General features: G+C 55.6%; 3 protein-coding genes across 5 annotated transcripts in view; 1 reads left to right on the top strand and 2 right to left on the bottom strand.

Moving 5' to 3' along the window:
- Nucleotides 1-1,176, top strand: part of UNC119 (unc-119 lipid binding chaperone) — a 5,838-nt gene extending 4,662 nt beyond the window's left edge. For both annotated transcript variants that reach the window (XM_021704198.1, XM_044921633.1), the window contains exons 4-5: nucleotides 19-191; nucleotides 464-1,176. In XM_021704198.1, coding sequence (XP_021559873.1) covers nucleotides 19-191; nucleotides 464-576 — 286 coding nt within the window. In that variant the 3' untranslated portion in view covers nucleotides 577-1,176. The remainder of the gene's footprint in view (nucleotides 1-18; nucleotides 192-463) is intronic.
- A 4,711-nt stretch (nucleotides 1,177-5,887) lies between these two features.
- On the bottom strand, nucleotides 5,888-33,234 carry FOXN1 (forkhead box N1). Of its 2 annotated transcripts, XM_021704314.1 has the most exons (10): nucleotides 33,148-33,234; nucleotides 21,343-21,454; nucleotides 19,776-19,927; nucleotides 18,933-19,391; nucleotides 16,447-16,560; nucleotides 14,573-14,703; nucleotides 13,196-13,292; nucleotides 9,657-9,864; nucleotides 8,935-9,426; nucleotides 5,888-7,475 (listed from the first exon to the last, which is right to left on the bottom strand). In XM_021704314.1, exons 3-10 carry the CDS (start codon nucleotides 19,896-19,898, stop codon nucleotides 7,156-7,158), a joined length of 1,944 nt encoding a protein of 647 aa, XP_021559989.1. In that variant the 5' UTR covers nucleotides 19,899-19,927; nucleotides 21,343-21,454; nucleotides 33,148-33,234; the 3' UTR covers nucleotides 5,888-7,155. The 2 variants fall into 2 exon arrangements, with proteins under 2 accessions (XP_021559989.1, XP_021559990.1); XM_021704315.1 differs by lacking the exon at nucleotides 21,343-21,454 and having other exon boundaries at nucleotides 19,776-19,907; nucleotides 33,148-33,228.
- Nucleotides 33,235-41,819: 8,585 nt separating this feature from the next.
- Nucleotides 41,820-64,642, bottom strand: SLC13A2 (solute carrier family 13 member 2). Its single transcript, XM_021704301.1, has 12 exons — nucleotides 64,541-64,642; nucleotides 49,831-49,959; nucleotides 48,775-48,911; nucleotides 48,442-48,656; nucleotides 47,506-47,686; nucleotides 47,286-47,408; nucleotides 45,265-45,483; nucleotides 44,976-45,064; nucleotides 44,571-44,692; nucleotides 43,266-43,427; nucleotides 42,495-42,632; nucleotides 41,820-41,975 (listed from the first exon to the last, which is right to left on the bottom strand). Exons 1-12 carry the CDS (start codon nucleotides 64,640-64,642, stop codon nucleotides 41,820-41,822), a joined length of 1,773 nt encoding a protein of 590 aa, XP_021559976.1.
- Nucleotides 64,643-68,449: the final 3,807 nt, after the last annotated feature.

Consider the following 68,449-nt stretch of genomic DNA (forward strand, 5'->3'; position numbering starts at 1 on the left):
TCCCCTCCTGTCCGTCAGGGTGGAGTTCACAGTGGGAGACAAGCCTGTCAACAACTTCCGCATGATTGAGAGGCACTACTTTCGCAACCAGCTCCTCAAAAGTTTTGACTTCCACTTTGGCTTCTGCATCCCCAGCAGCAAGAACACCTGCGAGCACATCTACGACTTCCCCCCTCTCTCTGAGGAGCTGAGTGCGTGGGTGGGGCCGTGGGGAGCGGGGTTAGAGAGACCAAACTTGGGGGAGTGTGGGTCTGACCCCCTTTTCTCCCACCTTGGGTCTCTTGTGTTTGGCCACCATTCCTATGCCACCTGTAGGGAAACTGAGGCTCAGAAAGGCTGGGGGAACTCTTTGAGGTGGGTCTGAGGTTGTTCAGCTGGTCCCCATCCCACAGTCCTGAAGCCTCTGCAGTGGCCTGGCTCAGGCTCCTGACCTTTGCCCCAACTGGCTGGGCCTCTCTTGCAGTCAACGAGATGATCCGTCACCCATATGAAACACAGTCTGACAGCTTCTACTTCGTGGATGACCGGCTGGTGATGCACAACAAAGCAGACTATTCCTACAGTGGAACGCCCTGACCCGCAAAACAAGCCCCCCACCCCAGGAGGGTCCTGGGCCCTCCGCTGTGACCTCCCCAACACTCACCTCTCAACCTGAGGTCTTCTGCCTGGGGAGTGTTCCGAGAGCCCTGGCCCCTGAGTCGGTGATGGGAGGGAGGGTACCTGATGTCCCCAGTGCAAGTCTCTGAAGCCCATGGGGCCTGGCACATGGGGTGGGGGGGTAGGAGGGCTGTCTTCCTCCATGTCCAGGAAGGCCTCCTGGGAGGGGAGTAGCCAGGATTTCTGGACAGCCTAGCTGGGCCTCTTGGGCCCACGTTTAAGAATAGTGTTCCCCTATCCAGGCTTTGGCGAGGTCAGGGCAGGGACCCATTCCCTGTTCCCTACCCACCACCAACAGGCCATTTAGAGTCGTAAATTCACAGATGAATATCCGTTGGGGTGGGGGGTGGTCTGGCTGCCAAGATTCCCAAGGGGGTCCAGGCCTCAGCCACAGCCCCAGCCCTTACCGTCGGGGGCCGAGCTGCTGCCTGAGGTGTGGGAGGGCCCGGCCCAGATTGCAGCCTGTGGTAGGGACTGGACCAACTGTATATAGTTTTCAATAAACTCTCCTTTTCTGTTCTTTGGCTGTGGGCCAGCATGTGTGTATGGGGAGGTGCAGTTGGGGTGGGGCAATAATGTGGCTCCCAAGCCTTCCTGTCCCCTAATCCTCTATAACCTGGCATCACACTCAGCATCTAGAGTCAGCATTTAATTCATGTTGCAGCTGGAAGGGGTTTTTCCTTTGATAAAGACAGAGACCCAGGCCCTGAGAGGGAAAGCTTTGGCCCGAAGTCATAACCAACTCTAGCACAACAGAGGCTGGGACAAAGGCCCTCAACTCTAGGGTAGACGGAAGGTGTGGGGGAGGTGGTCTTGTTCTCCAGCCCACCTTCCCCCACCCAGAGGCCACTAGGACAACTAGGTTGTGCTTTTAGCCCTCATCCAGGAGACAAGGTGGACATGGTTTTGACTCAGGTCTGGAGCCATCTTGGGCTCAGCCGCTTTGGGGAGCCCCCCGGCCTGGCTGCCCTGTGTGGAATGTTGCTTCTAGCCCCCAGCACTACCCCAGACCCAGAAGAGCTCTTAATTTCCTTAGTGGAGGAGATGGAGGAACTGAGGTAGGCGGAGAGTTCTCAGGCACTAACTTGGATATGCCCAGTGCCCGCCCCCTCTGGGCTGAGACTTAACCTCTCTCCAAGCAGCCTAGAAGTCCTGGGATTCATCGGGGTTCTGCGGAGCCCTGACTGGGGCCGGGCCCTGGGCTGCACTCTGGGAATTCTAAAATGAGTGAGACACGAACACACACTTGTTCCTAGGAATAAGATGGACTGGGCCTACGGTGGGGGGCGAGAGTCATCCTGCTTGGAGGGATCTGGGGAGGGCCCTTGGAGGAGACAGCATCAGAGCAGGGGTACGAACACGCGGGATGATCGGTGGAAAGAGGCAGGGTGAGCGTTCAGGCACAGGGAACAGCATTAAGCAGAGGTCTGGAGGCAAGCTGGGCCAGGTGCCTCCGGGAAAGTGGATATTTATGATGCGAAAGGAAGACAAATCTCTGGAGCCTCGTAGTCCAGGTGATGAGGCTTCTCCTGGGGAAGGTGGGGAGGGTTAATCGTGAATGACCTGGTCAGATTATCTCCAGCTGCTGAATGAAGGCTGGATTTGAAGGAGTGAGACTGACAGCTGACGCACACTGAGTGACAGGCCCGGGGCTAGGTGTTAACTTAGAATGTTCGCAATCACTTCGGAGGCAGGCACGTTATTATGCCCATTTCACAGGAAGTGCAGGACCAGAGGGTGAACACTGCATGGCTATTAAGTGGCAGTGTCAGGGGTCTAACCCTGCAGTCTGGCTCCAGGTCACAGACCACCATGCTGCGGGCAGAGGGGCCCTCCGGAGGGTGGTGCAGGAATTCGGGCTGACAGCCAAAGGGAACCTGAACTCGGTCAATATCCACGGAGATGGCGAGAAACAGACGAAGTGGAGATTATTAAGAGGGGAGATTTCCAGAACTGGAGGCTGATAGGATGAGATGGCTGGAGACAGGGAGGAGTCGAGGCTGAAGCCTGGTCCACAGCCTGAATGTCGGGGTGGGGAGAGGTGCTGTCACGGGGCTTGGGAACCCAAGTTGGATCAGGGCGGGGGCTGGGGGAGGTGATGGGTTCATGTTGGGACCTGCTGGGGTGTGGGTACAGATGTCCTGAAGAAGGTGACCAGGAAGAGACAGGAAATTCAGGCCCTGAGACCAGGAGGCGGATGAAGGCTGGCAACGGTGATTCTTGGAGGTCGGTGGCCACAAGACAATTGCTGAAGCTGCGATGGTGGCCGAGTTATGGGGTGCCCAGCTACTGGTGTTTAGTGAGCAGGGGGCAGCAATGCCGAATGCCCTCAAATTAACGGGGTGCTCCTTGCAAATAGTCCACTCCTCCCAACTCAGGGTCACTGAATGGGAGTATGTAACCCTAGGCAAGGCTAGAGAGTGAGAGCAGGGCAAAGGGAGAGGAACCCATGATGGAGACAGGAAGAGCAGCCGGAGAGGTGGAAGCAGAAGCCTATCTTGTAGTAGGATGTGTTAGAAGCTAAGGGAAGAAGGAATTTCACCAAGAAGCAAGTGGTCAGGAGTCGTCAGTTGTCACAAAAGTGAGGAAGGGGCACTGGGTGGGGTTGGGGGTTGGTTTGCAGATGAAGCTGTGTAGGTTTACAGAGTATTTGGAGTTGGAGGTGTTGCTTATGGGATTACAAGTCTACAGAGAAGCTGTTGCAAGCAAGAGGGACTTTGAGGCCTCCAGCTGTCAGGAAGAGGACGCTCCCCCACCACCCCGATAATAGTCTTCACAGTGCCTGCTAAGTCGAACCGGGTTGAGGTTCTGGATGGGGCTGAGGTCTGCATCCCTGGAGCAGGTACCGGACTGGCACTCACCCCGAGAGTCCTATGTCCCTTGGGCCTGGAGGAGGAGTTCAGCTGGGGAAAGCCTTGGCCCCCTGTCTCCTTGTAAGTCTTCATGTCTCTGGCACTGGTCCTGCTGCCAAAGATGCACCTTGCTGGCTTTGGTTCCTGGCACTTTCCCTAGGAAGATGGAGGATCCCTGGGCAGTAGAAGGAGGGAGAAGACAGGGTAAGGGGGGGTCTGATGAGGAGGAGCTGTTGATCTTGAAGGTCCATGTGGGCCTTGCCGGATCTGGGTCTCAGATTTCATTTCTCTGAAGTGGGCCAGATTTCTTTGCTTTGACTCTTCAGGAACCTCATGAGGACCCTACCACTGGGTTGAAAAAGAAAGCCCAAAAGACCCACCATTCATGCCTACCCAGGCTGGTCTGTATGATACACATTGGGGCTGCCAAACCCATTGTAAAATATTGAGATGCTTCCCTTCTGATGATAAAGAGTTGCTATCTGAAGCCCCCAGCACCTTCCTCCCTACCCTGGGCCCTCCCGTTAAGAGCCACCCTCCATCCCTCACCACCCTGCAACTAAAGAAAGGGTGCTTTACCTTTTTGTGTATCATGGACCCCATTGTTATCGTCTGCTGAAGCCTAGAGACAATAAGGGTTTTTATGAATATAAAATATATGGTAATCCTAAATATTTTAGGTATTGAAAACTATATAATATGAATCTATAGATCTGTTCTGGGACACCTGTAATATAATATGAAAACATCTGTGATTTCTAATCTGCGATTTCTCTACCTTATGACAAAGTCGCAGATTCTACTAAAGCCATTGTGATTTGTGGCTGACATTGCTAGTGGAGGGAAATGCTAACTTTGAGGTCGAGATGAGTGAAAATGAAGGTGTGATTTCTTCATCCAACTTTTTAAAAAGATTTTATTTATTTATTTATCTTAGAGAGAGAGAGAGAGAGCATGAGCGAGTGGAGGGGAAGGGCAGAGGGAGAGGGAGAGAATCTCAAGTGGACCCGTGCTGAGCGCAGAGCCCGATGTGGGGCTTGATCTCACAGCTGCTTAACCAACTGAGCCACCCAGGCGCCCCTGTTCATCCAATTTAATGAGCCCTATGAACTAACCAGTTTTAGGACCCTTATGTTTAGAGCCATCCCCCCCAAAACAGGTTAACTTCCCCAGAACCGGGCACTTCCCCACCCTGCATCCGTTCAGCTCACCCTCCATCGGTGAACGTTTGCTGCGAGGCGGCCAGCAGGGGGCAGCATATGAATGGGAGTGCCGGACTCAGCTGCGAGAGCCAAGGCAGCCGTTTTAAGTTTAAGGGCTAGTCTGGTTACAAACAAAAACAAACATGAAACCCCACATTCTGTTTGCCACCTGCCTTACTTGTGTGGGTGCCAGCTCACTTGTAGGTGCGCTAAATGGGCCCATGGGACAGAGGGCTTACTCTGGAGGAGATCTCTGCTTACCACCTAAGCTGGAGGTGCAGAGTAGGGGGCTTAACAGAGAGCCCTCCCCGCCTTTTCCTTTATAGTCAGGGCTGGGCTGGAGCGGGCGGGTCTTCCTCTTGCGTGCGCCGGCTGGCCATGTCTCCCTCCACTTCCCACCCTGCCCTATCCCTCTAGTCCTGGACGCAGGCTCTTAGGGAGAGCGCTGCAGTAGGGTGGGGCTCTATTATGGTATCTTCTACAGAGCCGTCCTCTGGAGTAGGCAGGTGGTGTTGACCCGCTTCTAGGCCTGGCCCCTGGAAGAACTTTCAAAGCAGAGTGCCCACCTGGGGCTGCTCTGAGTCTTGAAGTTCATGTGTATGCTTTTGTCTCCCACACCTACCCTCTGCCTGTTCAGGCAGAGTGTAGGGCTCCCTCTTAGTCTGTCCTTTGGCGACAGCAGTCCGTCTGGAGGGGGTACCTGGGAGGGGAGGCTGAAGTGCAGCCGAGTGGGGCCCTGACCCTCAGAGACCACCTTCTAGGGCCAGCAGTGCCCACAGCACCGGGCTACGCTCTAGTCACGTCACCTGTGGAGCCCATAGCCCCAGCCAGGGAAAGATGGGGGACAGGAAGGCACAGCCTGGACAGGAAAGTGACCCCTTCTTGTGTGAAGAGCTGAGGGGGCTCGAGGAGGAAAGTGGTGAATCTCAGTAAGAAGGGGCGTGGGGGGAGGGAATCTTCTTCCTTCATAGGGGCTGGACAGCTGCTTCCTTGGATCCCTTTGGAAATTCTCCAGGGAAGAGGCCCTGCCTACCTGCCCTCTCATCCTCCCCAAGCTGGTCAGGAAGTCCTCCTAGATGGAAACTTCACAGTACAGAATGAGGGTCGGGGTGACATCACAGACCAGGGTATCTACAGTTAGTGTGGCCTGGCCTTTCTGCTCAGGGAGGAGAAATCCGGAAATGAAGCCTCAGGAGCCAAGACCACAGGCACTTGCTTTATTGTTCCAGGTCAGGGGACAACGGCGGGCCAGCTAGGGATCTGCTTGTGCGTAACCAAGCCCAGGCTAACCTCTGGGGGCTCTTGTCACCCCCAGGGGCAGGGTAGGCTGCAGCTCCCACTTGGCGGGGGTTGGGCTCTCCCGTAGGGCATGGCAGGCAACTGGCACACCCCCAGCTCCGGGAGACACCGTGGGTCTGCCAAGCAGTCAAAGAGAGGGGGGCGTCGCCGCCACCCCCTGCCCGCACCGGCCTCTGTCAGGCTCCCCTCCCCTGAATGCCCACGCTGCCTGGGACAGGTGGAAGTCATTAGTAAGTTGGGAGCTAAACTACATGAAGTTCTTATAGGGAAGGAGGGAGACTGTAGTGCCCTGGAGGGGTCCTTCCTGTGCCCAGGGCTGGGAAAAGAGGACACTTTTAAGTTTCTGAGGGCAAGGGCTCTTCCAAACACTTTGTGTCTGAATTGGGCTCAGTTTGGTCCTGGGGTGGCCGTTACCCCTCTTGGGTGTCATTCTGGGGGACGGTGTCAGACAGAGCATATACTGAGGATGGGTAGAGCCTGGCCGAGTGGGTGCTGCTAATAGCAGCCCCCTGGGGGACCCACAGACAACTTGGGGAGAGGCTCCACACTGCCTCTTCCTTGACCGATTGCTGGAATGAAGATGGGAGAATAAATACAGGGGGCTTCCGGGAGAGAACATGCTAGAAGGGGCCAGGCCTGCAGAGAATGTGGACATCGGAATAGGGTTTCAGGGTGGTCTTGGACCTGGCATGAGGACCTGAGCCCTCAGCTCTCAGCTGCCTCAGAAATGGACTCAGGCTCTCAGTGACGTTGTTCTGATTCTTCTGGATAGAAGGTATGTGGGTGGGTGTAGGTCTGATTGATTCTGTGTGTGTGTGTGTGTGCATATGCACGCACATAGTATGCAGAAGGGCGTGAGTGTGGATGAGTGTGAGCTAGGGAGGGTGTGTTTTTTCCTTGCCCAGACACTTGGTCTTCAGGGACCCTGAGTGAGGAGCTGGCTCACCAGGTGGCAGAAATGTGTGAGGGGCGGCATCGTGGGTGGTGTCTTCTTCACCCCCAAGCTGCCAGCTAACAAACAGTTGGCTTAGTGGCATAGGGGACAGGGATGGTTTTCCTTCCTTGACCTTTAAGGTGGGCCCGATGTGGGCGGCCAGCTGGGACTTCCAGGCCAGAAAGAGGCCGAAGCTGCTGCTGGGCATGGCTCATGCTAGGGCCATGGGCTTGGAGCTGGGGCTGAGGTACACAGAGGGGCCAGCAGGGGCCGTGGGGGGTGTGGGCTCCAGCTCCATGAAAGCCGAGTAGAGGGTGGTGAGGTGCAGGTCACCCAATGCCCCGGAGCCCCCACTGCCTGGTGATGCCAAGTCGCCGGCCCCACTGCCCGTCTCTGCCGGACAGGACCCTGGCGCGAAGCAATGGGGTGGCGGTGGAGGTGGTGGCATTGGAGGTGGTGTCGGGGACGAGGTCACCAGGACCAAGGGGTCAAGGGCCAAGCTGTCATCCTTCAGCTGTTCCCACAGGTTTCCTAGTTGGGGGAGAGAACAGGAGTCACTGGGAGGTACCAAGGAGCTCTGTGTACCCCACCCATGGCTCTCACATGCTAAAGAGAGCAGGATTGGGGTAACCTTGACTGGGGAACAGACTGTTGGCAGCAGGGAGTTGCTGGAACTCTCCGATTCCTCTGCCATAGCTTAGATGATCTCTGGGGCTCTTATTTTGGAGGGAGGTGGGGTAGTCATAGGACTGATGCCTATGCTGTGCACTCCGGACTTAGCCTGCAGAGGGAGCCCCTGGAGCTCTTCCCCTGGCTCCTGCCCAGGCTCCCAAGGAAGGCGGATCTGCAGCCAAGACCAAGGATCTTCTAACAATGCGCTGCTGGAGCCCATGCGGTCCTTCACTGCAGGCCCAAGGGAGAGGAGCAGAGCCTGGAGCACTGACTCCAGGGAGGAGTCAGTGCTGCCACCTCGTCCTCCTCTTTGTGCTGTGGGACCTGCATCATGGCAGACAGGGCCTGGCGCTCCTGCCCTGGGTATCAGGGCTGCGGGAATGGAGGAAGGGGGCTGGACCAGACCCTGGATTGAAATCGGCTGCTTGGGTTCCAGTCCTTACTCTCCGTCTTTCTAGCCAAGTAACCTTGAATAAGTTACTTAACCTCCATGTGCTTTTGTGAAGGGGGTTTAATAATCTCTCCTCCGGTCCTAGAGGCCCAGATGAGAGAGCACACGTGAAGCTGAAGGTTTGTGGTGAGCGTCGCTCCCCACTTCTGGCTGCAGCTGAGGATCTAGCTGCACGTTTCTAACAAGCTTACCAAGACCTGGGCTGTGTCCTCACAGGACCCGGAGCTCGGTGAGGGTCAGCTGTCTCCACCTGCCTGTGGATGTCCCTCCCCCCACTCCCCCAGTGTACCCAGAGGGTCTCAGGCCTGGGTCAGCCCCCTCCTCCAAGCCTCCTGAGCCAGGACCAGAGTCTGGGCACGCACTGGGGTTTAGATCTGAATGGGTGGGCTCTGCCGGGTGCAGAGATGGGACAGGCAAGATGGAATGGAATAGATAGAACCTCTCCCCAGACTCCTACCCCCAAATCTCGGCAGGACCTGCCTAGTTCTGAGGCCTTACATTCTTTCCCAGGGGGAAGATCTCTCTCCTTCTTCTGCTTTAAAAGATGAATGAGAAAATGCAACCACCTCTGGGAATGTTCAGACTGGCAGTTGCTCACAGCCACAATGGAGCGGAACACTGGGCTCTTTCCCAGCTACTTGGAACTGGGAGTGGTTTGATGATGGGGTCCATTGGAACATGTTCAAGGGCACAGGAGGAGGGAGATGGGGGCAAGGACATTCCTCTTAGCCCCTTGGCACCCCTGGCCGGCTCAGGACTTTTCTGCTTCAACTGACCAGAAACCTGGCAGCTTGGAGGGGATGGGCCACACTGCCAGGCGTACCTCTCCGGGACCGTCCCACCTTCCCTTTCCCACCCCCAGCTCACCCTGGAAGTCGAAGTCAGTGAGAGAGGGGTTGATGGCGTCCAGGTCGGTGCCGAGGTCTCCGTCTGGCAGCAAGGTATCATGCATGGTCCTGGCCGGGGAAGGCTCAGCCAGTAACTTGGCGCTGTGGCTGGGTGGGGTGTTGGCAGGCAGAGGCGAGTCCTGGGGGGTGCCTGGCTGGGCCCGCAGCTCAAGGTGCCCGTCCGGCTGCGGGAACAATGGCTGTGGGGGTCCGGGAGGGGCCAGGCCCGGGGAGAGGTGCGAATATGTCTGCCCATAGCAGGAGGGCACATGCCCCCCAAGTAGGTCCTGCAGGGGGTTCTTGCCGGGAATGGGGCCCGGAGCTGGGTGGATTGAGTGCAGTGGCTGGGAGAGCCCAACCGGAGGGGCCAGGGGCCGGATGGAGCCTGAGCTGGCCAGCCCAGGGGGTGGGCAGCCCAGCAGTGGGGAGCCCAGCTTCTCCCTCTTCTCTCCAATGAGGCTGTCCAGCTCTTCTGCAAAGGCCCAAGAGAGAAGAGAGAGGGACACCATGAGACCTCCCTTTCCCCACAAGCCCTTCCCAGCCTCGGAACCACTCAGGCCTTCCCTCACTAATAAGTTCTCTTTGATCAGCTTCTCTCCCTCTCCCCCCTCTTCCCTCCCCCCTCCTCTCCTCTTCCCTGCCCACCCCCCCCAGTTCCTAGGCACACTGAGCCCTCCCTTGCATTGCCCTGCAGCCCCTCACCTGGCTTGGCCATGCTCTTGCGCACAGCAATAGGGTCTTTCCTCTTCCACTTCTGCAGCTCCTCCTGCATCTTGTCGATTTTGGCCGGATTGAGGGCCCACAGGCAGCCCTTGCGGGAGGAGCTTCCTGATTTGTTCTCCACCTTCTCAAAGCACTTGTTGAGAGAAAGGTTGTGGCGAACGGAATTCTTCCAGCCGTCAGGAGCCGTCTGCCGGAGCAGAGCAGGACCAGAATTCAAGCCGGGCTCAGGAGCCTGGGGAGGCTCTTCTGCCCCCCTGGGCACCCAACTGCCACCCATTCCGGGGCTTGTCGTCCTCCTCAGCACCCAGCCCATGCTTGGTACCCTTCCTTCAGTGGTGGGCAGGGGTGGGCGGGAACCTTGGCCCCTCATCCCAGCCCCACCTCGGGCCGACCCTGCCCAGGATTGTCTGGGTGGTTCATAGAGGGAGGGCCCGTTCCCTGTCTGGAGCTGGACCAGTCCCCCTGGGTCTTGGGGCCTATGCTCGGACCCCTCTGGGGAAAGCGAACTCGCTGCTCCCAGGTCTCCCAGATGCCAGCTTTGGAATGAGGGGGCAGCTATGGGATGCTCCTTTCCTGGGGCTGCCTCACCCCCGCTTGGGCAAACTCGGGAGAAAAGAAAGATGGGTGAGGTTGTATTTGGGTGTGTGCCCCTGTTGCCCATATGTCGTGTGTATAGCTGGGTTTTGGTGAGAGTGCGAGGTGTGTGTGTGGGGGGTGGGGACTGGCTATTCGTATGTGTGTGCTTGTGTCCCTAAGTGCGCCTCCCCGGCGTGAGCCCGCGTCTGGGGTGTGGGTCTGTGAATTCCTTTGAGTGTGAGGAAGTGTGTGTGAGAGTCTCTCTGGGTGTGTGCGGGTCTCCATGACTGTATGTGTGTGGGAGTGGGAGTGTTCACATGAGTGTGCCCGGGGGGCGTGCCCCGGTGGGAAGGCCAGCCCTCAGGTGGGCAGTGGGGGGGCTCGTGCCAACAGAATAAACACCCATTAGGAGGCCCGGTCATGCCACCGTGCAGTAATTGTGCCCAGGGAGGGTTGTAAAAACCATTAGGCTGACTCAGTGGGGTGAGAGGCGGTGGCGGGGGTGCCAGTGGATCCCCCTCATCCCCCCCACCCCGACCTCCAGCTCTGTTCCCGCCTCTGTGCCAGTCCCAGGCCCAGCGGGGGCCGACGGTGGGCAGAGCATCTGCTCCGGCCAGGGGCCCCCATGCCCTCATCCCCCTGGTCCCTCTTCCCTTTCAGCCGCCAGTCTCAGCGGTGTGCGGGCGGCCACGCCCTCCTCCCCAGCCCACTTGCCCCAGGGAGCAGTCAGGCTGATTCACGCCCAGCAGAACTGGGTCCTGACGCCCGGTCACTGCGAGCTGCCGGCAGGAGCTGCGGGAGCCTTTCTCAGGGGCAGCTGGCCTGGGGCAGGGGGCTGGTTGACATGACCCCCAAGGCTCCCGGGGCTCAGGAGGAAGGATGCTCGAGCCACCAGACCAGTCAGCTTGGGATTCACCTTCAACTCCCACGAAAGTCCCTACTAGGAGTCAAGGCTGTGTCGCCTGATGGGCAGAGTTAATGTGCACTGGGCCCTTTTACGGGCCCATAAATCTGTGACTTTGGGTTGCCTGCACAGCCCCCACCCCAGCCACTTCCTGTTTGGAAGAGGGACGGCCGGCACTAGCAATTATGTCCAGTGGCTGGACACTGCCCCAGTCCCATAGCCCTGACTCATGGGGCTACAGGACGCCCACCTCAGCTGCCTGGGGCATGAGTGCTACCCACCCCAGGGTCCCCTCTGTTCTTGCCCAGGAAAATGACCTTCAAATGGAGAGTGAGCCATAAAGGGGGCAGGGGATCTTTGAACTAATTCCTTAGGTAGGTGAGAGGGGAACCGTCAGAGTTGGAAGGAATGGATGTGCCAACTGGTCCAACCTGACCATTTTACAGATTGGAAACTGAGGTCCAGGGAAGAAACTGCCTGGCCCTAGATCACACAGAAGGCAGTGACAGAGCCCAGACTCCAGCTCTGTCCCCTTATTAAGGGCCCTGCCCAGGTCACCCTATAGGGCTGGCTTCACCACTGGGGCCCGTCCCATCCTCACAGATGCTTTCTCTCTGAAGTCAAATGTAAACTCAGGAGTGAGAGAGTGATGCAACCGGCTAAGAACAACAACTAGAACCAAAAAAAAAAAAAAAGTTGTTAGACCTCTTCACTCTTCAGCCCCATAAAACAGGGATTACACAGCTCCCAGGAAAAATAATTAAGCCAGGAAGATGAGATGCAGGGAGGGGCTGGGGGCCAGGCCGGGAGTTGGCAGGGAGGAATGGCTGAGAGGAACAGGGCAGGCCCACTTCCCTGTCTCTGGCCTGGCCCCTTGAAGCCCTATAGAGGACCCTACAAAAGCTTTAGTGGTTAGGGAGCGTTTCGTCTCCAGATCTGTTGGGATATCCGGGCAGCTCTGGATACTGGCTCTGATGCTTCTCAAATCCCAGAGACAACTCACCCCCGCTTCCAGAATCTCTGGTGGATGACCATACTTCCCCATTCTTGGCCAGACCACTCTGGCCATCTTGCCCACTCCTCATTTGCTCGCAACGCAGAAAGTACAAACTTGTTTGAATATCAGCTTCAGATTATCCTCAGGCGGGACAATTGGGAAGATAGTGGGACCAGAGGTCACCTACTGGCAGGTGGAGCTAAGTTCTGGACCTGGACCTCAGCTCCCATCTTCCGCCTGGTTCTCGGATGAGATTATATCCACCAGGGTGTAGACCTCGGAGAAGGCAGTCCTCACACACAAGTTCTGCTCTCCCCTGCACCCACCCCAGAAGAAGAGGTCTGTGCTGGAAGGTATGGAGGGGCATGCCGAGAAGGGAAGTGGGTGGTGTGTGAAGCCAAACAGCTTGAGCTACCAACCAATCCCCCCTGTTGTGTGACCTTGAGCAGGTGGATCACCCTTTCTGATGTGTTTGCCCATCTGGACAGAAAGGTATCTGTCCCGCCTCTAGGGAGGGAATCTGGTAGAAGCCCCTTCCGTGGATGACAGGAACTAGCCACTGTACATGGGAAGGCCAGGTGAGCCGCCCAGTTCCCTGGGACACTTGAAGACCATGAAGCCCACACCCCCCTTTCTGGCAGGGCTGCAGCTGAGCCTGCCACCCACAGAGGCAGATCTTAATCTCTCCCTGGAAGGCAATGGGTCCTGTGGTCCCAGCGTCCCATGCCACCCTGGCTGGCTACTGCTCTTACTCAGATTCCTCTAACCTACAGCATCCTGGGGGCAGGGGTGGGGACAGTCTCTCATTTCTTCCCAAGCTCTTTCTCCCCACTCGGGGTAGGTGGATGCTTCTTGAAGCCTATCAGGACTGACACATCCGCTTTCCACCAGCATGAGATCGGAGTCCAGCCTCCTGAGTAACCTTGGGTGAATGGCTTGAGCTCTCTGTTCCTGACACAGAACTCTCAAGAGAGAACTCTCTGCCTCCAGAGAGGCCTGGCTCACCCAGGATGGGAGGATTGGGGTGGATCTCGGGCTCACCTTGAAGTAGGGAAAGTGCTCCGTCATGAAATTGTAGATCTCGCTGACAGGAAGGCTCCCCGTTTTACTGTTCTTAAGGGCCATGAAGATGAGGATGCTGAAGGCAGAGAAAACCTTGAGAGTCTGAACTTCTGAGCAGGCAGGGAGTCTCCCCCGACCACCCCGCCTGCCCCGGCTGGAGTAGTTGAGAGGAATAACCTGCTGCAGATTTAGGTGAGAGGCTCCATGGGGTAGAAAGGAGAAAGGATGAGAAGGTGTCCACTGAAGTTGGGAATTACCAAGCTACAAGGGTCTTGTGGAATCTAAGAGATCTGGGTTGTAATCCTGGCTTGGCCACTCGCTAGTTGTGTGACCTTGGGTGAGCGCCTTAACCTCTGAACCTCAGTTTCCTCAGCTTTGAAGTAAGGAAAGTAATAGCTACCTCAGAGTTGTGAGGATTAAGGGTGCATTACCAGGCACCCTCAGCCAACTGCACACTGAAGGTTGGATAGTCAGGGAGGGAACTATGGTTTCTTGAGCCCCTACAATGTGCCAAGCATATTCTGTCACTTAATCTTTCCAAAGGCCTGAATATTCCTGTTCCTTTTTTTTTTTTTTTTTAAGCAGATGAATAAACAGAGGCTCAGAGAGATTAAGTAACTTGCCTGAGGTTTCACAGCTAGTAAATTCGAGAGCCTGGACTTGAACTGAGTTCTGTTGGACTCCAAGGATGGGGTATTCTCCTTTCTGTGCATCATCCTGCCTCCCGCAAACCCCTTCTCTGTGCTCTTGGATGCTCTTTGAGTTCCTTTTCCTTCCCTGAGCTTACACTGGCTGATGACCTCATCCCACTTGGGGCCTGGCACACAGGAGGTCAAGTGTCACTGTTGATGGGAGGGATGAAAGTTCAGGGGGAAAGTCTCCTAGACCAGCTGGGTGTTGCGGGCTTTGGCGTTTACAACCCCAGCAGGCGCTGGATACCTGAGCTGAGTCTGTAGGCCTCATCTCTCACTTATCTCCCGGAGAGCTTTGGGGTTCGGCTTCTCTCTGTATCTAGGGGAAAGGGAGGGGGAAGGGGGGAGCATCCCTCCTAAACTCTCAGGCCCAGGCCCCGGGCCCCACGAGGCTAGACCTTAAGGGGCCCAATCTCGGGGCACCAGCCTCTGCTGAGTGGAGCCACTGACATAGCTCCGCAGGGTTAGACAAGAGGTCAGAGTTGATCTGGTCTATCCGCGGCCCTCCGTGCGGGGATCTCCTCTCCAGCATCGTCTCGAAGCCTGCTGAGGATGACTTCCATCCTCTGCCATCACCTTATAGCTTGAGGATTCCATGCCTCAGTTTCCCCATTGGTCCTCTCACCCCTCTTCCTTCCACCCCAGGGGGGTGCTGGGACCATACCTGTAGGAGTAGATGGGTTTTGGGAAGAGAGGCTGGTGCCCATCGGTGCTGGCCTGGGGCGCAATCCGCTGGTATGGATAGTGTGAGGAGCCCAGGTACGGTATGGGGTAGCTGCCACCACCTGGTGAGTACTGTAGAGGTCAAAGGGGCAGAGGGGTTGCCATGGTAACCAGTCCTTCCCAAGGTGGGGGGAATCCCCCTCCCACACCCCGTTCATATACGTCCAGAGAGAGAGCGGAGACTAGATTCTTCTCTCCCTGGTTATGGGCTCCAAGAGCAGAGCCATCTGAGGGGGCTGGCCAAGGGCGTGGACATCTGAGGGCCTCTGAGGAGATCCCCAAATCTGGGATCTCAGAGGCCTCAAAGCTCCTTTCCTCCAGTTCCTTCCTCTCAGGCCTGTTGCATGGTGATGGGGAAGCGGCCTGGATGGGCTAGAGAGTGTGAGGGCCTCCAGGCCCCCCTACATTTCCTGGAGCAGCTGGGTTGGAAGTGGGGTGTCCAGGCCGGGCCTTCGTTTGCTGGGCACTGCCACCTTTTACGAGTTTCAGTGGCTCTTTGAAAGGGCCGGTCACGGTGGTGGGCAGGTGGGGGTAGGAGGTGGTTTTACGGCAAAGGGAGTGGCTGTGGTGCCAGGGATGGTATTTTATGGGGGCAAAGGGGGTAGGAGACTCTGACTCCCCCATCTGCTCCAGGCTGAGGTGCTCTTTCCAGGTCACCCGAGAGACACTTAGTGCCTGAGTCACCCTCTCTGCAGGCTCTATAAAGCCCTGGGTGCGGCCATCTTGTTCGGGGGGGTATGTGTGTGCGGAATGCAGAAAGCATCAAAGCAGGGCTGGGCATGGTGAGGCTATTTAAGGTCTGGCAGCCCCTTAACCCTGCTGTGGCTCCGTCCCTCAGGGGCCAGGCTGCCTCAGGGATACCCCCTGCCCTGGGTCAGACCCTGAGCCTCAGGAGGGCTTTAGCCATTCCAGCTGGGCTCCTCGTGGCAGCGAGGATGACCCCTCATGTGTTCCCTCTGCTTCCCTCCATCTCTTTCTTGCCCGCCAACAAAGCAAGCAGTCTGACCACTCCCCCACACCCCCCTCCCCCCCATGAGCCTGTCTCCCTGGCTTGGCCAAGATCAGGGCCAAAGCTAAAGAGCTGGGAGTAGAACCTGCTCCACAGGCAGGGCCTGTCTCAGTGCCAGGCTGCAGGTGGATGGAGCTGGGCGCTGGGCAGCCACTTGCTCTGTCTTGCCCAGTGACTCCTGGGAGCTGCCTGGCTGCTCTGGGGCTCTTTTCTTTCTCTTTAAAAACCTGCATCCCATGCCAATGTGGGGCAATTAATTGGCATCCTGTCCATGTCGGAGGAGCTGAGGCTGGGCGGTGGGGTGGGGAGGGGGGAAAGGGCCGAAGATGATGGGGTCTTGGAGACTTCCAGGTGGCAAGGTGCCCCAGCTCCATGCCTGGTCCCACCCTGTCTCCGTGAAAGGGAAGTTGGGGGCCAGGGCTACGTAGCAAGACAGTGGCTGACCCAGGCGAGAGCCCATTGTTCCCTTTCTGCTCAGTCTTGTGTCACCCCACACACTCCTTTTCTCTTGGCCCCTGTCTTTGTCGGGCTCTCCTCCTCCCTCTCTTTTCGGTTCACATCTGGGCCGTGCCCCACTCTCAGCCCTGCTCTCTTTCCTGAGACTCTCCGCCTGAGACTCTTAGATGAACCCCACCTACTCCTAGAGAAGGGCGATTGCTTCCTTCCCCATGGACCCCTGGCTCCCCACCCCAGATGGCCTTGGACTTGGCGATGCAGGCATGCCCACGCACATCCACGCCCGCACACCTCCCACCACATAATATCCTGGGGCCCCAGGGGAGCATGCCCACCTGCCCCTGACCCACCTGGTGGAAGGGGGGCTGGGAGGGACAGTACATGTGCTGCAAGGGGGGCTGGTAACAGTACATCCCAGGACCAGTCTCCAGAGCTGGGGGCTTGACCTTGACTTCTGACCCCTGCTGGAAGGAACAAAAAACAGATGACCAGGTGGGGCCTTGGTTTTCCCTGTGGCTTGAAACCGACACAAAAGCAACCGCTAGTCTGCCTCCCCCAAAGCTTAGTCCTAGAGAACAAATGGAGAACAGAGAAGGTCAGGGCTTTTCCTGAGGGAACTCAGCCAGTTAGCGGTGGAGCTGAGGCTGGAATTGAGAGCACTCCCTGGTCTGCACCTCACTTCAGGTGAGAGGCAGAGGCCGAGCTGTCCAGGCGACTAGGGGAGATTTGACGACGGTCACAGTGAGGTGGGGTAGAGTCAGAGATCTCTCTGGAATAGCACGAGGATACAGTGCCTGATCCCACACATCAAGGCTGGCTTGGGGCCTGCTTGTGTTCAGAGCTGCCAGCCTCTCGGAGCAGGTCTGCGAAGGACATCTGGAAAAGGCTACAGCTCTAGAATTCCCACTGCAGAGCCCATAGTAAGGGGAGCACAGGAAGTGGCCAGACAGGTGGGCTCAGCTGATGACCCAAAGCCCTGCCCCTTCCTCCTCGGCAAAGCCCAGGGGAGCTCCGGCAGGCTCTTTGGAGGGGGCTGATGAGTCCTCCCCACTCTGTCTCCTGGCCATCCTCAACTCAAAGGCCTTTGCTCCCTACTCAGGGAGTCTGCCCTGTTGCTGGTCTGCTTGAGCCCTGCAGCTCTCTTTCACCCTGGCACAGGGAACCTATAGCTGCTGTCAGAGGTGGTGGCCAGGCTCTGGCTTCCCATGGGTGGTGAGCTCCCCATGGGGCCCCCAGAGTCTAGCACAGAGCTCTACGCTGAGTAGAGTCAGAAAGAGTGCACAGCTGGTTTCTAGAACGTGAAGAAGGCCAGAAGGAGGTAGACCACTCTTCCTGGGCTTATCAGGGGCCTTGGGAACCAGTATCTGGGCCCAGAGGGTCAAATCAACTGTCAGCTCTTTCTGGATGTGCCCTGGGGTTGCTGATGCAGAGATAGCCATAATCATAGAATCTCAGGCCTAGAAGGGCCAACAGCACGAGGGCCAACCTCCTCATTTGGAAGATGATGGGGTTGAGCCCACTGAGGGGAAGTGATGTGTCCGCGGTCACCCCAGTGAGTCGACCAGTTAGCTGTGGCTCTCCGGGGGCCCCGGCTCCTCTCCACTGAGCAGGGGGTAAGGGAGTGGGCTCAAATCTCAGCCTCCCTTCCTATAGGCCAAGGGACACCTTGGGAAAGTCACTTGACGTCTATGGAAACTTGGTTTCCTCAGAGGCAAAATGGGGATAGTGGGAAGTCTTTCGAGGGTTGTTGTGAGGATTAAATGGGGCACTTGAGAGGAAGCATCCGGCACAGTGCCCAGGGGCTGGCAGCGAGTGGATTTGGGGGGCAGGAGCTAATATGATGACGCCCTCACCATGAGCGGCTGTCATGTTCAGTGGGCCTGAGGAGAAGCCATCAAAGGGCCCCAGAACCAAGGGTCCTGTCTTGGCCACAGCTGGTAGGAACCCAACCCCTTCTCTATCTTCCAAGCCTGGGAGTCAGGTTTGTCGGGGGTGGGGCTTGGGGATGGAATGGGAGCCTGTCTGAAAGCAAAAGGTGAGAAGAGCTGGTGAGCGTCTGGAGTAACCACAACCCCGGCTGAGCCGGCTCAGTGCTCACCACCTCGGGGACCTCCAACCTCCCTCTAGCTTTCCTCTCCCCAGGGCAACAAGCCTATGAGGCAGGTCCTCTTAACCATATTTTTCAGATGAGGCCCAGAGAGGTTAAGTGACTTGCCCAAGATCACACAGCTGGTGGGTATGACTGTGGGATGACATGCTGACTTTCCAAGGTGCTTTCAAGGTATTTCTATGAATACACTCAGCCCTCCTCCCCTCTCGGGCAGAGAATAGGGCCCGGAAGTGTCCTCTGAGAAGCTGTAAGCCCTCTCTCCACCCGCGTATGCAGATGCCGGAGAGGGAACTTTGTGCTCGGTGGCTCCTCCCTCAACCCTTTCTCTTGGTCTCTGGAATGTGTTTTTCTTCTCACATTTGCATATGGGCGGGTAGGTCTGGCTGGGGATTCTCGACACTTAAACAGAGAAGTCACACACTGGAATCCTGACTCAGGAGCCTCTGGGAAGCTGCCAGCTTCCTTAGCCTGACATGCCTCCCCCACCTTGGCCCCTCCATGCCGGGGCAGGTCAGCATCCCCTCCCCGGCTGACCTGGAGGCCAGAAGGAAGCCAAAACCCCAGCTTTCTGAGCTTGCCGCTTCCCTGGTGCACCCTGACCCTGAGTCCGAGGGGGGAAAGGTCTGGAAGGAAGGGTGGAGTTTGATCTCAGAGGACTCATTCTGGGCTTCTGTGAACTAGGACCCCTAGGGGTAGGTGGGAAGCCCACCGGCCACTGGTACTCACCAGGACTTGGGGGCTGTGCTCTTGGCTGGGGTAGGGGAGCCCGTTGCACCAGGCCTCTGCTGAGAAGCCAGGCGGGAAGGCCTCAGCCTCCCCCACATCCACGGGGATCTCCTCGAAGGCCTCCAGCACCCCCGGGGTCTTAAAGGAGTGTCCATCAAGGGCCAGGGCGGTCTGGGCCTCGGGGAAGACGTCCTCGTGGAAATGCCGCTTGTATGGGTGGAAAGGCCCGTGGCCACCCTTGAGGAAGCGCCCGGGGCTGCTTGCTGGGCCCTCCTCAAAGCCGAAGCTGGGGTACTTGTCTGAGGGCGAGAGCCGGAAGGGGCCCGGGCCCGGGCCGGCTGGGCAGTGGACTTGCTCAGGGCCTGGTGATGCGACGCTGGGGCTCTGTGGGGGCAGTGAGGATGCCCTCTCTGCGGGGCCGTCGGGCACAAATGATGAGCAGCTGAAGCCGGCAAGCTTCTGGGGTGGACAGAGGGTAGAGAGCCCGTGAGTAGAGGCTGGACCAGGACGCTACTCTGTGCTAGGGTAACCGGGTCTGCGGCTCAGCTCTGGGGGAGCCCCCCAAGTGATCGAGGGGACAGAGACTGCCCTTGGAAGCCCTAATCTGATGAGGGCACACTGCTCCTAGATCTGAGGTGCCCCAAGTCAGATGGATGCACAGCCCTGCCCTGAGAAAGCCCCAGTCTGAAGGGATAAGCAGAGGCCTGCATCCGAACACTTCTGGATCTTGGAGTCACTGGGTACTTGTTCACTGCTGGAAGGGACAAGGCAGATCCCAGGAGGTGCCCGGGGGCTGGGGGTGGGGGTGACTGGTCCATCTGCTGCGAGGCACCAGGTACTTACGTTCTGCGGGGCAGGGGAGCCTGGGAGGCCCGGTGCCTGCATGAGGTCCCCCTGGGGCTCGCCTTCCAGTCTGGCGGGGCTGGGCAGCGTGGTGTCAGACTGCGGCGGGAGTAACGACACCATCACCCAGTCCTGGCCTCGAAGAAAGCCGGCTGTGATGAGAGTGAGGACCGGGGTCCTGGGGTGACCAACCCCAAGCTCACCGCCTCCACTCCCACCCCATCCCTGGGCTGGAACCCTCACTCCAGCCAGACATCTGGTGAGACAGAGAGAGACAGACAGACAGATAGACAGGCAGATAAACAGACACAGTGAGAGAAACATCTGAGACAGAAGGAAGCAGATAAACGATGAGAGCCAGAGGAAGAAAGCATGGATGGAAGACTGGAGCGAGAACAAAGCACAGCAGGTAGGAGACCCCCCCCACCCCAACCCCAGCCCCAGGAGGGAGAGTTGGCTGCTCTGGAGCTCAGCTGCGGATGGTTCCCTCCAGACCCTGCCTTGGGCCGCTATCTCCCCAGTGAGGGACTGGGCGAGGTGACCATGGCGAGTCACCTCTGCTCAGCGGCTGAGCAGGATGTTGGTCTGGAGAGAAGGGGGAGCTGGAGAGAGTGGGTCCAGCCCTGGCCTTGGGTGGGAGAGGTGGGGCCTGTCACAGGTGCCACTTCGGGGACTGGCGTGCCCGGTGTGCTCCTGGGGACTGAGGGGACCTGGTTGCCTGCTGGCCCTGTGAGCCAGCCCACTGTGCGATGTCGGGCATGGGCTCTTCCTCCGACTGCCTCCAAACTGCATCTCGTGCCTGCGACCTTGTCCAGGCCGATGGCCTTTTCTTTTTCTTTCTTTCTTTTTTTTTATATTTTATTTTTAAATAATCTCTACACCCAATGTGGGGCCGGAACTCACAGCCCCGAGATCAAGAGTCATATGTTCTATGGATGGAACCAGTCCGGTGCCCCCAGACCACTGCCTTTTCTGAGCTTTGGTTTCACTATTTGGAAACCTAGGGGCTTGTAGTAGATGATAGCTTAGGGCTCTTCCTGCTCCGACCTTCTAGAAGTACAGAACTTTGTCCCCGGCCCAGCCCAGAGGTTGAGAGGACTTAGATCCAAGCCCTTCCTTGCTAGCTGTGTCAGGGAGCGTCTCTGAGTTTTGACACCATCATCTACAGAGCAGGGAGAGAGGTAGGGCCTCCCACCTGGGGATGCTGTAGTAAATGAAATCACACCCAGGAAGCATTTTGCACAGTGCCTAGCACATCCTAAGTGCGCACTGGATGTCAGCTCTTGTAATTAATATCATTATTAGAACGGCTTTCCTATTCTCATCCTCAGCTTTCTGCCTTCCTTCTCCACCACCTGCAAAGGACAGTTTCTCTAGAATGTACTCCTCTTTGCCAAGTAGTCTGATACAGACCACCGTTGGCTGAGGGCCTGCTCTGGCCTGGCCGCTGTGTGAACAATTTGGAAAATTTTCTCATTGGTTTGTCAGAACAAACCGGTAAGGAAGGTACACTATTAAGCCACTTTACAGTTGAGGAAATTGAGTTCAGAAGGGTTACGTGACTTGCCCAAATCAAATAGCTAATCCTTAATAGAGTCAGGATTCGAACCCAGGTCTGTTTGCCGGACTCCTCTTACGGTTTCTTCATTTGGTGGGGGCCAGAGTGGGTGCCGGCTAAGCTGAGGGACCAAGCAACAAGAAAAACATGAGATTCACACTTACTGCCTCCTACCCGAGACCTCTGCCAAGCAGATCAGGATAATTGCATTTCCCAGGCCGAGCTCTCCTGGGAGCCCCCCTGGGACCCCATGGTGCCCAGCCTGGGGTCGGCTCACCTTCGATGAATAAACTACTTCCTCCCTTTGCTTGGGGGTTCCGGGGACAAGGAAGGGAGGGCATTTGCCCCAAGTGCCTCAGGGGATCAGTGGCAGAGGGGGCTAGTAGCTGGGGTCCAGGTGGAGGCCCGTGGGAGGCTCTCCCGCCCCTTCAAGAGTCCCTACCGCCCCTTCTCCATGTCCCGGCACCCGCTCACTCACAATGCTAAATGTGGCGTGACCAGGGAAGCGCCGAGCTGGCCGTAACTGGACACCACAGGGGAGCGGGCATGGGGCCCGAGGTGCAGGGCGGCCCATCTCTGGCTCCGCATGATCGCCGGCCCGGCCCCGGTTCCCCGGACAGCTCTGGGACAGCTCTGGGACAGCTGGGGCCTGCCTGCCACGCCCGGATCTGGCCCAGAGTTGCTTTCCCAAGCCTCCTCCAGCACCTCCAGAGGCAAGGCCGGGGGCCCTTTCGCCCCCCAGGTCTCAGGCTTCGGAACCCCTGGGGTGGTGGTCGCTCCCCTCTCTGGAGGCAGAGGAGTATGTGGTTAAGAGCAAGGGTTTTCGATTTGGTCCGACCTGAGTTTGAATCCCAGCTGTGTCACTTCAGGGCTCTGCGATTTTGAAAAAAACCTGTGTATTTCTTTGTATCTTGCTCCTCTGATAAATGGGGCTGGTGGGCCTATCTCACATGGTCGTCATGAAGATTAAGGGAGCCGATGTGTGTAGGATGCCCGGCCCATAGAAAATGCTCAAGGACACATGTCATACATTTGGCCTCATTGACCAAATGTGGCTGTGGCCTGTGACCCCGGCCTCTAGTTTCCCTGATGGTCTTGCGGCTTCGGGCCTGGCAGGCCTGGGGAGGTGGGCCAATGACCCCCGGGTGGCAGCTCCCCTCGCTAGCCCTGCCCTCTCTGCCCGGCCTTCACTCAGCCTGGCCTCAGGGGAGCTCAGACCCTGGCTCTGCTCCTCAGAGACATGAACCCGAGGAGGCCTCTCTGAGCCCCAACTTGGGCCGCACCTCCTGCTGAGGGCCTGACCTTCCCGGAAGGCCCCCTGAAGCCTCTGCCCCACCCCCAGCCTTGCATCAACTTCTATGTCCCAGGACATTATCTGGAGCCCTGGCTGACTTCCTGCATCTCAGAGGCCTTAACTGAAGGCTTTAGTTCACACACGGCCACATAACTTTTACACGACTTGGCCAGGTCCCCAGGGACAGGATTAAAACCAGGGAGTGTACACAGAGCTCAGAGGCCCACCCCTCGATTTGCACTGAGGATGCAGAAACGCTGAAATGGCCCTCTGTGCAGGGCTTCCTCTGGTTGGTTTTCTAGATGACCACTCCTGACTCAGTGGTACCCCCTTGGTCACCTCAGCCCAGACTCTGTTTTATGAATGAGGAAAGAAGGCCCAGAGAAGAGGTTCGGTGACTTGCCTAAGACCACACAGCCCCCGAAAGAGGGGGTTCTCTGCCATCTGCATTCAAAAGAGGCCGGGCAGCGGGGCTCTGATTGGTGTATATGGGGGGCTCCTGTCCGGTGCAGTGAGGAGCTTACTGTGGGGAGAGGGAAGAGGCTGCTTTGGTCCCTGACCCCTCCCTGGAGTTGCCAGCAGAGCCCCTGAGGTTGGATGATCTAGTTCAGAAGCTCTAGAGTCAAAATTGGGTTTGAATCCCAGGAACTGTGGGACTTTGGAAGTGAAGCACCAGGCAAGGTGCTTCACTTCCTTCCCTGGGCCTCAGTTTCCTCATCTGTAAGAGAGGGCTAATAATACATACCTCTCTGGAGGATTAGATGAAATACTGCTTGTAAATAGCTTAATGCATAGTACATGCTCAATAAATAGTAGCTATTAGTAATAATTAGCAGTGGGACAGCATTAATTTAAAGCCTGAGCTCTGGGGGTGGGGGATGGAGAACGGCCCCTCTCCGTCTCCATGACATCATCCTCCTGTCCTGGCGGACGCTAAACTTCCCTCCCCTTGACTCTCTGGCCTCAGAGATCATTCCAGCAATCCCCCTGTGGTAGAGCCAGTGTCCGTAGAAACTCCCAGGGAAGGTGGGGGTTGGGGAGGGCTACTCTAATTGCTTCAGACCCCCAAGGGCTCCAGTGTCCTGAGGCTGGCATCCGCATTCAGAGGGAATTTTGGAGTCTAATCTCTATCCTACCTGCTTTTTGTTCCAGGGAACTTGATGGGGTGTGTGTGTGTGTGTGTGCAAATAGCAGCAAACCCATGTGGGAGGTCCAGTTAGCTGTCCTCCTTTCTCAGATCCCAGCAGCTACCAGAAATGGTTGCCACGACCCTGCCACTTAGTGTGGGCTTCCCCGACCCACAGCCTGTCCCCTTCCTGGGCTGGAGCTAGGCCAGGGCTCTCTATGTGGACTGTGCCCTGGGGTCCCTTCGACTGTAAGGACGATCGTCCTCCCAACTCTCCATCTATAGAGCACCCTGCAATTTACAAAGCACTTGTATCTGTCATCTCCTTCATTCTCCCTTTGCCCCAGAGGGTAACAGGCAGTGGTGTGCCGGAGACAGCTACTGTGGGCTTGCAGGAACCGACTGTGCCCACCTCTTTCCAGCTCCCCATTCTGTCAAATCAGCCTGGATTGGCCATGGTATAAGCATTTACCCACGGACATTAGCAAACACTACAAATCAGAGCCTTTTTTGGGGGGCGGAGAACTGGATGGTGAACATTGATCAGCACACCACCAGTTGGGGGGGGGGCAAGGTCATTAACTCCATTTTTCAGAGGAGAAAATTGAGGCCCAGAGAGAGGAAGGGACATGCCAGTGCCCCACAGCTAAAACTGAAAACCACATTTCCTGATTCTCAGGCCACCAGCCCCAAGCACAGCCCCAGACACACAACTCTCTGGACGTGCAACCCTTCATTTTAGTAGCTTGGCATCCTGTCTGCCCTCTGCTCTCTGAGCTACCTCTCCTCTGTCCATGACCCTCGGAGAGTCGGAGGGCAGAGGTGCGGCTGGAAGAAGGAGACTTGATCTTCCCCGGGGTCAGAGAGAAGGCAGAGCAGAGTCCCTGCTCCCTAACCTGAGTAGGGAGCACCATGGGAAGAAATTCCCCAGAAAGCATGACAACGGGAGCAACAAGGAGCATTACTGCATCCTTTCTCTGTGCCCTTCTCACAAACAACCCAGCACATCTCCCCACCTCTCAGAGACCCTTCTCCTGGTGCCTTAGGACTCAGGCAGAAGGGGCCATTTGGGAGTCAGAGGCGGGGGACCCCTGTTTGCTGGTTGTGTGATGTTGGCCAAGTCACATCCTCTTTCTGTACCTCTGTACCCTTATAAGTGCAATGAGGGGCCAGGACTATTTGCATCTGAGGTTTGTGAGACTGGTCCTGCGGGGCCTCAACTCTGCCCGGCCGGGCCTCAGCCCTGCCCTGCCTTCAGGAGGGACCCCCCTGAGGAAATCCTCAAGGAACCAGCTGGGGGAATTATTATCCCCCAGAAGAGGATCATCATCCTCATTTTATAGATCAGGAGACTGAGGCTCCAGAGGTTAACCCAACTGGCCCAAGTTTGCCCAGCTACCAAATTATGTCCCTCCAGGATTCAGACTCTTCAAAGCCAGCGTGCCTAACCACGACACCAGCCGGCCCCAGCTCAGGAACACCTCAGCTTCCTTGCTGGCCCCTGGGAGCCGGAGTGGCGGGTTGGGGGCCACGTTGGAGGGTTCTCCGGGAGGGTCTGTCCCTGCATCCTCTGTGGGCAGCTGAGTCACAGAGGACACGAGAGCCCTTCCTGGGCTCTCCGTACACTCCCTCCCACTGGGCAGCCTCCTGCCCGCCCTTTATGAGCGAGGCGGAGAGGGTACAGTTCCGCCTTAATGGTTTCTGTCACTGGCTGCGGCAGCATGTTTTATGAGGGGTGGGGCCCGGGCCTGGTGCTGCCGGTGGCCCCACCCGGGGCTCCTCCCCCCCGGCTGCTGGGAGGGGGCCCTGGAGCAGCTCAGTAATTACCTAGTTGGGGGTGGCAGCGAAGGGCCCCGGGGGCTGCTCCCGAGGCTTGAGCACCCCAGGATACTGGGAGTCTGAGGATGCCAAGAAGAAGGGAGTTCTAGATCCTCTCATCCCATCAAGCTGGAGGTTTGGAAGCTAAAATTCTGGCCCCTCTGGCTCTTCACCCCACCTCAGTTTCAGGAAGAAGGGTCAGCTGCCCCTGCCTTGAGATCTGATTAAAGTGCTTTGAGAGGCAGCCTAGGGACAGAAAGGGCAGGGGGAGGAGTGGGGGAGAGCAAAGAATGAAGAGCAATATGGTGTCCCCCATGGGATGCTTTCCTCAAACCTGAGCCGCGGACACCTGCAGCTGAGCCATTCCCAGCCCCCAAAACAGAGCTCTCCCAGAGCCACTGCAGTTATTCCCCTGCTTCTGGAAATAGACGGGTCCTATTTCGGCGTGCCCATCCTGAGAAAGAACTTGAGCCACCGTCCGTGTCTGGGGCTGACCTGGAAGTTCTTCCAGATATCTAAACTTAATCCCCCTTGTCATCTTAGTCCTCCTGCCCCGTTCTTCCCGCCATCCACCAAGGGACCCTTCAGAGGCTAGTCAACAGCAACGGACTCATCCCTTCTCCAGGATGGGTCCCAGCCTTGCTGTGGATGCCTGACTCCAGCAGCTTCCTACCTTCCCCACTCTCCTTTGCCCGGCATCCCTTTCTTTCCACCATGCCTGGCCACCTCTGAACAGCTTCCCATCTCTCCAGCCCATCCCCAGCTCCTGCCACCCAGCTCTGGCCCCAGAGGAGCTGAATCCAAGCACTCACAGTGGGCTCGGGGCCATGGCCACCATCGCGGCTTCGGGGAGTCATTCAGCCCAGCAACACCCAGGGAGCCTCCATCGAGGTATAAATACTCCCACACGCCTGGACCGTCCCCCTGCCTGAGGGCTGGGGCAGGGCTGCCTCCCCAGGCCAGGCAGGCAGGTCACATGCCCCATAAATGCCACAGGACCACAGGCCCTTCCCAGCAGCCCTGGGGAGACCAGCTGGGGCCTGAACTTTCTGGATAGATGGACAATGGATGGATGGATGGACAGATTGATGGGTGGGCCACTGACTGGATGGGAAGCTGGGCAGGTGGACAGACAGATAGATGAATGGATGGGGGACAGACAGAAGGGGGTCCTTGACCTGCCTGTGGATGATCATCTGGCAGATGGGAAGGAAAGGATGCTTGGTTTTAAGGAGATAAGAAATGCCACCCCTCACACTCCCATCCATCTCTTTCTGAGACACGCTCACCAGGAGCCCTTTTCTCCTAGAAAAGACTGTCCACCTAGTCAGAGTCCACTGGCTCTACTGGGCTCTCCCTACTCCTTAGATGCCCCTTTCGGGAGACCTAAACACCCCAATGCCCCGGAGATCTTTTGCTCTTACTCTTGGAGGTCATTCATGGTCTGCCTTTTCCTCCCTCCTGCCTACTCCGGAGTCCAGGCTCTGAGGCTGTAAGCCCGCCTCCAGATCGTGCTCCCAGAAGCAAGGTCAGCTTGCTCCCCAAGGTTAGCAGGAAGAGGAAGAGCAAAATTCGCAATTTCAAGAGCATGAACCCCTTAGATGGGCAACTTAGGGAGAAGGTGCTCCTCCCCCCACCTTCCCCAGGGGTTTTTAAAGGCATGATTGGGTCTGATGGTGAGAACAGGCTTGACAAGGGACTTGTAGGTAGACAAAGTGACCCAGAACCACTGGGGGCTTGACTAGAGAGCAGGGCTCCTGGAGGGTGGGGACTTCTTGCCTGCTTAAGCCCCCCAGGGGGACAGGGGGCAGGAAGCAGTGGTCTGAGGCCCCAGACACTGATTTCCAGAGAAGCAATTTCCTTCTAAACCTCAGTCTGCCCCAGCTGTGAAAGGGGCCAAAGAGTGGATGGTGAGGTGGCGAGTGATGGAAGGAACAGGAGGATTTTTCACAGATTGTGAAATACGGCCTCATTCTCCCTTACAGCAAGCTTCCTCCAGCCAGGCCGTCTGTGGGGAGGTGGAGGGATGGACAGGGGGATGGGACCACATTGCCAGCCGCTGTGCACCCATTAGCTCTGCAGACAGTCCTGTGTCCAGAAGTCCCCCCATAAAGAAGTCACTCGGCTGAACCTGTGGCCCCCTCCCTAGCCCCCCCCAGGCTGCATTGATAACTGGCTGCGGAGCTGATTGGCCGCTGAGGATTTGAGCTGAGACCAATAGGCATGACTAGAACCTTGTTTTACCTCATCCCCTAGCCCAACATTTATCATCTCAGAGGCTCCGGCTGCCCCACCAAGTCCCCCTGTTCTCTGATGGGGAGTCCTTCTGATCCAGGACCCCAGCAGTGTCCTCTCCCAGCTCTGCCGTCAGCATGGCCAGCGGGGGAATGAACCTCAGTTCCTCCTTTATTACATGGGATCATCTTTGCCCTACATGCCTCACTTGGTTATCCTGGGGACCGAGTGAGAACCAGAAAACCAAAATTGTCAGAGGAAGCTAAACCAACACCATCTTTTCTTGTGCTCTCGTCGCCTCCTCCCCCGAGGTCCTGGGCCCATGGGATTTCAGGAAAGGGTTGGGGGCTGACATCTTTCCCCCTTCAACCATTGGCCCTTTCCAGGGTATTCCCAATGGGGCGGTCAAGAGTGCTCACATCCAGTTGGAGGGCCCCTCTTTGCCTGCCCACCCGAGCGGGGGCTCGGGACCCCCACCCTCCCTTGGGCCAGGGGCCTCCTGTGCTCTGTACATATCATTTTCTGAAGGCCTGCTCATTATTACCGGTCTATTATTATGGGTATGAATTCTGCCACCAATACTAATAACACAGACCTAGTACCAGACAAATACTTACTGGTGCGGCCCCTCCTCCCACGTCACCCTGAGTGCGTGCGTGCACATCCATACAAGGCCGGCAGTAAGCTAACTGCTTGAATTTACCAAACTGGAGTGAAAAGAGCACCGGACGGCCCTCCCACCCAAGTCCCTCTCTGTTTTTTTGTTTTTTTTTTTAAAGATTTTATTTATTTATTTGAGACAGAGAGAATGAGAGAGACAGAGAGCACATGAGAGGGGGGAGGGCCAGAGGGAGAAGCAGGCTCCCTGCCGAGCAGGGAGCCCGATGCGGGACTCGATCCCGGGACTCCAGGATCATGACCTGAGCCGAAGGCAGTCGCTTAACCGACTGAGCCACCCAGGCGCCCCCCTCTCTGTTTGACAGATGGGGAAACTGAAGGGATTGTGGAAGGGATTGTTCTCTGCTATGCACGTATCTGGGCGCTGGCCCTTCCTCCAGGCACCTGGGCTGGGTGAAGCTGGCTGAGTGCCCGCTCACTCCTTGCCCATCTGAGGAAAAGGATGCAGAGAAGTGGTACATTCTGGGGGTGTTGTTCTGAACCCATCTAGCTGGTGGGCTCCAGCCCCCACCTCTCTCCCCTGAGCATCCCCAGGTCCTCCCCCCGCCAACACCACCCCCAGCCTTGGCATTGTCATCCCAAAGAACTTTCTCTCCAAAACCTTTCCCACCTCGGAGAGATTGGGCATGCTCACAAGCAGGCACAGAGAGGCCGAGCCTCCTCTCCAAAACCACATGCTCTGTGGGGCCCAACGTGGGTTCCAGTCGCCCCTCCCCGAAGGAGCTGGGGACATCTCCGACAGTGAACACTGCTGCTTCGACGCTGCTAAGTGGAGTTTGATCACTGGGCTTTCTGAGCATGGTGGTGGTGTGTGTGTGCGCGCGTGTGTGCGTGCGTGTGTATCCTTGAGCACATCCTCTGCCTTCCCAGATGGATGGACTGGTGTAGTGTGGGACATGACTATGGAATTTACAAGTGTAGGTGGAATCTCCAACTGTCTCCCGGCAATCCAGTTCCAGGGACACGCCCCATTCTAGGGGTATGTGTGTGCGCGTGAGTGCGCGTGCGCGTGTGCGTGTGTGTGTGTTGGTGCCCAAGCTGGCTGTCGTTTGTCAGAAGCAGTAATTTCAGGCAGGAGGAGCAGGGAGGAGAGCTGACTGATCATGCACCTTCCCATGAGCATGGGGTGGAGGTTAGGGTCAGACCTCCCAGTGGGCTCTCTTGTTGCATCCAGGGGTTCTTCAGGGGGTGCCCACCCCCCGGAGCTCCCAGAGTAGCCATGAGAGCAAGGGTTCCCTTTTTTCCTGTGACTCACAGCTGGCTCTCGAGTCAAGTTCCTTGAGCCATCACGATTCAGCTAATTCTCTCCCCGGCCCCATTAACCTGAGCTGACTAAGCAAGAGCCACAGGCAGGGTAGAGACCCAGGGATGCTCACGACAGCAGTCATTCCTAAACAGCCCGGCAGGACTTCTTGCCCCGGCTTCTGTCCATCTCCCTGCTTTGGACCTGGCCGTGCCTAATTGGATTGGTTACACCTGCGGCCCCCCCAAGAAAGCTTGCCACTACCTCCCTCTGGGGCCCTCTGGGCGTGTCTCTCCATCTTCCCCCTCTGCCTGCCACCCAGCTACAGTGTAGAGAGGTCCACCTGAACAACAGACCTCAACTTGTCTTGTTGCACTTGATCTCATTTTTATTGTTTGGCCAGCATACAGCCTTGAAGGCCCGGATAGGCTCAGGAAGTAGAGGGCTTCTCCAGGGATGACCCCATCCAGTCCTTTCTGTTCTAGTGGCATTGCTCTGGGCTTTTCCTAAACACTGGGAGAAGGGGGAGGACATAGCAGGACCTGGTGGGGATGAGGCTGAGGGGTGTTGGGCTTTGAGGGGGATCTCTGGTGCACAGAGAGATCCGTTCTGGAGAGGTGGGGATGGAAGATGGGTTTGGGGATGAGGATGGAAGTAGGGCTGAGGAGGTGAGGTAGAGAGGGATGGGATTGTGGAGACGGAGGTGAAATTGGGGATGCAGACGGGAGTGGAGGGGTTAGGGATAGGCTGGGGGTTGAGGATGGCGATGGGCACAGAGATGGAGGAAGGGGCAGTAAATCGGAAAGACCAAAATTATTTAGGGATGTTTGATGCTTCTGAGATGCACTCTTCCGAGGTCATCTTGTCATTTCCCTGCTCCTGGGCATGTTGCCAGCCTAACCACACCCATCCAAGATCAGTGGTCGCCTCTCCACTCAGGAAACCACCTCTTGTGGTCACACAGTCCAGCCAAACTCAGTTTATGATCCCGAAACATGTCATGAAGTCCAATGTCAATCTCTCCTGCTTGCGGAAGCCAGTCTTGGGCCTAGCCATGGTTGTGGGCTGTGACTGGGAAGGGAAGAGGGGAGGGCATGGCTGTGGCGGTCCCCTGTCCCTTGCATCCCTCTGTAATGGAGAAAGATTAGGGGAGGTGGGCAGAAGTGGCTCCCAATAGCCCCACCTCATCAGAGTGTGGAGCTGGAGAGACCATGAGAAGGGCAGTGGGGCCTTCCTTCTGTCCTTTCCTATACACCAGGTCTCAGGAAATTTCAGTGTGGCTTAGTAACAGTCTCTGGCTCTATGCTTGAGCCCTGTGCATGCGCTGGTGTTCTGCGATCCAGGAAGACTCAAGCCGGAAGGAGGGAGTTAGACATCAGGAAGGACTTCCCGGCTGGGAAGGATGGAGAGAGCCCATAGGAAAGGGAGTTATGGGGCTTTCTTAGAAGGCAGATGGGACTCTCCTTGGGGGCTAAAGAAAGGCCCTCCCTTAGACCAGGGTGTGGGTGGGGGCTGGCTCATGACAACCTCCCAGAAGGCATGTGTCCCTGGTGGGCTTTCCCCTTCGTCTTTCACTTTCCTGAGCCTCCTCCCCCTCTCACGATGAATGGCAAAGGCTGTTGGTAGGGGGCAAGGTGGTGGGCTCAGTTTGCGGATGAGAAAAAGGTGGGGGGGCAGGACCCCCCCCGATCTTTCTCTGCCCTTCCTGAGAGCAGAATTGAGAGGATTCTGGGGCTCCCTGAGCGTCCTTTGAGAACTCCCTGGCATTCCCGGGAGAACAGGTTCCTGGCCCTGGGAGGTGAGTGAGGCGCCGGGCCTGGGGGGGCAGCATGCCTCAGCAGGCCCTGGAGCCGGGAGCTGAGCTCCACAGAGGCAGCATGGGCGGGGCCGCGCGGGGAGCTGGGAGGACATGCACCTCTCCCCATGGCACCTTCTCCCCTGAGGATCCCGAGCCTCCCCAGCCCCAGCCTGACTCTGACCCTGCCTGGCCCACCACACGAGAGAGGGTCCAGGACAGAAGGTGCCAGGCCCCACCCCCCCATCAGTTGGGTCCTGTGGGTCGGGCAATGACCGAGGTGGCAAAAGAGCCTGAGCCAGCCCCTATGGGGACAGGGCTGGAGTGCAAGGCCATCCTTCCACTCTACCCTCCGGTCAGCCCAGAGGAGCTGGGTCTCATCAGTGGGGGAAGGCCAAGGCTATGGGTCAAGCAGAGCAGTGGAGACTTCATGACTTCGAGGGAGGTGACTGAGCGTCCTCCTGCAGGATTAGCAAAGTGAGGAGGGCAGCCCTACCTGGCATGGGACATGAGCGGCATCGGGTCCAGGAGAGGGATGAGGGGACTTCTCTGGGATGGGCCCTGTTCACCCAGGTCCTTTCCCACTGGCCAGCTGTACCCGGCCACGACGCACACACAAACGCACCCCCCCCACCAACAGCCCCCCTCCACGCCCGTAGGTGCAGAGAGAGCTGGCAGACACGCCCACTTGTTAGAGTCTGTGCTTTATCTAACTTGCTTCTTTGGACATTTAAGGAGGGCCTGGGGGACTCCCCGGGGAATGCCAGAACCTTACCTGATCAGGTAGGAGGTGGGGAGAAGCTGTGGGAGCCAGAGGGGGCTTCCTGCCGCTCCAGCCATTTCCCTAAGAGCCTTTGCTTGCCAGACTCTCAATTCTACACTTCAAGGGTCCTAGAGCTGCCTCCCTATCCCTGGTCTGCTCACCAGACCTCTCAATCACAGAGGTCTGGAGGGAGAGCGGTGTTCCTAGACCTCCGGGGGATTCCGCCTTGAGCTCCGCAGCCGGCACTGGCCACAGCACCTGTTTGCCACCTGTCTGCGTCTCCACGAGCTGTGCCATCTCCTTTCTGCACCCCAGGCCTCCCTCCAGCCCCCGGGCGTCTAGACCCCAGCCCAGGCCGCCCAGAGACGTTGAGCGATGTCTGGATCAACACAGCCCCTTGGCACCACCCAGCCCCCGGAGCTGGGATCCCCCCTCTCCCCTAGAAAGCCACTAAAACTGGGAATCTGCCTCGCCGTCCTGCAGCTCTAGTTTTTGGTCCTAGCATTGCCGAGCCCTCCTTTTCTCCCCGCACGGGGTGGCTCCGCATAGCCTCTCCAGCCACACAGCCGCACACAAAATCCAACACACCCCAGAACCACAAGCCCCGCTACAGCAAGAAGGGCTGGCATTAGGCGGCCTGGGACAGGGACGAGGGGGAGGAACACGAGGGGGGGGTCCTCCTTGGCCTCCAGGCACTCACCCCACTTCCTGAGTCTCCCTTCAGCTGCAATAAGAAGATGGGGAGCACCCAGGGGCTCCCAGCCTCTCCCAGGGCCCGTTAAAAAGGCAACCCCCTCCCTCCCCATGCTCTGGCCCTGCCCTGCTGGCCTCCACGGCTGACTTGGGACCAGTCTCCTCTTACCTGCTCAGCGAAGCAGGTCGGCGTGGGGGCCCGGGTCTGGGGGGCCAGGAGCTCCGTCCGCCTGTCAGTCCGTCAGCTTGGCCGTCCTGGGTCTGTGCTGACATCAGGTGAGGGGAGGCAGCTGCTGGGTGAGCCAATAATTATGATATCAGCTTCCCCTTGCCCCGAGGGGCTGCTGCCAAAACGGGGAGAAGAGCAAGGTGACTAAGAAGCTAGTTTGCTCCTTGGCTCTCGTTTGACAGGTCCCGGCTCCTGCGCCCGCCCCAGCCGCACCCCGGCTCCCCCCCAACCCCTCCCTTCGCCTGGGCCAGCCCCGGCCCCCAGTCTCTGCCAGCGGGCACAGCCTGTGGCCTACAGAGGAGGGGGTTGTCCCGTGGCCCCCACCTGTACCCCAGAAAGGGGATGTCAGCCCCCACGGGTGGGGCATAGGCCTGTTGGGACATGCACACGTGTGTCAGGAAAGCTGGGCCACCACATGTATGTTCGTGGAGCCTGCAAAGGGATCCTGGGGAGCAGCACTGCATGGTGGCCCAGGGTTCTTCTGAGGCCTGATGGGAACAGGCAGTGGGGGTGACCCCTCAAGGGCCAAGCTCAAACACAGATGTGCAGAGAACTTATCCGTCCATGGGGTCCGGTCATCTGTCTGTCTCTCCAGTCCCTCTGATATCTTCAGGGTGTCTCGTGTGTGTGTGTGTGTGCGGGCGTGGGCGCCCAGATGTGGATGTGGATGTCTCCCTCCGTGTGTCCGTGGGCATGTGATTCTTTCCAGGTGTCTGTCCATTTGTCCCCGGGGTGGCATACATCTGCACCGGTGGCTTTCCCTGTGTCTGGATGTGGGTCTGCGATCCTATATCCTATGTCCGTGTCCTCTTGTGGGTCATCTGTGTCTGCGCTCTGGGTCAGCAGCCTTGGTCTGTGTGTGTATCTGTGGGTCTGTGCGGGTGGAGTTGGTGGGGGGCCCTTGGTTCTGTATCATGATCCCAGAGCTACTCTTTTTGTTCTGGAGGATAGAAAAAGAAACCTACATGGTTGTGGCCCTGATTCTGGGCCCACAGAGTCCACACGGAGAGTGGAGTACCTGGTGAGCCCTCAGAATTGGTCCCCACTGCTCCCCTCTGAACCCCCTCCCACCCCGCTCCTCCCCTCTGCCCCAGGTCCTGTCCCCTCCTTCTTCTCACTGCTTCCCTTTTCATCTTCTTTGCCCCACCCCTATCTCCTGTCCCTGGCCATTCTTTCCCTCCTCCCTCTTCCCCACTTGTCCTGGCTTCTAAGCCCACTTGTCTCTCTTCCTGGAGCTAAAGGCTGCAGGTACTTAGCGGTGATCTGCTGCCCAGCAACACCTGGGATTTGGTTTCTGGCCTCAGGGTATGGAGAGGGCAGTTCCTCTCCACTTTATCTATCTCATTCCGAGAGGTAATGCTAACCTTGGCAGGGGCACGGTGGTGGTCATCTGGCACCAGTGTGGAGTAGACTTAAACATTTGTAGACTTCCTGGTCTAGGCAGGAACAATCGTTTCAGAAAAGAGAGTGCTGAGGCAGGTAATAGTGAACCCCTCTGTGAGTGATGGTTAGCAGTGTCATCCTCCATACTTACCACTCGAGTCTCAGTTTCCTCACCCGTTAAAAAAGGAATAATATTATTTACTCATAGATTAAATAAGATTAAATAAGATGATGTTTAAAGTTCCTAGTACAGGGGTGCCTGGGTGGCTCAGTCGTTAAGCGTCTGCCTTCGGCTCAGGTCGTGGTCTCAGGGTCCCGGGATCGAGCCCCGCATCGGGCTCCCTGCTTCGCGGGAAGCCTGCTTCTCCCTCTCCCACTCCCGCTGCTTGTGTTCCCTCTCTCGCTCTGTGTCTCTCAGTCAAATAAATAAAAATAAAATCTTAAAAAAAAAAAAAAAGTTCCTAGCACAGTCTCTGGTATACAGTAGATGTTCAATAAATGTGTGCCCCCTTTCTCTTCACCAGGTCCAGTGGTGCCGGGTGGGAAATGAGGATTTGCTGGTTTGCCCACTTGGGTGTAGGAATTGTGTTCTGGGGATAGAACAGGGGCCCTGACTCAACCCACCTTTCTCTGGGGCTCATGTTAGCAATCAAAGCCCTGTTCCCTTAACCTAATAATCAGTGGAGTTTCACAGTGAAGGAGCAGCTGTCTGGACCATCTAGTATGTTTGCTATTGCTCCTCTCTGGTATATATGGGGCTAATTATTATTTTTAGACTCATGGGTATTTCCATATGGATACCCTGGGCACTGAGAACCATGAAAGCTGTAAATGGGAGGCTGCTCTCATTGCTATCAATCAACATTATTCTGAAGGCCCTAACCAGTGCAATAAGATAAGAAAAAGAACTAAGGGACATAAATATGAGAAGGGAAGAGGGAAAACCTTCAAAAATTACAAATGATGTGATTGTTTACTTAGGAAATCTAAGAGAATCACCTAAAAAGCTACTAGGACTAATGAGAGAATTTAGTAAAGTACCAGAACACATGTTAAGTATAGAAAAACCAAACCATGTCTATGCAACTAAAACAGACAACTGGAAAATAAAAGGAGACAAAAGATCCTATTCACAATAGTAACAGCATTATACAGTACCCAGGAATAAACTTAGTAAGAAGTATATAAAATCTCCGTGAAGAAAACAATAGAACTTTACTGATAGATGTAAAATAAAGCCTGAATAAATATAAAGGCAATCATGTTCCTGAGTAGAAAGTCAATATAATATTGTAATGATGTCAGTTCTGCCCTAAATAATCTATAAACTGAATGTAATTCAAATCAAATCTAATTTTTCACCCCCTAAACTTGACTAGTTGATTCTAAATTTTGGGGAAGAGTTAATACATGAGGATAGCCTAGAACTTTTGGAAAAGAAGACTAATAGGGAGAACTTGCCTTCCAGATTTCAAAATGTTCTATGAGGGCTTCTGCAATTAAACCAGTGTGATTTTGGTGCAAATTAGCAAATAAATTAATGGAAGATAATAGAGTCCAGGATGAATGGGGATTTTTGAGAATTGGGTATATAATAACAAGTGTTCTAAGCAGCAGGAAAGTGTAAAAAATTCAATGAATGGACTTGGGATAATGGGTTTTTCCATTTGTTTTTGTTTGTTTTTTAAGGTTTTATTTATTTATTTGAGAGACAGAGAGAAAGCATGAGCAGGAGAGGGAGAAGCAGGCTCCCCACTGGGCAGGGGACCCAGGACCCTGGGATCATGACCTGAGCCAAAAGCAGACACCCAGTGGACTGAGCCACCCAGGCGCCCCTGGGTTTTCCATTTGAAAGAAATAAAGTTAAATCCTACTTCACATTACTCATTTAAAAAATCCAGGTAGATGAAAGTCTAATGTAAAATGAAAACCATACACATAAATTTTAAAAATATAGAAAACATTTTAATAATTACGGAGTAGAGAAGGCAGTTTTTAAACATGGCATCAAATCCAGAAACCACAAATGAATATATTGGTAGACTTGACTAAGTAAACATTACAAATTTCATTAGAACAAAATATACCGTAAACAAAGCTAAATTATATATATATAAACCAGCCTGGAAGAAAGTGTTGCAACATATATAATAGACAAAGAATTACTATCAATAATATATAAAGAGCTCCTCTAAATAGATCAAATGATCGTAGGAAAATGGGCCAAGGACATGAGTAATCAATTCAGAGGTAAAATACAAATGGCCAATAAACAAATGAAAAGATTTTTAACTTCCTTAAAAATCAAGGAAATGTAGATTGATTCAGAGGCCAAGGGTCCCAGAGGGGCTCTGATCTGATGCCAGGAGAGACTGGTTTTCACCTTACTACAGACTCTGCTTTTGATGGTGAGGTGAACTTTTTCTTGGGAGACAGGATCCACCTCTGCCCCTGGATTGGGGGCGGGCTCTGGCTCCCTCTTGCCTTTTAGGAAATACTACTTCCTCATTGCAGGCCATCTGGGAGTTGAAGCGGGAGCCTTGGGAATTCCAGTGTTTTTGGACACCAAGGGGGATTTGTGAGGTCTTTCTTCTCATTCTCCACCTTCAGACAGGAGCATCCTCTCCTTCTCTCATCATCCCGGCCCCTCAGAGTTCTCTCCTAGACCCAGAAAGTCTGTCCTGGTGTCTAACCTCAACTCTAGCTGCTGCAGTGTTGGCTCTGCTCTCCTTGGAAAGGACTTGTATCTGGAGGTTTGGTCTCACACACTCCAACACCTTCATTTCAGGGCCTGTAGGTATAGCTGGGCTCTGGCCTGGATGGACTGTGGCTGGGTGTTGAAACAGACAGGGGCCAGGAAAAGCTCTGTCTCTCTGGAGACTGGAGGTCAGAACTTGTTCACTGCCTGCTGCTTAGCTCTGCCCAGGGCTGGGCTGCTTTGAACCGGTATCAGCCCTAACGGGGGATGGAAATCCCTGGTGTCGATGTCCGCCATGCTCCCATCTTGTGCAAGACTCTGGTTACCCCAGGGAGAAGGAAGAACATGTTTCCACCATGGGGAGCCCCAGTGTGATGGAGGAGGGGCTCCCTCCATGTACCCCACATCAGGACTAGCCATCTTCTATCCGTTTCCGTCCGTGTGAGCTGGACTTGTCTCCCCAAAATGGGTTCCCAAGACTGAGCCTGCCACATTCCAGGCCTTCCGAGTCTTACTCCATTGGCAGGGAAGACATTTAAGACCGCCTGCAGAGGAACTGGGCCCAAGTGAAGCTGCCCGGAGGCCCTGAGGCCTGAGGACTCCATGTCAAAGAAGGGTTGGAGAGGTCTGGGGTTAATCCGGATGGGCTTCCTGGGGGAGAGCAGGCAGCTCCTTGGCTGTAGATGGCAGAGAAGCTCTGGCCAGAGTTGTGGAGGGTGTGTGGTGGGGGCACCCGGTTGGAAGGTCTGAGCCTGTTCTGGTTGGCTGACCCTCTGGGAAATTCAGGGAGTTTCCAAGCTGAGAGCTTGGTGGGGGGGGGGGTTGGGAGGGAGGGACACAGCTAGAGTCCTGCTGGGGGAGAAGGACAGGCTTCTCCTGGCTAGTCTTAATCCCTCCTGCTTTAGGAAGCAAGGCTGTGGAGGTGGGGGAAGAGCGATGCCAGTGTGTGTGTGTGTGTGTGTGTGCACATGTGCGCGTGTGTGTGTTCACTGGTATCCATGTCTGTGTGGTACAGGTTACCTGTGTGTGAGTGTGCAAGTATTTACATTTCTGTTTTCATGCTCACATGTGCCACTCCAGGTGTGCATTACGTGTGTCCTGATCTTTCCAATCAGGCTGCTCCATGCTCTTGCCCCCACTCTTCTTTGACCCCTCCTCACCCCCTCCCCTCCCTGAAGTTGAGGGCTCACCCTTTTGACTGCCTGCCCCTAGTAAAACCTCACGGCTCTGCTGACTACTACTAATGGGGCCCAGACTGGGGTGGAGGTTACGTGGGGCACTCTCATCAGGCCGGCACCCACCAGAACCTCAGCGATCCCAGTCCTACCCCACCCCTCACTCTGCACCCCCTCACCGTGTCACCCTCCAGCCTACACAGCTCACCCCTCCCTCTTCAGCCTTCCATCGGAGACTTTGGGGAGACAGAGAAGTCATGGCCTGAGCCCCCCAAGGGACCTATTCTGGATTTGAGGACCCTAACCTCCAGAGCTGCCCTTGACCTAAGGCCCAAGTCAAGATGAACCCAGAGAGTGGGATCTACGACCCTGCTTCCACCTTCTCCATCTCCCTAACTAGGATTCCCTTGCCACCCTGCCAGTTTCTCTTTGAAAACTTGGCTTGATGGATCTTCCATGTGCTCTCTGGCTGTCAGTTGCCCCCCGGGTTGGGGCTGGCTGGCAGGATGAGGGGGGAGGCAAACGGGACACTCCCAGGACCCTAGGGGACAGGGGCAGGGGAAAAAGTAAGAGATGACTGAGAAATCTGGGCGGATCTGCTGAGCCTAAAGGTGACCTTGGTTCAAGGCCCACAGCACTCCATGCACAGCAGTCTGGAAAGGGGCTTTGAAGGCAGTGTGTCCAACTTCCCTCCGGGAGCAAGAAGCTCCCCCTATGCTTCTGATACATTCATGCATTCACGCATGCATTCATACAACCGTCACTGGGCCAGGCCCTGTGCGAGGACCTGGGGACATAGTGGCATCAGGCAGATTATCCTTAGGTTGGTTCTGGCCTCACTTATCTTCTCTAGCAACGGGGGGTGCATTACCACAGAAGTTCTTGAGTCCCAACACTGCGCAAATTCAGCCGCTAGGAGACAGCTGGAGCCACCCCCCCCCCCGCTACCTTTCTGGAAGCCATGGCAGAAAGGGTGCGGGTGCAGCGCATCGTCCCCATGGTGCCCCATCTACCTGCCACAGCCTCGAGTGTATGTGGGAGGAGCTGAGCTCCTAGGGCAGCCTGCATAGACCAGACCTGGGCTGACAGGCCCTTCCTTCAAAGGCTGGCCCAGTCCGTGCCACTTTATTGCCTAACTAATGATGGTGATTAGGCCAACAGGTGCTACATGCCTTCTGTGTCCACCCTTCTGCCTGCTGAGAAGGATGGTGTCTGAGCACCCGGGGGCGGCCTGCCCGGCGCTCTGCCAGGGCACCCACCACTGCCGCCCCCTCAACCGTCAGGCCAGTTTTTGCCCACCTTGTCCCCAGGGAACGCAGGGCTAGTTCAGTCCTCATCTGCTGGGATTGCTGTGTGGCCTCAGTCCCCATCTGGCCCTCTCTGAGCAGGACTGAGGGGGAAGTGGGTAGGTAGGAAGGGAAGCTGAGGACAGTGCGTGGGGGCATTTGCCCCTGAGAAGCACACCTACCTCACCCCCAGCTACGGTTGGGCTGTGGGCACCCAGCTAGAACCCAGAAGCAAGTAGCAGCAGAGGGTCTTCCTTGCAGATGAGCTGGGGCTGCTCCCTAAGAACCCACTGCATTGTGGGTAAGTCTGGAGGGGTTGGCCCACCACTCCCAGTTGGGGGGTGCTATTGCCTAGGGCCCGGGTTGTGTGTGTGTGGGGGGGTCCTAGTGTGGGTCTGGGTGGGAGCCATGATTTATGACGGTGCTTCATGACTGAGGAATGCCAGCCTGGCGGGGCTGGGGTCGGGGGGCGGAGCCTCTTGCCTGACACTCCTCATTCTGCTGGATGTCTGCCATGTCCTGTCAGGATTCTCTTGTCCCCTGGGGACAGCCATGTTCTCCCACATGCAGCAGCCCCCTCCCATCTGTACCTCGAACCTTCAGCTCTGGGAGGACTGAGCGCCGGCCCAGCTGAGGGGGAATCCAGAACTGAATCCTTTCTGGTTTTCTGTCTTCACAACTCAGTTCCCCTCGTTAGTGCGCATGAGAGTGATGGTAAATAGCTCTTTTCTCTCCCACTGCAGCAGGAGGGAACTAGATGAGACTTTTGGAAACTTCCATCCAGATGAACTCAAGGCTTACTGGCCACTCTCCACAGTGAGAGACTTAGGATAGATACAAAGATGAACTTCCAGCTAGGAAGGGTTGTTGAGCTCCTAGAATGGATGATGGGTGTGGCATCATCCTTCCCCACTCTTACCCCCACCTTGCCAGATAAATGAAAACTCTGGAGTGCAGGCAGGTGGGGAAGTAGAAGACGGTTGGCGGTGAGGTAGGGAGGCAGCATGATCCAGAGCGTTGTCTGGTCCTGGACTCCGAAGTTCATGCCGATTTTGAACCTGTTCCTGTGAGTCTCACTTGTTTCCCTCTTGCTGCAGGTTGCCTCTCTGGGTGAGGGTCCATCTTTCTGGACACCTAGCATGGGTCAGTCTGCCTTCCCTGGTCTGGCGGGACTGGTTTTTCAAGCCGGAGGAAGGGTCGGAGGAATTGGCAGAGGCAGAGGGTTTTATGTAAATGCCCAGGGAGTGCTCTGGGAACGGGGAGGCCGGTTTTCCCAAAGACACGCAGGGACTGGCAGCTTCCAATTAGCCGGGGCTGGTGATGTCAGTGCTGCTTTCCTGGGTGGCTGCGCCCACTCCAATCGGCCTTGGCAGGGCTTCCTGGCCATTACCTTCTCCCCTGGGTGGGAGAGGTGCCAAGGGGGCCACCATACAGGACAGAGGCCAAGTCCCCTCCCACCATACTCCCCAAACTGGGGCCTGAACCATGTTGTGGACCAGCCCCGGAAAGTGCCATGAAAAACCAGCCCCGACTCTACTGAAAAAAAGACTTTAATGTGGCTAATATTCCATCCCTCTCCCCAAACCTGAGAACCTGGGGAGACCTCAGTAGCTGGGCTGGTCCCAGAGGCTGTTGCCGTGGCAACTGCTGGTAGGCCCTGCTCCCCAGGCTACCCCAACCCCAAATTTCAATAAATACAGTGCAAAGGGGTCTGGTCACCCACCAAGCGGGGGAGACGAGGACCCGGAGTGCTAGAGAGGGCACGCTGTACGCTCTGAGAACCCCCACATGCGCACTGCCAAGCACGCACACGGAGGGTCACGTGCACACACGACAAACCCCCTCTCAGGCACCCTCACATGACACGCCATGCACACACACACACACACACACATTTTCCTCAGAAACAAAGCACTGAGCACACACACCCCTTCCTTACAGACTCACACACGAGGTTCTGTATATATGTGCTTTCTCTCAATGTTTGGCTTAGAGCCTGGGTGTCCCCTCCTGGCTCAGAGGAATACGAACAGGTGGGTCTTCCTGGTCTTGGCTAGATCATACCCTGGTCTAGGGGCTAGGTGTTGTGGCGAGGTTGTTGGCCGTGTTGTTGGTGTTGGCCCAGGAGGGGAAGGTGTGCAGGTTGAAGATGGGGTAGCCCCAGCTATTGATGGCCAGTGTGATGACCAGGACTCCAATGATGTTGAGCAGGAATCCTGTCCGGGCCTGGTGTAAGGAGAGCCAGTCTGAGTGACCAGTTGCTGAGCTGGGCCAGAACCTATCCCTTAGGGGTTCACAGGGGCTCGGGAGCTCTCTTACTAGCAAAACTCTCCCTGAGAAATCTTCTTGTGGGTCTGACCTGCACCTCTAGGAAGTGCCCCTGCCCCTTGCTTTCATCCCAGTGCTGAGGAGGGAAAAGGAAGCCCTTCATGAGCTTTCAGGGCCTTGGGCTCTGTTCTCCCTGAGTCCATCTCCCTGGGTGCAGGTGCCTCGTACCTTGGAGCCTCCCCTAAATTCCTCACCCCCTCCTTTCCCTCTCACATGTCCTGGGGTTTGGCAGGGTCTGAAGATGCTCCAACTGGGGATCATGGTGCAACCTCCCCTGCTGTCCCCTCCCCTCCCCCCCGACAGGGTTCACCCTTAACTCTGAAAACCTCAGTGGCTTTAAACTACTTTGTGGTCCACCAAGAAGGAAGAACAGAGCAGGGAGGGGTGCTGAAGCATTCGAGCCCCACTGCTACTCACCATATCGGACACTTTGAGACCTCCAAAAGAGAAGACAATGGCATTGGGGGGGGTGGCCACGGGCAGCATGAAGGCTAGGGAGGAGGCCAGTGTGCAGGGAAGCATGACATAGAGAGGGTGGAGGTGGATGGCCTGAGCCTGGATGGGGACACAGTGCGCAGAACTGATCTCAGTCCCCAGCCCAGAGAGGAAGACGTGGCCCCCAATTCTCCCGCTTCCCCTCTCTGGAGGACAACCCGCCAACAACATGCACTCTGGCCACGAACCCACCACTTCTGCCAGGAGGCCCTGGGTGACCTGGGAAGGTCCCCTTGACCTCTCTGGAGGGGATGAGTGTGCAGCCCTGCCCAGTGGGGCGTGGTGAGAGGAGGGGCCCATAAAACGGATCTCAAAGGGGCTCCAGGGTGTCATCAAAGGCTGCGGGAACGCGCCAGGGGAGGAAGGGGCTGGGGACGCTCCGGGGAGTCATTTCAACCTGTCACCTCAGGACTGACCAGAACAGGGACTGGGCCAGGGAGGTGGGCGAGGCCCACCAATGAGGTCCATCCGGATACTCAAGGGGTGACTTCACCAGGGATGGAGTGAGTCAGGGGCCAGAAGGCCCTGGGGCTCGAGGTAGCTGAAGAGTCTGGGGAAGGGTGGAAGCTCAGGGGTCTTCTCCCGGAAGTGAGAGGAGGTGCAGACAGTTTCACCCTGACCTGCAGGCGGGGCCCCCGGATAGGGTGGGCAGGAGGGCTGCCTGGAGGAAGTGTATCTGCGGGACCAGCTCACCATGGAGGCCAGAATGGGCAGGAAGAGTGTGGTGGTGGCCACATTGCTGGTGCATTCAGTGAAGGTGGCAATCAGGAGGCAGATGATGAAGGCAATGGCGGGAGGTGGCACATTCTCTAGTGGGGTCAGCTTGTCCCCCAGCCACTCGGACAGTCCTGATTTCTGTAGGCAGAGGAAGATAGTGTGTGAGGGGGTGAGATTCCTGGGGCTCTGGGAGGGTCCTGCTCCTGCCTCCACCGCTCTAGTGTCTTCAGAAGTTGGGTCTGCTTGGGAAGGAAGATAAGACCCAGCCAGAACCAAGAGGCCCCTCTAGTGATTTTGAAGAACACTTGGGTATGGGGGAGAAGGGTCAGATGAGAAGCCAGGAGATGGGGCCAGAGGGCCTTCTTGGGAAGCCTGGGACATGGTGGGAGTAAAGACTTTAACTCCTTTTACTCCTGTTCTCCCAACAGCTCTTGGGAACTCCCTGGCCATCCTCAGCCCTCTCCCGGCCTCCTCCAGCCCAGCAGATTGGCAAGGAGGGAGAAGGGGGAAGGGCCCTGGGTAGATGCTGGGAAGAGGCTGACAGGAGAATGGGGACAGCCCACGGGGTCATGAGGGCTGCAAGGTCGTTCCCTGTCCGTGTGTCTACTGCCAGACTGTGAGTCCCAGGGCCCTGGGACTTTATCTCACACAATGCTGCCCGCTCAGCACGCAGCCCAGGGCTTGCCACAGTCCGTGAAGACTAACCTCAGATCCAGGAGTCCCTGGCACCGATCCCTGGCCCAGGGAAGCCGCCTCCTGTCCGTGCAGTGAACGAGCTTAGCCAGAACACGGAGGCCCAGGGGCGCAGGCAGGTTCAGGGATTTCCCTCCTGGGTGGAGGCTCTGGGGAATGATGCGCTCTCCGGGCCCTATAGCCTGGCTGGGTGTGACCATGGCGCCCCCTGGTGGCCTCAGCGGGCCAACCGCGTCCACCCAATGCTAGCTACTCCCTGGTGCTAAAGCTGTTGCATTCTCCGTCTGGCGGAGGGTGAGGCGGGTGGAGTGGGGTGGGGCGGGGTCGGCACTGAGAACAGTCCTTGTCCACCGGAGGAGCCTGCCCTGCCTTTGATTTTGCGACCCTAACAGGCAGAGGTCCTTATGGCTTGTGTTTCCTCCCCCTCCCTTAGACGGGGCTCTAACCTGCCTCTCCAGCTGCTGCCAAGGCTCCGCCCACCAGGAGGCTCCTAAGTGGGGATCCCCTGCGTGGGATAGAAGCAGGGACCTCTTTCCCTGCCGCAGGGTCCCCCTCCAACAGGCTGGGGAGGGGGCGGGGCTTTCTCACCTCGCTGCCCTTAGCCAGGGCAAAACCGCCCCCCAGCAGGAGGACGATATTCCAGGGCATCTTCTCATTCACCGTCTTCCAGTTGAGGAGGGCAGGAGGGGCCTTCAGCCTCCCCGGGTTTTCTATTTCCCAAGCAGAGGAGAACGGGTCACCAAGAGCCAACAGGTTTTTCCTCCCCTCCACTTGGGTCTCCCTGTCAGTCCCTATCAGAGCTTACTGCATGCGGGAGAGGGACCCCCAGTTCTGCAGCATCCTCACTTTGTCCCTGAGTCCCTGCACCCTTGGCAAGTCATCCCAACCTGTCTGGGCTTTGACTATTCCTGTCAAGTGTGGTTGAAGGTGCATTCCATGCTAGAAGGCAGGGGCTGCCCAGAGGCCCCTCCCTGCCCCAGTCCAGGTTCTTACCTGGATCTGGAGTCAGCCCTGGGATCTTGGAGGGCACCAAGAACAGAATTATGCCAATGAAGATGGCCACTGTTCCATCGGATGCCATGCTGTGGGCAGGGCAAGGAGAGCAGGCTTAGGCTCCAGGCTGCTCAGGGTGATAGGGTGGAATGGCGATGGAGAGGAGCCCTTCCCAGCAAGTCTTCCCCACCATGTCACCTCCTGGTCTGCACCAGGGGCCCTTCTCCCTTCCCTCCTCCCTTACCCAGGTGAGCCCCGGAAGTATCCCCCTCTCCCCAAGAATGCTCACCTGTTTCCATCCTTATTGGGAAAAGCCAGGTTGCCCCAGCCAAGGAAAAAGCCCGGCTCCCGGGTGAACCATAGCACCACCAAGGTGACAAAGAGGACAGAGACAGCCTTTTCTGCAAAGGTCATGGGGCCCAGTAGCTTGTGTTCTGTTTGGATGACGCGGAAGGCTGCCCGTGCTCTCTCCTGCGCCTGTCCCCCGATGCCAAAATTCTTCCGGAAGCTGCAGGCAGAGGTGGGAGGTGGGGCAGCTCCTGAGGACCCCGCACCAGGCAGGGGAGCAAGGGACTCTGAGCACCTGTGATATGCTGATGCCTGCAGAGGCCACCTTAGGGTTGCTACACGAAGGCCCTGGCCCTGGCCCCACCCAAGGTTTTGGAAGAAGAGCAGAAGACTCTCGGGGGTTCGTGGTTCTTATTTAGCAGAGGCAAGGCTGGGGCTCCAGGGGCTGGTTTCCCCATGCTTAGCCCTGCTCCATCTGTCCCAATGACCCCCTTTCCCTCCAGAGATTTTCTTGCGCTAAGCCCTCCCTTGCCCAGAGTGAGGAGGATCTAGAGGCCTGGACCCCACAATTCCTTCTGGCCCCAATTCGCCACTCCCTCCCTCCAGCAGCCTTTCAGAAAATCCTTCCCTCCCTCTCCTACCTGCTTCTGGGCATCCCCTGCCAGCCTAGCCCCACCCACATCATTCTCAGGGGCACAGGAGACGGCCACCCACTTCTGTGTGCCCCTTGCTTAACTTAGGTTGACTTCTAACTTTCCACTTGGGCAACTCTCAACTCCCCTGACGGACTGTGAATTCCTCAGTGGCAAAGACCATCTACCTCACACATCTTTGAATGTCTCACGGTGCCCTGCATATGAGGGTCTCTTTGACTATCACCTAGCTTTGTACCAGCCCCCAGCCTCGATCCAGCTGCCTTGCACATGTCCAAGTGAGTGTTTCAAAGTACAGCACCAATACTTAAAAACTTTCAATGTCCCCCCCTTCCATCCTCACCTTCCCACCACTGCCACCTGAGCAGGAAAGTCCAATAACTCCTACCACAATACCACCCTTATCACTACTCCCAGCCCGCACTGGTAGCAGACATCACCAGTCGATCCCAGACTCAATTCCAACTGAGCTCTAGCGCGGTCTCACCAGATTGTCAACTCAGACCTCTGGTCACTACCAGTAACTCAGGGTTGGAAGTAAGACTAAAACCTATTTACTACTCTTGGCCTCAAGGACAAGGTCCCAACCCTTGGATGCGGCACACAGGATCCTCCATAATCTTCCCCTGCCTACTTCTCCAGCTTCAACTCCTGATATTCCTTTTTGCCTTCACGTTTCAACCAATAAAACCAGAGTTTTCCCAAACACACGCTCTTTCTTGGCCTCTGCACCTTTGTGTAAGCTGTTCCTACTGCCTGGAATGCCTTTACCCCATTCTCTCCCTGGCTGGCTTCTCGTTCTACAAGATTCGGTTCAGACATCACGTCCCCCAGGGGCCTTCTGGGATCGCCACTATCCTGGGCTGTGTTCCCACAGCCCCCAGGGTTCCCTCTGTCACGGCCCCCACCACACCACCACCCGTTAGATGGTGAGCTCCAAGGACAGGGGCTGTGCCTAATATCCTCTCGTATTCTCAGTGCCTTGCACGGGGCCAGATGTCCGGTAAGAGCACAACAAATGCTTTTGTAACTGACCATGCTCACTGTGTGCTCCTTAAGCATTTACCAAAGGACCGTGGAGCACTATGGAATGGATCTGGCCTGGGCATCAGGAGACCTAGTTTTCAAACTCAGCATTGACAAATCTAGTTGTACACCCCTCTATGAGCCTCAGTTTGCTCATCTGCTAAATGGGGTAATAGGCTCCATCCAGTAAATCTCTCACATGGTGGGGACAAGTGCACAGAGAGGCCTTCTCAGTGGGTCTGTGATTACACCCTTTGCCACAATGGCTACCTGCTTACTCAACCGGAATCTCCCGACGGTAAGGGCAGGCCCCTGGGCTTCTTTCACTCCCGCCACCACTTACTTGAACCCCAGGAAGAGGCTCTGTAGCCACAGCCAGGAAAGCAGCAGCAAGATGGCCATGGTGGGGAAGGCAAAGCCGAACCAGGAGGCAAAGTTCACCACGTTGCCGTTCTGGGGGAAGAGCCTGATGGGGGATGCGGGCTGTCGCATGACATTGCCCCAGGCGCCTCCCAGCGCAAGTGCAGACCCCCCCCCCCACCGCTGTGCCCCTGGTCACTCACGAGTTGACTTGGCCTTGCAGCACCAGGTTGGGCGTGGTGCCCGTCAGCGTGGCGATGCCCCCGATGCTGGCCGAGTAGCACACGCACAGGCTCATGCCCTGGCTGAAGCGGAACTGTTCCTGCTGTTGTGCCGTCGAGGGCTCTAAAGACGCGGCCGGGACGGGGTGCACCTGCCCGTTATCTGGGAACAAAGGAGAGCTCGGCTGGGGGGGCGGGCCTTGTCAGCGAGCAGCCTAGACCCAGGCTGGTGGGTGGGGGGCGGGCTCGGGGGTGGGGTGCAGAGGCTGTGTCCAGGTCTGCAAGGGCTTGCACTCCCTGAGGTCTCGGGCTGGCTCAACCCTCAGATACCATCTGGCCCAACCTCTCTTGAGAGAGGGAAACTGAGGCACAGAGAATGCAAGAGGATTATCCAAAGCACATAGGACGAAGGGAGCCTGGATCCCTGACAGCCCACCCAGACTCCAGCTCTCTGCCTCCCAGGGTGATCTGGCATCTTGTTTGGCCCTGCACTGAAGGGATTCTCAGAACGTGGGATTTTTCATTTTAAAACTAGGGACAGGGGCACCCCTGGGTGGCTCAGTTGGGTGGGTATCTGCCTTCGGCTCAGGTCATGGTCCCGGGGTCCTGGGATCGAGTCCCACATCGGGCTCCCTGCTCAGCGGGGAGTCTGCTTCTCCCTCTCCCTCTGCCCCCTCCCCTGCTTGTGTTCTCTCTCTCTCAAATAAATAAATAAAATCTTTAAAAAATAAATAAAAAGAATAAAACTAGGGACAGTCTTGGGCAAGCCAGGACAAGTTGGTCGCTGCACGTCTCCCTTTTCTCTCCCTGAAAGCTCTGAGATGACCACTCTTGTCATGGATGTCATCTCAGACCCTCCCCAAGAGCTGAGGGAGGGTGGTGGTGGTGGGGTTGGGGCAGAGCGGGGTCAAGCTTCACCTTTCTCATCAAACTTGGTCACCTCCTTCTGGGGACTTGGTTCCTGGAGTTCAAAGGTGGGGTTTTCACTGCCTTCCTCTACGTCCTTGCCCGTGGGCGTTCTGTGCAACTGATCCAGAACGGCATGCGCGATGGGCACCATCATGGCTGTGGTGGCCGTGTTGCTAATCCACATGGACAGGAAGGCTGTGACCAACATGAAGCCCAAGAGCAGCCTAGGGACAGATGGAGACGGACGCACCCACTAGCTGGTGTTCCAGTGTCCCCTTCAGGGACTGGATCCCCAGCCCCCACCCGCTCCAGGTTCTCCAGTCCTGGTTTGTGGGAACTCACAGGGCCGGCCGCACCCCAATGATGAGGAGCACACGGAGAGCAATGCGTTTGTGCAGGTTCCAGTGCTCCACGGCAATGGCCACCAGCAGCCCCCCGACGAACAGGATGTTGCTGTCCTTTAAATACTCGATGCAGACCTGGCAGGCAAGGACAGCTGAGAGGCAGGAAGGGGTGTCTCCCATGCCCCTAGCCTTGCAGGCTACAGTCACTGACATTCCCACAAACACAGGTTGGTCTCCTGGGCTCTCAGAACCAAGTAGAAATGGTCTTTGGATTATCTTCCATTTAAAATTAACCAGGTTCCTGCGCGCCTGGGTGGCTCAGTCAGGTAAGTGACTGCCTTTGGCTCAGGTCATGATCCCGGGGTCCTGGTAGCGAGCCCTGTGTCAGGCTCCCTGCTTCTCCCTCTCCCTCTCCCCCTGCTTGTGCTCTCTCTCTCTGTCACATAAATAAATAAAATCTTAAAAAAAAAAAAATTAACCAGGTTCCTCTCTTCCTGTCAAACCCTTTCTTTCTCCCCTCAGAAATGAGTGGGAGATAATCGAGCCTGATTCCAGTCATTTTTCAAGCCATTGATTGGGAGATAGAGAATTTAGTGCTGATACCAGAAAGTACAACAGTGGTTCTCCAAGTGTGGTCCATAAACCGGCATCATCCCCAACCTGGAGCTTGCTAGGAACGAAATGCTCAGGCCCTGCCCCAGGTCTACTGCCTCTGAAACTCTGGGGTCGGGCCCAGCAGTCTGTTTTTCACCAGCCCTGCAGGTGGTCCTGAGACATGCATGTTTCAGAGCCATTAACCCAGGACAATACAAGTTCTTTAGCTGACTTTCAAAGCCTACACCTGATCCACTTTGAATTAACTCTCAACACCGACCATGCACTCGGCATTTCTAGAATGTACCCTCGCCCACCCCCCAGCCCTGTCATCTTCTAGCTGACTCTACCCTTAGTGCTCCCTGACCTGGACTCCTCTTCTGTGTGTCTTGCCTGTGATGAGGCTTCCTCCATCACCAGTGTTTTAGGGCAGACCCCCCCTCCCTACCAGGAACCTTACCTCGGAGGCATCCATTATGCCCATCATGGGGTACAGGACGATGGGGAAGAGGGCGGTGACAGCCAGGGGCAGAGCCTCGGTGCACCAGAAGAGCGCCATGAGGATGATGGAGTAGGCACAGTAGGCTTCCTGTGGGCGGGAGGGGGGTAGCAGAGCTGCTGGAAGGGGCAGGCCTGTGTCCCAGAGTCATGTCACCTCTTGCCCCCAGAGAAAACAGGCCATTGGTAACAGTGTAGGGAGAGCCTGTGAAACCCACAGTCATTGATTCCTGAGTCCAAGCTCCCATTTCAAAACGGAAATAAAAAATAAAGCAAAGCACTCACCACCTTGTCTTTGACCTTGGGGAGGCCAGACGTTATAATCCAGCCACACGGGAGGGACTGGAGAGCCTAGAGTTGGGTATCAGGCCCCACCCAGCCTGAGGGGACTGCAGGGGGCCAAAGTGAGGATCCCCTAGATGAGATGGGGGCTCATCTAGATGATACTGGGGCCTGGTCAGTGTGGACTCCTGCCTGGCACCCTGGCCTTCCCTGGCTTTGTGAGAGCCTGCAAGAATCTATTTGTATGACGATGCAATGAATGTTTGTTTCCTCTCCCAGAAGGGGAGCTCCATGAGGACAGAGTCGTTTTTGTGGCATCTGGGTGCTTGGAGCTCAGGACCCAGCAGGCTTCAGAGCAAATCTTTTCTGAATGAATGAACCACTGGGAAGTTTAGGAATGGTGGGAGGTCTCCTTCCCAGCAAGCCTGACATGACTATAGCATTACACAATTCCGCGAGCTGCCATACACATTTGCAGAATATGTGAAAGGTTCCCCCATCCCTGAGTTGTGCAAGGAACTGGAGGGGAAGCCCTGGGTCATCGTCTTGCAAGTCTTTGGGCACCAGAAGCTCCTCTTTCTTTCACAGGGCCTCCTTTTGAGTCTAGAGAGACCGGATCTCAGACCTGGGAGGGGTCCTGGGGCAGAAATGGCAGTCAGCCTCCAGAGTCATGGGCCACCAGAGGGAGGGAAGGAGGATCATTAGCTAGAAGGAGGCCTCTGGGGCACCTGCCCACTCTTTGTGAAAGGGGCTGCCGGGCTGCGTGCTGGGACATTGGGCTGGGAGGCTTTCTCTCTCACCTGTCTCGACTGCCCTGCCCCTTCTTGTTTTTACACCTGGTGCTGGGCTGTGCTCACCCCTGAGTACCTCCTGCCCTTAGTGCCCTGAAGCTTAGGGAGGGTCCCTGGTGGTAGCCTGGGAGAAGAGGAAGCTGTTGTTTATGGAGCAACTTTTAGGAGCTGGGTGTTTTCACGTAACTCAAACAGCCCTGAAGGTGGGTGTGGTGGGCCCAGGATCTAGAGGAGCTCGAGAGGGTAAGTGGCTCGCTTAAGGTCACAGAACTGGGGAGTGGCAGAGCCAGAATTGAACCCAGGCAAGGCATCCAGACTGCAGAACTCGAAGGGCGTTTCCCCGGTGCTCTGGGAAACCCTGGAGTGGAACAGCACACAGCCTGCGCACCCCACTCTAGAGCCAGGTCTGTCTGCCTGACACCAGGCTTGCTTTCTCATCATGAAACTTCCACCAGCTCTCCTCACCGTGGACGTGAACTCTTTGGCCCCAGGGGTGGGGCCACCTTGACCTTCGCCCAGAGACTCATCCCCCGCCCGCCCCAACCAAGAGGCTGGTTCTGCTGAAGTTGCTGTTCTCAAGCTCTTCCTCACCTGCAAGGGAGGCGGCGGCCAGTTACTCATCCTCCCCTGGGGCTAAGGGCAGGCCAGCCCCTCTGGACCCTGGCGTCCCCTCCCCACAACTGACTCGGAATTCTCTGGCCAGAGACAAGGAGGGGGCTGGGCTGCCCGTTCACTGCTGATTCAAGAAGAAAGAGCTGCTAAGGACAGCCAGAAGTATCCTGAGGACTGCTCCGTGCCAGGCCTTGGGCGCCCCATGCTTCGGGTGATTGTCGCATTTCATGCCTCGGTGAGGTAATGACTGACTATGGTTCCCACTCCACAGATGAAGAAACAAAGGTACAAATAAATGAAGTCAATGTCTCAGCATCACGCGTTGGCAAGTGAAGAAGCCAAGCCATGTGGTTCTTGAGCCTCAGCTTTCTCTTTCTACCCTGAGCTCCATCCCTTACAGTTGGGGGGTGCCCTCCAGGCTCAGGTTCACAGCGACTAGTGGGGTGTATGTGGATGGGCTGGGGCTCTGGATTCCAACAGAACTGTCCTTCCTGGGGACTGCCACTTCCTGCCATCAAGCTCCGGGCAGGTAAACTCAAACCCCAAACTTTCCCTTCTGAGACCCCATTCCCGTGCTCCAGAGAGAGCTGTTGATAGTTAACCCTGCCCCTGTGAGCTCCAGTGTATTCTGTCTATGGCTCCCCTACCCCTTTACGACTTCCCCAAGTCCCCCTCCTTGTCGCCTGTCTGTCTCTGGATCAAACCCAAAACCAGGTTCAAAGTCCCAGCCAGAAGCTTTCTCTGGCCCAGGTGGCTCTAGCCCTGTGTCCCCATCCTCTCTCTGGCCCAGGTGGCCCTAGCCCGTGTCCCCATCCTCCTGGGCAGTCTTGTCCAGCTGTAGCATAACTTGCTGACCTGTTCTTCCTGGGTCATAGGGTTCTTAACTGGGGCATGGAATTCCAAGGAATCTGAGGGAAAACTATTTCATCTTTGCGCTAACATCTAACTAAGGCTCTAGACATAGGCAACAAAGTCATACTGCAGTTAGTGGTCCCGCGGGTGATTTTGTCACAAAGGCCCTTGATCGTGGCCATCAGCCATCAGGTACGGGCACAGATCAGTTGGTGCCGTTATCTCAAAATGTATCTCGAAATATTGTTTCTATCCATCACTCGTTTTGGCATTACGGTAGTTATACCAATGCTAGATCTTTAATGCATGAATAATCACCTGTATTTCTGAATTGCAACTGGCTTTTTCATATTTTTATTACTGTATTTCAAAGTAACTGGGACACCTGGGTGGCTAGGTCGGTTAATCGTCTGCCTTCGGCTCAGGTCGTGATCCCAGGGTTCTGGGATCGAGCCCCGCATCGAGATCCTTACTCAGCAGGGAGTCTGCTTCTCCCTCTCCCACTCCCCATGCTTGTGCTCCCTCTCTCGCTATATCTCTCTCTGTCAAATAAATAAATAATAAAATCTTTAAAAAAAAAAAAAAAGAAATGGTGACTGACTTGGTTTTGGCTCAGGTCGTGATCTCAGGGTCGTGAGATAGAGCCCCAGGTTGGGCTCCACTCGGTGCCCCTTTCCCTCTGCCCTTCCTCTTGTGCTCTTTCTCTCTCCTGAATAAATAAATAAATCTTTAAGAAAAAAAGAATCCCAAGAATAGGATGACCAACTGACTGCGCCACCCAGAGGCCCCTAAGTTCTTCTTTTCAGCTTATCTATTATCTCAGGCAAAAAAGATGCAGGCAAAGCATCCCGTGATGGAAACCAAAACTACCCCCCAAGCAACAGGGACTGCCCTGACAACCGCAAGAACCTGCATGACTGACCCCACGACGGTGGTCAACCTGACCTTTCCTGCCCACCTGCAGGGACCTTTCCTTTGTCCCACATTTTCCTTATAGAAACCTGGATGAACTTTCAGCACTTTGGAGACCGTCTTTGAGACACTAGTTTGCTGTCTTCCAGGTGTCAGCCTTGTTGAAATAAATCCCTTTCTTGTTTTGCCACCACTTGTCTCTCTGCGTTTGGGCTTTGTCAGCGGCTAGTGGCCCAACCTGGTCTGTTTGGGGTCCTCACGGCCAGGTGCTCTTGCTCCCTTGGGTCCCAGTTATATCCCTGTCTTAAGGTGAAGGGAAAGAAAAAATGGTCTAGCACCAACTACTGTGGCTTCCCTGAATCACCTTGGGAACTTTCTAAGCTTCTAGGTCCATCTCCAAGTGGAATTCCTCTCTGGGCAGGAGCAGGGGTCTCTACAAGTTTTTTTCCCTGGCAGCTAATGTTTCTTGCTCCCTCTGTCACTGCCTCCCCCTTGCCCTGTCTGGCAGAGGAGGTGCTCTCCAGCCCTGTGCCTCGGCTGAGGATTTGTTCCTCCCGCAGTATCCATTTATGAGCTCCTGAGGACAGGGAAGTGAGTCTTTTCACCTCCGGGTCTCACCCCTGGCTCTTTGGCTGGTGCTGGCCTCCGTGTGAAATCCTCCTTCCCCACTTGTGCCACACCCACCTCTACCCAAGGAAGTCGCTGCTGCTGGGAGCCCCTGGGGGTCAAGCCCTGGGCCCCTCAACTGTTCGTCAGGCACTCGGTGGACAAACACTCCTTCCACTCCAGGTCTGCAGTCCTGTTGGTTCAATGCCTCAAATGCCCCCATCGACTTCTCGCCAGCTCTCGGCCACCAGCCTCGTCCAAGCCCCAGCATCTGTCACCAAGACTCCTACAAGGTCTCCTCATTCACCTCTCTTCCTCTCTTGCCCCTGAAATCTCCTCTCTTTGCTGCAGGCAGAGTGATCTCGAGTCACAAATCTGTTTAATCCACCCCAATCCTCCAACACGGACACACTCACCTCAAAGCAGCTCAAAGCATCCCACTGCTCTCAGAAGAAGTTTGGGGCTGATTTGAGCCTTCTCCTCCTTGCTCTCTGCTCCAGCCACACTAGCCTTCTTCCAGTTCCTCAAATACTCCATCCTCCTCCCAGCCACAGGGCCTTTGCACACACATAACTTCCTCTCTTCCCACTTTGCCCAGTTGATGTCTACTCATTCTTGAGATCTCAACTCAAGTATTCCTTTTTCGGGGAATCCTCCATGGGTTTGAGGCTCGGTTATATTCCCTTTTTTCACACACTAAGCCCCTGTCCCTCTTCTGCACAGCACTTATCACAGGCTATAATTAAACACTTTGTTTCATGAATTTCTTGATTTTACATCAGTCTTTTTCATCAGACCGTACTCTCTAGGGAGCTAGGCCCGAGTCTGTTTCTGCCGACCCCATCAGGCACCTACATGGAGTTGACAGTCTGAATGCATGAATGAGAGCACCAGGCACTAGGGACACAGACATGAGTCAGGCCCAGCCCTGGCCCCCTGGACTCTGAGTGCCCCCATGTGGGCTGGCCCCTAGGCCCACGGTGGGCGGGCTGCCCAGCAAAGCCAACAGTGGACAGAAGAGATAAATGCTCAGAGGGCTTCCAAACCCCAAGGCTGGCAGCTTGCTTCTTTTGTAATGGGAAACACAGGTCAGAGGTCAGAAAACCTGCATGCCCAGGCCCAGCTTTGTGGGTACCTCTCTCAGCTTTTTCTTTTTCTTTTTCTTTTTTTTAAAGATTTTATTTATTTATTTGCGAGAGAGAGAGAATGAGAGACAGAGAGCACGAGAGGGAGGAGGGTCAGAGGGAGAAGCAGACTCCCCGCTGAGCAGGGAGCCCGATGCGGGATCCGATCCCGGGACTCCAGGATCATGACCCGAACCAAAGGCAGTCGCTTAACCGACTGAGCCACCCAGGCGCCCTCTTTTCTTTTTTTTGTAAGCAACACTGATCAGGGTACCTGGGTGGTTCAGTTGGTTAAGAGTCTGCCTTGGGCTCAGGTCATGATCCCAGGGGCCTGGGATCGGGCCCCTAGTCAGGCTCCCTGCTCAGCTGGCGTCAGGATTCTGCTTCTCCCTCTCCTCGCAGCTCGGGCTCTCTCTCGCTATCTCTGTCTCTCTGTCTCTCTCTCAAATAAAGAAAAAAATAAAAAAGCAACACTGATCATTTCCAGCTGTACACACATTTATCTCCTTTATGTGGTTTCCTTACCTGCAAATGGGAATAAAAGAAACACCTGCCTCACCGGGCTATTATAAGGATAAAGGATGTGAATATGTCATAAAGGACCATCGATGGCGATGAGCAGATGGTGGGGCTGGTGTTGGGAGATGAATGTACTCCCGGGATCCTGGGGAACCAGGGTGGATTCATGAGGCACACATGGAGATGAAAGTGCCAGAGAGTCCAGTGCAGACTCTGGACCCGGGGTGTGGGCAAGGTGTGGGACCTGTGGGCATCATGGCCTTTACCGGCGACGGACACAGAGCAGCCCGGGGCTGTTGGGCAGCTGCAAATACGCCCGTAGTCTCCGAACTGTCACCACTTATTCCTCCTGGTGATTGAAGGTTAACCCAGGGAGGGGGGATGGCTTGGCACACAGGGGGTCACACCCACTGCCCCTCTGCCCCTGGTGAGCAGGGGATGCTGCTGGCAGTGAGCACTCCCAGGTCTGTGGGTGAGGTGAGGTGAGGTACTAGGTGGCAGCCGGCCAAGAACCACGGCAAGGGCGAGACCAGAGTAGGACCCCAGAGGAGAAGCGACCCTTCCCTGAGCCTCCGTCTGTCTGGGCTGAGGAAGGCTTCCAGAGGGGACACTGAACGGGTGCTGAGGGATGAAGAGGAGTTCAGTGGGTGGGTGGGCAAGAGGTGTTGAAGTGAGGGAGTGAGCAGAGGGGGAAGAGAATGAAGCATAAAAGATCTTGATGCTTTCTTGGAGGGGTATATCGCTTGGAAAAGGCCTTGTCTGCCTTGGGGGAGATCTAGGACTTTATCTGGAAGACAGTGGCGAAAAGTGAGGCCCTTACAAGGTTTTAAGAGGAGAGAGTGACACGGTGAGGTTACACTAATGCCACTCAGTGTGATTTTTTTAAAAACGATTTTATTTACTTTAGAGAGGGAGAGAGAGAACATACATGAGCAGGGGCAGAGGGAGAGAGAGAATCCTAAGCAGGCTTCACACCCAGTGCAAAGCCCGACTTGGGGCTTGATCTCACGACCCTGAGATCATGACCTGAGCCAAAACCAAGAGTCAGATGCTTAACCGACTGAGCCACCCAGGCGCCCCTTGCCCTATGTGATTTTTAAAAATATATGCACAAGTGTTTGTATATATGTGGGAAAATCTCTGATTCAGGGATTCTTACCCTCTTTCTGTACCAGGGTCCCCTTGGCAGCCTGACGAAGCCTTCTAACTCGTTAGAATCATGTTTTTATTTATTTATTTATTTATTTATTTATTATTTTTTTTTTTAAAGATTTTATTTATTTATTTGACAGAGACAGAGACAGCGAGAGCAGGAACACAAGCAGGGGGAGTGGGAGAGGGAGAAGCAGGCTTCCTGCTGAGCCAGGAGCCCGATGTGGGACTCGATCCCAGGACCCTGGGATCATGACCTGAGCCGAAGGCAGTCGCTTAACCAACTGAGCCACCCAGGCGCCCTAGAATCATGTTTTTAAATACATTAAGTAAAATGCATAGAATTATAAAGGAAACCAATTATATTGAAATACAGTTATTAAAATATGAAAAATGGACAAGGTCCTGATATATGTTACTCTGTCTCAGCTAATAAGACCTTGGCTAATGGTTACTGTAAACTACAAAGTCATGAGGAACTTAAACAGTATTTCAAGGTGCTTGCAACAGCTCCAAGGCAATGGGACTGTACCGGCCACTTGCCCTGGCAGCAAAATCAAAGATACGGTTAATACCGCTGTGGTTTGTTATCTACATTCGTAACAGAAGGAAGTGCTAAATTTTCTTCAGAGGTTATTGACAATAAAATATAGGGTTTTTGTTTTTTTTCCCCATCTAAGTTCACAGACTCCCTGAATTCTCCCCACAGATTCCCAAGGAGGAGGAGTCCCTGCTCTGGAGGACAGCCACCATGCTGGTCACTGAGACTGCCCTCTGGACAGCCGCGGGGATGAGGGTGGGAGCAGGACCTCTCCATTTCACTCTCTGGTACCGTCAAATTTCATACGATGTGAGTGTGCCATCTAATTAAATAAATACATCATCTAAAGATAAAATGAGGGGGGCGCCTGGGTGGCTCAGTCAGTTAAGTGTATCTGCCTTCAGCTCAGGTCATGATGCCAAAGTCCCGGGATCGAGCCCCACGTCGGGCTCCCTGCTCAGTGGGGAACCTGCTTCTCCCTCTCCTTCCTGTTCATGTTCTCACTTGCTATCTCTGTCTCTCTCTCTCAAATAAATAAAGTCTAAAATAAAATAAAATAAAGATGAAAATAGGGAGCTTAGACCTGCTATATTGCGGTGGGTGAATTGGAAGACACAGGATGGGAGGCTGGGAGGCCCCAGGAGGCCCTAGGAGGCGTGCTGGGTGTCCAGTGGGCAGATGGCGGGGCTCAGAGCAGGTCATGGCAGTGGAGATAGAAAGGACAGACTCCAGAGAGGGTAGGAGAAGACAGGGTTTGGGTGAGGGCTGATGGCTTGGATAGGGAGGAATGGGAGGAGAACACTCCCACGTGCCTGCCCTGGGTGTCTAGACGCATGGCAGTGACCCCAGGGAGAGGAGGCGGGCTGAAGGGGCTTGGGGAAGGAGGTGCAGAGTAGGCTGGGGTGTGTGATATTCTTTCCAGGAATACTGGGCCCATGCTAAATACCTAATCTTTTCAAGAGACTGAATTTGCAAAGGCGACGATGGCCAGTCCACATATAAAAATATGTCCTGCAGTCTGTGCAGCAACCAGCCCGGGTAGCCAAACCACAGCCTCTACAGCAATTGGCCCAGTCTGGATTTGCTCAATGACGGCCAGCTTTCCTGTTCCGCCCCCACTCTCTACCCCCACTTCCAACTCTGGACCAACCAGTGAAAGCCAAATACGCATCCCTAAGCAATCACACAAGATGCCCCGCGTCGATCGGCCCCCTCCGGCTTCCCCTGCTAACAGCCTCCAGTTGGGGCGCCCCTGAAGCCTCCCCTTTCCCGCTCGTAAGCATTCCGGCCCACGCCGGCCTTTGAGGCTCTGCTAAAAGCAAGCAATGGAGGCTGGCTGGCTGCCTGTCTTCCCTCTGCCTGATCTCACTCCGGAGATCTTTGTTTAGTTCTGCACCACAGTGTGAATGAGTTGGTTGCATCATCTTCTGTTCTAAGAGGCCAAAGGGAAACAATGGGTCTCTGAGTATCAGAGAAGACAAATGTGGGGGGAAGAGTCCTGACCTCCCAGTTTGGGCTGGGGGCCAGGTCTGCCTGTGTCCACTGAAGAGCAAAATGGCAGGCAGGAGTGACTGTGAGCAAAGCATTCCCACACTCCATGTGTTCGATCCCCACAACAGCCCAGGCCTTGCCACTGGGTTCTATCCAGGAAACTACTGTTGAAGATTCTACCTTGTTTGCCCATTCCTGACCCTCACCTAGCAGGTGCTGATGGGCATGGACATAATTTGATAATTTGGGAACAAAGTCCAGACTGGGGAAACGTCTCTCTCTCCTCCAGGCATCTCCTCCGGCCTTGGAGGCTGAGTCCTAATCCTACTCCCAGGCCCCCCAGAGGCCAGAAAACCTGTCTCCAGGTGGTGGCTACACTTAGGGACACCTCACTGCTCTTGTGCGGGTGACCAGCTGCACCTCACCTTCCTGATTCATAGGTGGGGACACTGAGGCCCTCTAGTCAGGACAACAGCCCCTGTGAACAGAAGTCATCTCTGGAAAAGAAGTCAGGTGTCCGCGCAGTGCCTCGGGCTAGCTGTGCTTTCCAGGGGCTAGGAATTCAGACGAGAGGCACAGGGCACAGGGAACCACCCTGTACCGGGCCCCAGGTACCAGGAACCCTATGTACACGGGTTCTTGCTCTATCTTCACTCAGTCCCTTAGAGTGGAGAGGGTTGGTGAGGTCACAGGCTATACATGGTACAGAGTGGATTTGGACCCACATCCGTCTGGCTCCCAAATCCGTTTTGTTCCCTGGACTCTGCCTTCTTGACCAAGAGCCAGGAAGTTTCGAAAGATAAAGGCGGACCCCAGAACTGAGGTCCAGATTCCACGTTCAGTCTTCATGTCCACAGTGAATTATCTAAGTCCTGCGCCGTCTCTGGAGCTCAGGAATAGCTTTTAGTCAGGGTATTTTAATTATACGGGTCTTAAAGCTCACGTGGGCAGGCAACAACATACCGCGCGTATAGTCTAGGAGTGCAGCTGATTCCGATGAAGAAATTCTGCCTTCTGTTCTTCCTGTAAATACAATCTGGATTCTAGCTAAGCTCTGTCCTGGCAAACACTGTGCCCCTAGGAGACTGTTTTTCCAGATGGTCCCATGCGGAGGGGGGAAACCAGCTTTTTTGACCCTAAAAATCCTCACTCCTTCCCCTGGCCTTGCAGGGCTGACGACATTGGCTCACCTCCCCCTTCCTCTCTAACTGAGCATACACCGTCCTGCCCGCGGCTCAGCTCCCCATGCCACGCTGGCCTTGTTCATCCCTCCAGCTTGCCAAGCTTGCTCCTGGCCTTGGGCCTTTGCACCGTGTGTTCTGCCTGGACGGCTCTTTGCTCAGAGCTGTGCTTGACTGCCTCTCACTCGCCATTCAGGTCCGAGGGTAAATACCATTGCTCCGGGAGGCCTTCCCTGACCATCTATCCCGAGCAACCCATCCCTAAGCCATAGTCACAGCCTGTCCTACGGTTTTCACAGCATATGCTTCTGCGTGTCTTTCTAGCCCCATCCCCCCGCACCTAAACAGCCCTTGTGACATAGTACGTGCTCCCTGATGGGTGAGCGAGTGGGTGTCAGGTTTGGGGCACACCCATGGTGCTTCTCACTGTCTGGTGGCAGGGTTGGGGGAGCAGTGAGGAGGCCCTGTCCTCCTCACTGTCCCTTGTCCCCTGGGGCCACCAGAGGATGACGAGTATTTCCAGGATTCGGTTGCTATTTCTGGAACACACCCTACGGTTCCAGCCCCGACACCTTTGCTCCTGCAGTTGCCTTCCCCCGGCCTGCCTGCTAAGGATGCCTCTGACTGTCGGCGTCCCACTCAGCCTTCAAGGCCCCACTCAAAGGCCACCTGCTTGGGGTTCGCCCCTGACTCAGTGGGAAGAATTTGCTCCCTCTTCTGAGTTCCTCAGCCTTCCAGCTCTATCTCTGGGTAAATACATGTTCCTCTGACAGCAACCTAAGGACAGAAGCCTCTGCTCCTTTTCAGTAACCCCTAGCACAGAGCAGGAGCTCATCAGACTGCAGCACAATGGGAGGACTGGCTGCTGGCTGGATGGACACGAGGGTAGGTGGCTCAAGAGGTGACTCATAACGGGGCCACCAGCCTGTATCCCTGGACAGCCTCGGGCAGAGACCCCCAAGGCCGGGTTCCAGTTTAGCCTTTGCCTTTCTCCAGCTGGGACTTCAGACAAATTACTACTCTGGGCCTCAATTGATATGTCTGTAAAATGGGGTAATAGTAGTACCCTCACAGTAACTCAGAGGTTATTATGAGACATAAATGGGTTAGTGCTTTGCAGTGCTTGGCACCATGGCTAGCACGTAAAAAATACTCGGTAAATATCAACTGTTACAATATGGACTACCCGTCTGAGCCTTGTGTGGGGCTCTTCCTTCCCACTTCAGGGGCCAGGGGCATGGAGGTAAGCTTGGGGACTCACTACAGACAGCAGGGACTCAACACAAGGTCCTCTTTGCCCACATTCCTGCATTTATTCTAGAGGTATTTGTTGAGCACCTACTATGTGCCAGGTACTAGGGATTCTGCATGGAAAAAGACAAAGTCCCTGCCTTCATGGAGCCTACAGTCTAGTGTGGGTAGTCGGAGAATAAATAGAAAATAAACAAGTGCATCATTTCAGATAGTGAAAGCTCTTTACATAGAACAACAGGGGTTCCTAATAGAGCCTGACTGGCGACAGTCAGGGAAGGCTTTTTCTGAGGAAGTGGATTGAGGCTGAAACCCAAGGAGTGAGAAGCAGTCATCTGGGAAAGAAGATTCCAGGCAGGGAGACCGAGCAATTTGAGGAGCATGGAGAAAGTGGGTGAGGCTGGAGAAGAGTGAAGGAAGAGGGGCGATATGAGGCATTGGGGACCACGGAGTCTCCAGGAGTGGAGCCCCAGGGACTCCTGGCTACTCTAAGAGGTTTGGGTTTTATTTCAAGTTTGACGAGAAGCCTGTGTAAGGGCTTCCACAGGGTAGTGGTTGGGTGAAGAATGGTCTGGGGAGGGAGAGGAGAGAAATGATGGCGGCTTGGACTCACTTGGGAGGCAGTGGCAAGCAATCCCATTCAGATATTTCATAGACCTCGAGTCAACAGGACCCGCTGGTGCATGTGGAAATGAAGGAAAAAGAGGAATCAGGAATGGCTCTGGGGCGCCTGGCTGGCTCAGTGGGTAGAGCATGCAATTCTTGATCTCGGGGTTGTGAGTTTGAGCCCCACGTTGGGTGTAGAGATTACTTAAAAATAAAATATTAAAAAAAAAAAAGGAGTGGCTTGGAAGTAGAAAGTTGAACCACATCTTGGTAAGAGAGCAGGAAGAGCCAGCTGGAAAAGATGAGCAAGCGGTGTTGTTTTGGATGGTAAATGTAGAAGCATATGCTGTTTAAAAGAGAAGATTCAGGGGCGCCTGGGTGGCTCAGTCATTAAGCCTCTGCCTTCAGCTCAGGTCATGATCCCAGGGTCCTGGAATCGAGCCCCGCATCGGGCTCCCTGCTCGGCGGGAAGCCTGCTTCTCCCTCTCCCACTCCCTCTGCTTGTGTTCCCTCTCTCGCTGTGTCTCTCTCTGTCAAATAAATAAATAAAATCTTTGAAAAAAATAAAATAAAATAAAAGAGAAGATTCAGGAGCAAGTGTCCAGTGTTAGCTGGGTAATACTGAGTTTAGAGGTTAGGGCTGGGGTTAAGATTGGAGAGTTGTCAGTATGCAGACAGCCAAAGTCACCTAGGGAGAGAGTGGGAATGGGGGGAGAGTGGGGGGTGGAGATGGTGGGGGTGGGGGGGTGCGGGGTGGGGGGTAGGGGGAGTGGAAGGTAGCCCCTTGGAGACTGGAGCTGTCTTAAGGAAAGACCCGTGCCGTGCAGACAGATTTGGAGGCCTTCCATCTTGAGAGAGACAAAGAAAGCAGGCCTCTGTGGAGGGATTGTGGGATTCAAGGAGGGTCTGTTTGGTTTTTTACAGTGAGAGAGATTGTATGCTGATGGGAGAGATTAGGAGAGAGGGGAAAATTGATGAGGCTGGAGAGGGGATAAAGTCCTTGAGAGGAGCTGGTTTCCAGGGCTCGAGCCGAGGGGCCAGATTCCGCAGGGAGGACCGGGAACAGTTCATCCGAGTCAGGACAGGGATGAAAGCGTCTGTGAGGCCAAAGCAGGCAGCAGGGCTGGGGCGGGGGAGGGGTGCGGGGGGGGGCTCCTGACTCCTAACCCTCCCGCCGGGGGCCTGGCTTCCCCTGACTCCGGCTTTCCTGTGCGACCCTAGGCAAGTTGCTGCATCTTTCTGGGCTGTACTTTCCTGAGGAGGGAAATGGGAATCAGGGTCCCTGCCTGTCCTTCCTCCTGCAGTGAACACACTTGGCCCAAGCTGTCTGAAAACCCATCGGATGGGTCCCCAGCACGGAGCTGTCCCTGGCTTTGGCCTGAGAGGAGGGTCTTAAAGGTCAGCCAGGCCTTGTCACTTACCAAGTGTCAGGGGTTCAAGAGCTGGGCCACGGTATCCCCATTCTCTCACCCCTTTGGGATACCATGAACAAAAAGCTTGCCTCGATTTCCCTTTTTGTGATAAAAGGATGATAATGGGCAGGCCTGGGGTTGTGGGTGGGGCCAGGGCCAGGATCCTGTCCTGTCCTCGAGGAGGCAGCAGGGTGAAGAGAAGCTAGACCACACCCCCAGCTCTGCCACAGTCTGTGACCTACCGGGTGAAGCTTGAGCTTCAAGACCCTCCTCCTGAACTGACCCTTCCCAAAAGCCCCATAATCTTAGATTCATAATTTTATGGTCTTTTACTTACAAGGGGGCCTCCAAAATGTATTATAGCCAAGCTCCATGAAACCAGGATCTGCCTTGGGATTTGGGTAAGTGACTTAACCTCACTTTTCCCATCTGTAAATTGGGATAGGCAGGCTTGCCTCTTAAGATGAGAGGAAGGGTCCATCAGGGGGAGGGGGAAGATGAGAGGAAGGGTTACTGGGTGCACAGTCCAGGGCATGTGGTGGGGGCTCCAGTAAATTGGAGCCGAAGTTATGGTACCTGTTGCTTGGTGGAGGGAAGTAGGCTGTAAGCGCCTCTCCCTCCATCCAGGGTACGCTGTCTATGGTGCCCACCAGCAGGGTCCCGTTGTCCAATTCCTACCCCTCTCCCTCAGCTGACTTAGCCCTTGGGATCAAGGGTGAGCTCTTTCTCTTTCTGTTTACACTCTTTTATTTATTTTTTTTTAAGATTTTATTTATTTATTTGAGAGAGAGAGAGTGCGCGGCAGAGGGAGAAGCAGGCTCCCCGTGGAGCAGGGAGCCAGACGTGGGGCCCGATCCCAGGACCCTGGGATCATGACCTGAGCAGAAGGCAGAGCCTTAACCGGTTGAGCCGCCCAGGCATCCCTCTGGTTGCACTCTTAAAGGCATAAACTGCCCGAAGCCAGCTTCCTCCTACTCCCTTTCACTGGTTTCCAGCAGCCAGCCCCGCTCACGTCCCACTGAGCCCAGCAAGGCTGGGCGAGCACACAGTAGGCAGAGAACCCCAGCTGCCTCCACCTGCACCCCCTTTCCGGAACTGGCTTCCTATCTCCCAAGGCAGTAGATTTCGAGTGCACCTAAGCAATTCGCCTTGGGCTGCTAATCCTGGGTGCCAAGCAAAAGCCCCCTTTGACCTCTCAACCCTCAGTCTTGGGAGAACCAGGAGGTCATAGCCTCATTTCCAGGCCAGGGAAGGATGAGTAAACTATGCTGGTCCTAAGGATGCCCAGCCCTCGTCCAGACTGCCCTCCACCCCTTTGGAGCCAAACCCAGAGTCCTTACCCTTCTGGGGAGGAGGATGGGCAGGGGCAGCAGAAAAATGGGCAGGAAGAACACAAGCAGGTAGGAACGATAGGCCCACAGGCCCTGCCAGCAGGTGGCCATGGTGTGGACCTGCAAGGGTTGCTGGAGCCGTGGCATCCGGGATCCACTGAGCTGAAGGAGCGATGCAGCAGGTAGGCAGCCAGCCAGGGCAAGCTTATATAAAGCTGGTTGAGTGTTAACCATTGACCCACCCTGGCAATCAGACTGTTTTGGAGTCCAGGAGATGAGAGTAAGGAGGAGGGACCTGCCGGAGGTGTAAAGATCAGGAAGACTTTGCAAAGAAAGGAATAAAAGCTTCAGGTTCTTCCAAGAAGTTAAGCCCAGTTAACTCCTGTGCGGAGGCTGCTAAGGGCTGCGTCTGGAGGAATTGGAGAAGGAAGGGTGTCCGGGAAGCCCCAGAGCCAGCCTCTGTGGGGCAAGACCCCTGCCCCCCAGCTCAGCCTCCCCTCTCTCCTTTCATTCCCCCAAAGCGGGTTATCCTCACAGCGGTTCCTACTGGGCCCAGCAAGGCAGCCCTGCCTCCAGACGCCCTGCCCTCCAGGAGTTTCCAGTCTAAGATTGAGTCCCGCCAGTCTGAAGTAAGCCCTCCTCCTCCTCCTTCCAGGTATCAAGGAAACTGTCAAAGTTACCTGTTCTGACTATCTCCTATTCACTGTGTGACGTTGAGCCACTGACTTAACCTCTCTGAATAACCACTTCCTTGTTCTGCTGGAACATCTTCCTATTTTGAGGCATAGATGAGACAAGCTATGGTATGTTGATCATAAAAGGTTAGCTTTTTAGCTTTTTTTTTTTTTAAAGATTTTATTTATTCATTTGAGACACAGAGATACAGAGAGAGAGCATGAGCAGGGAGAGAGGCAGAGGGAGAAGGAGAAGCAGGCTCCCTGCTGAGGCAGGAGCCCGATGTGGGGCTCGATCCCAGGACCCTGGGATCATGACTTGAGCCGAAGGCAGATGCTTAACGACTGAGCCACCCAGGCGCCCCAAAAGGTTAGCTTTTTAAAGTTCTTCCTGGTCCCCCACCCTTACCCCAAACTGCCATAGAAGACCAGAGAGATCTTGATCTCTCCATTTGTACATCGTCTATCCATCCATTCACCCATCCCATTCACCAGACAAGTATTTAGCACCAATTGTAATTCAGCCCTGTGTTCAGTGCCAAGGATGCAGAAATTAAGATGATGCTGGTAATAGTGAACATTTGTTTAGCATTTAGTACAAGCTAGTTGGCGTACTATTTCATTTACTCTGTAGAAACACACTATGAATTAGGTGTAACTATTCTATTTTACAGGTGGGACAACTGAGGGCCCAGGACACAGAGCTAGCCGGAATTCGAACATGCTTTCTGAGTGCGCTGGGGAGGTCTAAACCCATCTGCGGGGCACCAGGTGAAAGGAGAGAATGAGGAGTGTGGGGCATGTGAGCTAAAACTTGGAAGCGGAGTCTGTGTAATTTGGTCGCCAGGTGCTGAAGGGAAGATAGCTGGCAGAGAGAAGAAGGAGCTAAGGCCTGGAGGGTGGTGTGTGCGTAGAGGTGTTTGTGTTGGAGGGGGCGGGTTGTGGGTTGCAAGGAATTGCTGGAGTCTGTCCACCCAGAGCCTCTGTCTCCTGGTGCCCTCACCCTTCCCCCACCCCATACTGCACACAGGAGAAATTCGATCCCTATTTCCACGATTCTGTTAATGATCCGTGTGTGCCTGGATAAGAAGGCAGGGTGTCAGGGAGAATATTTCAGGATGTAAAGACAGCCTGGGCAAAAATGCGGAACCATGGCGGAGTTTAGAGAACAGAAGGTTCTCTGTGGTTGGAGTATGGGTTTGTGGGGGGCAGGACTGAGAGCCAATAGCCACACTTCCAGGGGGTTCAACGGCCTGGCCTGGGCTGGTATGCCAATGAGATCCTCCTGGAGCCAGTGAGGTCTGCAGGAGAGAGACCCCTGGTGCCCTCTGCAAGGAGAGCAGAGAGCTATGGAGGCAATCAGGTCACAGGCTGTTGGGACCAGGCTGGTGGGAAGCTACCGTAAGACAGGACAGACAGGCCGCCCTACACCCCTGTCCGGGGTATGGCTTCTCCCCTCCCACTCAGCCAGCCTGCCGCCTGCTTAGGGCAAGGTGAGGAGTAGTCAGGAAGCACAGGACAAAGGGTTTCAGATACCCAAGACAATACCTGAATTCTGTCTCAACTCAGAGGTGGCTTCTTCTCTGAGTGAGCCCCTAGGCTTCTTCCCTAGAGGAGCCCCGAGGGGAGCAGGGCTGGGCCTCCTGCAGAGAGGAGACGTCCAGTATGTGTGTCGTCTGCATCCCAGTTTACCCAGCTCTCCATACCAAGCTGATGTGGGCTCAGAGCAGGGAAGTCCCTCACCCAGGGTTACACAGCCCGCGAGAAACTGAGGAAGTTTCCAGATTCATATCCGAGACCATGTGTGCGCTCTGCCCAGCCCTCCGTGTCCTGGGCCCCCGTGATGACACTGGACAAAAGTTAGAGAGTCACTTTCACTGAGACCCCCCCCCCCCACCCCAGGCTTCACATTTGCAACCGCCTTCAAAGTCATTTCCCCTTGGGACCCTTGCTGAATCTCTTTTGAGGCCCCGTGGCAGCTTGCCGGGGCTGCATCGCCAGGAGCCAGGCCCCATCAGTGATCAGTTCGTCTTCAAGGCAGAGTCCTGAGACCACTGAGGAGTCTCCGCTCAACACTTACATTAGGAGGACTTTCCCCCCACCTGGTGGTCACAGCCAGGGCCCCCCTCCCCCAAGCCTTGCTCATTTTACCCCCCTCCATTTCCTTTAATGATTGCTGCAAATAACTGGTGTTTTGGGGGGTTTTTTTTGGCTCCTAGTGCATGTAAACAACCCGTGGCAGGATGCTGTGACTGTCTTTCTTCAGTCTTTGTGGGGCCCTTCCTGTGACAGGCCTCTGCATGATCTCAGGGAGGAGTCCTGACCTTGCACTTGGACCATTGACCCTCTTAGAGAGGGCCGCCTGGGAACAGCTGAGAAGGTCCTAGCTGGACAGGAGGTGGTCCCTGACTTACAAGAACCAGCCTATCCTCAGAATCAAGAGGCAGATACGCTGGAGAGAGAGCCAAGGCCGGGGCTGCCACCCAAAGGTGGCTTTTAGGAAGTTCGGACCAGGACGCAGGGGTGGGCATTCAAACAAAAGCAACTGGGGTTGAGCAGGTAGGGGTTGGAGCCTGCAGGGGCACGGTCCAAGTGGTCCCAGAAAGGTGGGAAAGGCTGGACGTGGTAGGAGACACCAGAGATGAGTTGTAAGAGCTGGAGCTGCCTGGCCTAAAGGGGAGAAGACAGGGTGTGGGGTGGCCTGCAGATCCTTGGCTGAAGCATAGGGCGTGAGTGTTCTCATGGACAGAGAGGACTGTGGGGAGCAAGGTAGGAAGGCACACTGCAGGTTTTTTGAGGGCCCCCTGGTGAAAGGTGATATGTGTCCCAGCCCTGGAACGTCCCCTCCTGGGTGGCCAACCTGTCCTGAGGCAGGAGGGAGAGATGGAGATCCTATGTTGCGTGGGGGGCCGGCACCTTGCCCAGAGCTCTGAGAATCCCAGACCCAGAATCTGACTCCAGAGGCCCTTGTCTTCCAGTGCCTTTCCGACGGGGCATGTTCATTTGATCTTTTCCCTGCTGCTGTCCCCACCCCGCCCCCACAGCACCTTGCCGGCTGCTCAGAAGGTACTTACATGACCCTGTGAGATCCCATCCTTATGATGCAGGCTGGCCGGGGCTGAGGACGCAGAGGGAGTCCTCGGAACCAGCCAAGAAGTTCCTTGGCTTCGCGTAGGATAGAAATCAAACGTGAGGGGCACCTGGGTGGCTCAGTTGTTAAGCGTCTGCCTTCGGCTCAGGTCAT

The sequence above is a fragment of the Neomonachus schauinslandi genome, chromosome 15, assembly GCF_002201575.2.
Source record: "Neomonachus schauinslandi chromosome 15, ASM220157v2, whole genome shotgun sequence".
In the NCBI taxonomy this organism is placed as follows: Eukaryota; Metazoa; Chordata; class Mammalia; order Carnivora; family Phocidae; genus Neomonachus; species Neomonachus schauinslandi.

What these genes read in the sequence shown, in the direction of transcription:
- FOXN1 (XM_021704314.1), bottom strand. Translation starts at nt 19,898, where the DNA reads ATGGTGTCGTTACTCCCGCCGCAGTCTGACACCACGCTGCCCAGCCCC. An exon ending in AGCACAGCCCCCAAGTCCTG is followed by an intron (nt 16,561 to 18,932) that starts GTGAGTACCAGT and finishes TGTTCCTTCCAG; the next exon opens with CAGGGGTCAGAAGTCAAGGT. An exon ending in AGCACTTTCCCTACTTCAAG is followed by an intron (nt 9,865 to 13,195) that starts GTGAGCCCGAGA and finishes CTGCTCCGGCAG; the next exon opens with ACGGCTCCTGACGGCTGGAA.
- SLC13A2 (XM_021704301.1), bottom strand. Translation starts at nt 64,642, where the DNA reads ATGGCCACCTGCTGGCAGGGCCTGTGGGCCTATCGTTCCTACCTGCTT. An exon ending in ATTGGGGTGCGGCCGGCCCT is followed by an intron (nt 48,657 to 48,774) that starts GTGAGTTCCCAC and finishes ATCTGTCCCTAG; the next exon opens with GCTGCTCTTGGGCTTCATGT. An exon ending in AGGGCTGACTCCAGATCCAG is followed by an intron (nt 44,693 to 44,975) that starts GTAAGAACCTGG and finishes CTTGGGAAATAG; the next exon opens with AAAACCCGGGGAGGCTGAAG.